Raw genomic sequence first — 72,089 nt, forward strand, 5'->3', positions numbered from 1 at the left:
CGACGAGGGATGTCCACTCCAGGGGTCAGAGTGTGGCGAGGGAGGATGCCTTTGGGCCAAATTAGAGAAGACTACTGGACTAAGAGGCCGACTGCTAGGTTGACTGGATAAGCCTTGACCAGGGTACAAAGGTGCGCCAGTACATCTATCCGAAGCCGATGAAGTAGCCAAGGTGTTGGAATACTGGTAGGAATGATATGGCGGCGAGGGGGGATGTCCACTCCAGGCGTAGAAAGGTGGCGAGGGCGGATGCCTCTGAAGCAAAAATATCTAATATTTTTCTGCCATCCAACTAATCGAAACTTATTTCATTGAAAAAGATTCCTATGCCATGCAGGCAAAAAACCCGCAAAACCGGAGCTAAATTAAAAACAATCTTATAAATTTTAAGCAATCAAACTAATTGAAACTTAGTTTATCAAAACTGATACCTATGCGATGCAGGCAACAAACCCGCAAAACCGAAGGGAAATTATCTAACACTCTTTCTACTATCAAAGTAATAGGATCTTAATTTAGTGAAAATGATTCCTATGCGATGCAGGCGAAAAACCCGCAAAAACTAAAACAAAATTGTATAATATTTCTTTCCTATCAAACTACTGGACGACGAGGGATGTCCACTCCAGGGGTCAGAGTGTGCCGAATAAGGATGCCTTTGGGCAAAATTAGAAAAGACTCCTGGACTAAGAGGCCGACTGCTACGTTGACTGGATGAGCCTTGACCAGGGTACAAAGGTGCGCCAGTACATCTATCCGAAGCCGATGAAGTAGCCAAGGTGTTGGAATACTGGTAGGAATGATATGGCGGCGAGGGGGGATGTCCACTCCAGGCGTAGAAAGGTGGCGAGGGCGGATGCCTCTGAAGCAAAAATATCTAATATTTTTCTGCCATCCAACTAATCGGAACTTATTTCATTGAAAAAGATTCCTATGCCATGCAGGCAAAAAACCCGCAAAACCGGAGCTAAATTAAAAACAATCTTTTAAATTTTAAGCAATCAAACTAATTGAAACTTAGTTTATCAAAACTGATACCTATGCGATGCAGGCAACAAACCCGCAAAACCGAAGGGAAATTATCTAACAATCTTTCTACTATCAAAGTAATAGGATCTTAATTTATTGAAAATGATTCCTATGCGATGCAGGCGAAAAACCCGCAAAAACTAAAACAAAATTGTATAATATTTCTTTACTATCAAACTACTGGACGACGAGGGATGTCCACTCCAGGGGTCAGAGTGTGCCGAATAAGTATGCCTTTGGGCAAAATTAGAAAAGACTCCTGGACTAAGAGGCCGACTGCTACGTTGACTGGATGAGCCTTGACCAGGGTACAAAGGTGCGCCAGTACATCTATCCGAAGCCGATGAAGTAGCCAAGGTGTTGGAATACTGGTAGGAATGATATGGCGGCGAGGGGGGATGTCCACTCCAGGCGTAGAAGTGTGGCGAGGGCGGATGCCTCTGAAGCAAAAATATCTAATATTTTTCTGCCATCCAACTAATCGAAACCTATTTCATTGAAAAAGATTCCTATGCGATGCAGGCAAAGAACCCGCAAAACCGGAGCTAAATTAAAAACAATCTTATTAATTTTAAGCAATCAAACTAATTAAAACTTAGTTTATCAAAACTGATACCTATGCGATGCAGGCAACAAACCCGCAAAACCGAAGGGAAATTATATAACAACCTTTCTACTATCAAAGTAATAGGATCTTAATTTATTGAAAATGATTCCTATGCGATGCAGGCGAAAAACCCGCAAAAACTAAAACAAAATTGTATAATATTTCTTTACTATCAAACTACTGGACGACGAGGGATGTCCACTCCGGGGGTCAGAGTGTGCCGAATAAGGATGCCTTTGGGCAAAATTAGAAAAGACTTCTGGACTAAGAGGCCGACTGCTACGTTGACTGGATGAGCCTTGACCAGGGTGCAAAGGTGCGCCAGTACATCTATAATTGTTTTCCATGGGTGATGTTTTGAGTTAGTTACAATAAATCACAGATCTGAAAATGAAATCATTAGGTTTGTCGTTATGTTTCTCTTAAATGTCCTGTCGGCAGCTGGCACAAATTGCAATGTTCAAGTGTGTGATTGGGGCATTTACATTTACAGCATTACTAATTGGGGATTCTAAAACACTAAGATTTGTAACATAGTTCAAAGCTTCAAGGTCAATGTCAATGGTGTCAGCGGATGGTGTCAACCACTTCTGGGGCTAAAATCGAGGGCAAGTTTACTGACTAATTTCTCTAAAACGACGGAACAAAACTAAATTCCCTTAATACAGTTTGTAGCACTGCTAGAGATACGTATCATATTAAAAAATGAGCACAATCGGTGCATTCTTCGAGGAGTTATAGCAAAAAAAGGTACCGTACCAACTGACCCCAGAAGAGGGATACTCCATATTCGGAGCTAAAATTTACCTTCTGAACTACATAAAACGGGGTGAAAAATATATATGGCAACAATCAGCATTATCAAACGAGTCTAACGAACTAACTATCGAGTCTAAATGAGCTAGTTTTAGTGGTCTAACATGCAGGTACAGCAAAAGTACCGGACACGAATAGGTGAAAATGGAGGTATGTGTCCTGGCCAATTTCTCGAAAACGGCTGATAGAAACAAAACGCTATTAACAGGGATTCAAGTACGGCTCAAGACGAGTTCAAATCAACAAACAGATCAAAAATCGGTTGACTCTACGAGGAGATATTCCAACATAAAGGTGCCGTACCAAATGAGCAAATAGGACAGGTACTGCCCATGTAACGCTAAAAATGACCATCTGGACTGCATAAAACTGCATACAAAATATATATGGGGAGACACCCCACTAACTGGGGATTCTAAAACACTTACACTTGTTGGGTAAATCAAGTGTTTTGTTGTACCGAAATTTGGGTCACCCAGAATAGCCCGAAAATTCGAACTATTTCAAATTTGAACATTAATAACTTTTTGATTAGGCCGATTTGGGAAACCAACCAAATACTGCAAGCAAGAGGGTCTCAGTGCTAACAAAATGCGACCACTCCTGTTTAATTTGGTCCAGTACTTTAGGAGATATTAACAATATACTGTTCTGTACCCCATTTTTTGGGCTAAAATCGAAGCCCAAGATCTCCGGAACCGACTTAGAACAACGTGAAACAGCGTTCCCGGCGTATTTCTGGGTGTAATTCAGGTCCACTTCCACGTTCTGGGTCACGGCAAACCTTCATGGTGAGGTGGGAAAAAATTTCCCGCCTCACCATGAAGGTGTGTTTTGCCATAAAACAACATCCACAGAAATTTGATGAAATCGTGAAAAAAGTAAATATGTTGAATTAAGCTCATCCATTAATACAAGTAGCTCCAAATACCTAAATGGTGCCTAGAAAACACAAATTGCACGCCGAAAAACCTGTTCTTTGCGCAAAACACCACTAATCGGTTAAAATTTGAGAATTGTTAATTTTTCCAGCGTTCACTGTTAAATAACCCTTTCACAAAAAACTTTTAGGAAGGCGACCAATAATTCCATCAAAGACGGGCTTAAAAGGAAGAGAATGCGCTCTAAATTACCCATTTTGATTCTTATTTGACAGAGAAACAAGTAAAAAGGTACAAAAACGGAGTGCCTTTTTTATGCGACGAAATAAACTTCGTTCCTCAGCATTTGCAGACCGTGCCAGAACATCCGCCGTAAGTATCTAAATTCACCCGGGCATTAATCTGTTCTTAGACCTGGAATGATCAAAACCAATTAAGAGAAACTTTTAACTGCGAAAAAGCTGCTTTAAATAGCGTGTCCTAATGTTTTCCACAAAAAAAAAATTTGATAAATTGCCATTTCAGGAAAAAACTGTTGTAGTTCTCCATTACCAATAGCTACTAGAAGTCTTTCAAGAAGCTAATGAAGGGAAATTGAAGAAACAAACAATAGCACACGAAAGAGGCGTCAGAAAAACTAAAAAGAATCAGTTAAAATTGAAAAACAAGTCGGAACTTTTTTAAAGACTTTACTTAATTTTTCTAGTTCTTAAAGTGCAGCATTGTTCGAGTGCTGCGTTCTTTCAACAATTGAAGTTCTGAAATTGTATGACGTTGATAGACATTATGAGCACTAGGGTGAAATGAAAATTTGATGTTTGAGTTCACTTGCAATCTAAAAGATTTCCTTCGGGTTATTAAGGATGAAAGAAGGTTACTTGAAATCTTATTAGTTTTAAAACTAAAAAAACGACAAAATGAGGTTACGATTGTTACGATATCTGAACTGTTGAATTTATTTCACTTGTATGCTTAATAAAGAGCGAAAGTCTATTGAAAAAGTATCAAAAACTATCCTTGATAAACTTTACCCTCACTTATTTACAACATTTAAAATTCAAAAAATTTTTAAACGTGTCATAAATTTTCCCCAATTTTTGAGCCGTAACTCCCATTTCGATATTGTTTTGGCTTCAAAAGAGGTCCCATTTGGCTACAGAATGAGTTTAAAAGGGATTAAAAGGTTTGAGACATATGCGCATTTAGCATTTTCGGCAGGTACCTATTTTATCAGCGATATACCATGTAATCGCAACACAAAACTCATGGTTGACTATTTTGCAGACACTACGTGTTTTATCACTCTCAACTGATTACTGACAATTGTTTCTTGTAGTACTTGCTACCTAATAAGGACTCAATATGATGAGACAATAGGAAAATATTTTGTACAGAACAAAAAGTCGAATAAAAAATTATATATCATAAGCTGGAACGCACTAGATGCTTTTGTTTGACCTTTTGATTGTTTACCACTTCACTCATCTTTGGCGAGAACAGATTGAACTATTTAAACGATCATTGAACTGTTTTCATGAAAACGAGTTTTTGAAACAGGTTATCGACGCTAAAATCTATATAAAAATAAAAATAATGTTTTTATTTCAAGTTTGGCTGTCAATAATTTTTTTTACCGGCATGAATGAAGAAAGCAGCGAGCAGGGCAAACATTAACTGTTTGGTGCCGTCAAAATGCGACTATGCCGAACAGATTTGGTACAGTACCTCAGGAGATTTTAACAACTCCCTAAGTTTACCCCATTTTTCCAGCTCTTCTTAGAGCCCAAAAATGCCGAAAAAATTCTTGACGTTGTTAAAAGGTAACTCTAGCGTGTTTCTGGGAGTAATTTCAGTCCATTCATCTTTGCGTTCCCAGTTGAGTCAAACATTCATGGTAAGATGGGAAAAAATTTCCCGCCTCGCCATGAGGGTTATGGTGTTTCATCAGTTTTGATACAAAACAACATACACCGAAATTTGACAAAATCATAAAAACAGAAATATTGTTGAAATACCAGCAATCATTGATATAGCCAAATTAAGAGACTTGAGTATTGTCTGGAAAACACAATTTGCACGCAAAAAACTTGTTCAATTACAAAAAGCACACCTCAGCCAATAGAATCTGAGATCTGACACAGTTTTCAGGAATGAATCTTGAATAACCGTTCAATAACAAATTTTCAAGACAAACAAATTAATTTGCATGCAGTAACAACTTAAGCGCAAACAATTGCGCTGCTGATTAGCCAGTTAGATGCCAAAACTATATAGAAGTTCAAAAAATATAAAACCTTGATTTACTTTTTTTAAAGCGATCAAATGCATTTATTGTTGCGCATTTGAAGATTCTTCTTAAATAATTCTTTTAAATTGTTTAAACTATCACATTGTAGAACTGAAAGACGGCTCTTGCTGTTGTGAATGGCCAAAAGTAACTGACTTTTCAAATGAGCCAAAACTTGAGTAAAAAATTTCCTTCTGAAACCAGAACAGATTTAATTGAACCGAACGCAAACCAAACACATTAATTTTTCTTTTCACTCCTATAAACTGTGGGCATGTTTTTAGGTATTTATTCACCTGCTACTGTGGATTTTTGGAACTGAATTTTTTTCTGTTTGATTAATGACATGAACTGGAGAAGATATCATTAGGCTTCCAAAGTTCTGCACGGCCTCACAAGTGGCGTAACAGGTTTTTGCTATTTCTAACTAATTCAAGGTAAAATTTGTGACCGTTAGGTGTACCTGCTGAGCAAATTAATGTCTGAAAAAATACTTTGGAAAAATTTCGAACCTTGGTACGGCCTTATACGGCGCCGTACTAAGTTTTTTAGTTTTTCATAGATGTGAAAAGTGCCAAAAATTATTTAAAAAATGACTTGTATGAGATAATCGTTGTTTTTAAAGCCAATTTTAAAAAGGTAGACTTTAGAAATTGGCAATTACATCAATTAGATACGGTGTCGTAGAAAACTTATTACGGCCTTATGCGGTGCCGTACAAAGTTTTGTAAGTTTTCTAAGGCAGCGTATAAGTCTTAGTAAGTTTCCAAAGTTTCCTCTAAGGTAGTCAACCTGAGAAATCTGACAACGTGTTAAGTACTTATATCTCAGACCACCTAGAACGATAATTCCTTCTGATTTAGAACCCAATTGGACTTTCCCACTTCAACTTAAGCCCTCAATTTATTTGAACAAGTCCTTCACTATACTGAAAAACACTTTTTGTTAAACTGTATAATGATGGTATTTTGAGTGCGAAATCTGACAACGTGTTAAATACTTCTATCTCAGACCAACTAGAACGATGATTCCTTCTCATTTGGAACCTATTTGGACTTTCCCACTCCTATTTAGGCCCTCAATTGATTTGAACAAGTCCTTCACTATATTGAAAAACACTTTTTGTTAAACTGTATAAAGATGGTATTTTGAGTGCAAAATCTGACAACGTGTTAAATTCTTCTATCTCAGACCAACTAGAACGATAATTCCTTCTCATTTAGGACTTCTGTTTGGACTTTCCCACTCCTGCTTAGGCCCTCAATTGATAAATAATGGAAGCTACATGAGGATCATATGTCAATACCGCTTCTATATTAATGTAACCCAGTTTTACAGAGATTTATTTTATGCAGGAATAATAGTTTTTGATTTAATTTATAAGGAAGAGTGATTGGATTCAAGTTGATACACTTTAAAACCACTTTTAAACTTTCTCTAAACCGTTTATCTGAAACTATTTTTTTCGGTGACACTCGGAATCGGTTTGAGAGCAGCCTATACATAAACAGAGACGCCTGAAAAATAAAAATACCAATTTTTGCAAAATTGTTGCGTAACTGCCTTTTTGAATTTTTTGAGCACTCACTGAAAGTATTTTTGGTTTTTGATGTAGTGTAGGCCGACAAATATTGGCTCAAATTGCTTCATATAAGTATCATTGTAAAGCTTTTGTAATAAACTTCAACATTTTGTTTGATATTTATGCTAAAATTAAACAATTATGTACTGCAGAAAGTTATTTAAAAAATTAAGCTAAGTTAAGGTAATTTTACCTTAACACAGTTCAGGTATTTTTTTACCTTAACTCAAGTTAAGGTAAAGTTAAGGTAATTTTTACCTTAATTTTACCTTAACAAAGGTTTACCTTAACTGCGTTAAGGTAAATGTACCTGAGTTTTTTTTAATGTGTAGTTATGGGGGCTAATTCCTGAAAAGTCCTCCCATTGAAGCCCATTGCAGCCCACTATTACATGGCAATTTCAGTCATGGGGGGTAATTCCTAAAAAGTCTTCCCATTGCAGCCCACTCTTACATGGCAATTTCAGTCATGGGGGTAAATCCTGAAAAGTCCTCCCATTGCAGCCCATTGCAGCCCACTCTTACATGGCAGTTTCAGTCATGGTGGTAACTCCTGAAAAGTCCTCCCATTGCAGCCCATTGCAGCCCACTCTTACATGGCAATTTAAGTCATGGGGCTAAATCCTGAAAAGTCCTCCCAATGACGCCCATTGCAGCCCACTCTTACATGGCAATGTTAGTCATGGGGGGTAATTCCCGAAAAGTCCTCCCATTGCAGCCCATTGCAGCCCACTATTACATGGCAATTTCAGTCATGGGGGGTAATTCCCGAAAAGTCCTCCCATTGCAGCCCATTGCAGCCCACTATTACATGGCAATTTCAGTCATGGGGGGGGGGGGGGTAATTCCTGAAAAGTCCTTCCATTGCAGCCCATTGCAGCCCACTCTTACATGGCAATTTCAGTCATGGGGGGTAAATCCTGAAAAATCCTCCCATTGCAGCCCATTGCAGCCCACTCTTACATGGCAATTTCAGTCATGGGGGGGGGGGGGGGTAATTCCTGAAAAGTCCTTCCATTGCAGCCCATTGCAGCCCACTCTTACATGGCAATTTCAGTCATGGGGGGTAAATCCTGAAAAATCCTCCCATTGCAGCCCATTGCAGCCCACTCTTACATGGCAATTTCAGTCATGGGGGGTAATTCCTGAAAAGTCCTCCCATTGCAGCCCATTGCAGCCCACTCTTACATGGCAATTTTAGTCATGGGGGGTAATTCCTCAAAAGTCCTCCCATTGCATCCCAACTCTTACATCATTTTACCCCCTCTGAACAAATTACCCCCACACTCTTACATCAATTTACCCCCCATAGACAAATTACCCCCCCCCCCCCACTCTTACATCAAAATGGGAGGATTTTAGGGAGGACATTCGACCCGGGTTCATGCAAACAACAAAAGTTTTTAAAGAGGATCCTGGAAAATACTGAAGTTTCTCATTTAAATCATGACAGAATTATCAAGCAGCTACTTAGCATAGGCACCAAAACTATAAATATTCATGGAATCAAGACGTCAGCCCCAAAATTGGAGGAAGCCTGGATGAAGCTACCATAATAAATCACGTGAGCAAACCAACGTATTATTTGAATTAGACGAAGCAACATTCTTTTTTCAGTCAACAAAACGCGGGCTGTAGTGAATAGAGCATTGTTGTTCTCAACAGAAAAAAGGATTCTAAGAAAATTGTTTCCAAGATATTGAAAAATGAAACGTTTGCTAAAGAGTTCAAATCGATCGCAGAATTATTTTTTTCTGAGCCAAGGAAAGTTTTGCGGCATTGGAAAATTTTGAAAACTTTGACCGCATTTAATCGTGCCAATGTCGAGTGAAGAGTCAAATGCAACGTGAAGTATTGTAACCGATGCAGTAGCATCGGATGTTTCACCTTGTCAAAAAAAATTTTGTAACTGAAGAATACCTATATTCGCTTGAAGGAATGGAACATGCCTGTGAAGGGACTTTGCAAACATTGGTATGGACATTTTTAGAACTTTTGCCTGAAAAATTGCGCGCAATATTCAAAACCATGGTACTATTTGGTCATATGTCCCCCAAAAGTCAGCAATTCATATCGAATTAGTTTTGAAATTAAGAACCTTGAGAGTTTTCTGGCTGGCAATCACGCGGTTTTAGGCTCGAGGATGCAAAATATATGTGAGTGATTCAGTCTGACCAGAAGTAGTTCAAGAGTTGGCAGTTTATACTGAAGCATGAAACAAACGACGCATTGAAGAACTTTGGTTGAACAACGGAGTAAATGGAACATCTGCCCAACCGAGGCACATCACTTTGGAGAAGCGTGCGAGCAATTGATTGGAAATTGCAGGAAAGCAGATTGTAGATTAATGCAGAACATATCTATAAGGCAAGATGCTCTTTCAATAACGGCAATTTCTTTTGAGGAGACCACGAATTCAAGATAATATAAAACATACAAATCTGACGTAAAACAATTGAATTCTTTCATTCCCAACAAATTTTGATATGGAATCAAGAGAGGCTGCCTTTGATACTTACCATGCAAAGAGGAGTGTTTTCATCGACGAAAGCTCTCTCAAAAACCATGAGCCTAATTCAGTCTCAAATGGTTTTTGATGTAAGAAACTTGATATTCCGATATGGTGCTCAGATTTGTAAGCAATTTGGCATTTAGATTTGAAGCAACTTGATGTTGATTTGAAACTGATTTGAATCAAAACTTGCATTAACTGAACAGAGATTTTTGATAATTATTTTTTTGTTATTATTTGCAAAAATGTTATCGGGAAAAGTTGATATAGACTGGCAAAGCCATGTCACTCTCGCTGAGGTGGGAACCCGGAGACCCCAAGTCACTAGAAACTTTATCTGTAAGCAAATGCGGTTGCAGAAGAGTGAGTCAGATTTTTGGTACCGAGCCTGTCACCTTGCAAATCTGTTCAATGATTATTTCAAATATGATATCCTCCTTGATCGAGAGCACAAGAGCAAACTCCTGGAACTCTACAATAGGTTCTTCATATCCCGCTACAACGAATCAGACCCTTGAACTTGGCGTCTTTTGTGTGACTGCAATAACTGTAGAGACTTGAAGAAACTCATCTTTACGTAAATAACAATAAATTTTGAACAACTCAATAACCGGGTTTTATGCTAACCCGTGGATTACTTTATCCTAAATCCCTTGTTGTTGTTACTATTATTATAACAATTTACGGCAAGATAGTCATTCAGATAAAAGAATCGGAATTGTTTTATCTGGTCAGAGAAGGAAAAGAAACAATGACTTCAAGGTAAGCTGTAAGAAAAATCTTTAGAGAATCAGGATTAAATGGATCCCGAAATTGATAGTAAACAAGCAGAGTAAAAACACAGCAAAAACTCTTTCCCTGTGACATATAGATGCCAAAACTATATAGAAGTTCAAAAAATATAAAACCTTGATTTACTTTTTTTAAAGCGATCAAATGCATTTATTGTTGCGCATTTGAAGATTCTTCTTAAATAATTCCTTTAAATTGTTTAAACTATCACATTGTAGAACTGAAAGACGGCTCTTGCTGTTGTGAATGGCCAAAAGTAACTGACTTTTCAAATGAGCCAAAACTTGAGTAAAAAATTTCCTTCTGAAACCAGAACAGATTTAATTGAACCGAACGCAAACCAAACACATTAATTTTTCTTTTCACTCCTATAAACTGTGGGCATGTTTTTAGGTATTTATTCACCTGCTACTGTGGATTTTTGGAACTGAATTTTTTTCTGTTTGATTAATGACATGAACTGGAGAAGATATCATTAGGCTTCCAAAGTTCTGCACGGCCTCACAAGTGGCGTAACAGGTTTTTGCTATTTCTAACTAATTCAAGGTAAAATTTGTGACCGTTAGGTGTACCTGCTGAGCAAATTAATGTCTGAAAAAATACTTTGGAAAAATTTCGAACCTTGGTACGGCCTTATACGGCGCCGTACTAAGTTTTTTAGTTTTTCATAGATGTGAAAAGTGCCAAAAATTATTTAAAAAATGACTTGTATGAGATAATCGTTGTTTTTAAAACCAATTTTAAAAAGGTAGACTTTAGAAATTGGCAATTACATCAATTAGATACGGTGTCGTAGAAAACTTATTACGGCCTTATGCGGTGCCGTACAAAGTTTTGTAAGTTTTCTAAGGCAGCGTATAAGTCTTAGTAAGTTTCCAAAGTTTCCTCTAAGGTAGTCAACCTGAGAAATCTGACAACGTGTTAAGTACTTATATCTCAGACCACCTAGAACGATAATTCCTTCTGATTTAGAACCCAATTGGACTTTCCCACTCCAACTTAGGCCCTCAATTTATTTGAACAAGTCCTTCACTATACTGAAAAACACTTTTTGTTAAACTGTATAATGATGGTATTTTGAGTGCGAAATCTGACAACGTGTTAAATACTTCTATCTCAGACCAACTAGAACGATGATTCCTTCTCATTTGGAACCTATTTGGACTTTCCCACTCCTTTTTAGGCCCTCAATTGATTTGAACAAGTCCTTCACTATATTGAAAAACACTTTTTGTTAAACTGTATAATGATGGTATTTTGAGTGCGAAATCTGACAACGTGTTAAATACTTCTATCTCAGACCAACTAGAACGATGATTCCTTCTCATTTGGAACCTATTTGGACTTTCCCACTCCAACTTAGGCCCTCAATTTATTTGAACAAGTCCTTCACTATACTGAAAAACACTTTTTGTTAAACTGTATAATGATGGTATTTTGAGTGCGAAATCTGACAACGTGTTAAATACTTCTATCTCAGACCAACTAGAACGATGATTCCTTCTCATTTGGAACCTATTTGGACTTTCCCACTCCTATTTAGGCCCTCAATTGATTTGAACAAGTCCTTCACTATATTGAAAAACACTTTTTGTTAAACTGTATAAAGATGGTATTTTGAGTGCAAAATCTGACAACGTGTTAAATTCTTCTATCTCAGACCAACTAGAACGATAATTCCTTCTCATTTAGGACTTCTGTTTGGACTTTCCCACTCCTGCTTAGGCCCTCAATTGATAAATAATGGAAGCTACATGAGGATCATATGTCAATACCGCTTCTATAATAATGTAACCCAGTTTTACAGAGATTTATTTTATGCAGGAATAATAGTTTTTGATTTAATTTATAAGGAAGAGTGATTGGATTCAAGTTGATACACTTTAAAACCACTTTTAAACTTTCTCTAAACCGTTTATCTGAAACTATTTTTTTCGGTGACACTCGGAATCGGTTTGAGAGCAGCCTATACATAAACAGAGACGCCTGAAAAATAAAAATACCAATTTTTGCAAAATTGTTGCGTAACTGCCTTTTTGCATTTTTTGAGCACTCACTGAAAGTATTTTTGGTTTTTGATGTAGTGTAGGCCGACAAATATTGGCTCAAATTGCTTCATATAAGTATCATTGTAAAGCTTTTGTAATAAACTTCAACATTTTGTTTGATATTTATACTAAAATTAAACAATTATGTACTGCAGAAAGTTATTTAAAAAATTAAGGTAAGTTAAGGTAATTTTACCTTAACACAGTTCAGGTATTTTTTTACCTTAACTCAAGTTAAGGTAAAGTTAAGGTAATTTTTACCTTAGTTTTACCTTAACAAAGGTTTACGTTAACTGCGTTAAGGTAAATGTACCTGAGTTTTTTTTAATGTGTAGTTATGGGGGGTAATTCCTGAAAAGTCCTCCCATTGCAGCCCATTGCAGCCCATTGCAGCCCACTATTACATGGCAATTTCAGTCACGGGGGGTAATTCCTAAAAAGTCTTCCCATTGCAGCCCACTCTTACATGGCAATTTCAGTCATGGGGGGTAAATCCTGAAAAGTCCTCCCATTGCAGCCCATTGCAGCCCACTCTTACATGGCAATTTCAGTCATGGGGGTAATTCCTGAAAAGTCCTCCCATTGCAACCCATTGCAGCCCACTCTTACATGGCAATTTAAGTCATGGGGCTAAATCCTGAAAAGTCCTCCCAATGAAGCCCATTGCAGCCCATTCTTACATGGCAATGTTAGTCATGGGGGGTAATTCCCGAAAAGTCTTCCCATTGCAGCCCATTGCAGCGCACTATTACATGGCAATTTCAGTCATGGGGGGTAATTCCCGAAAAGTCCTCCCATTGCAGCCCATTGCAGCCCACTATTACATGGCAATTTCAGTCATGGGGGGGTAATTCCTGAAAAGTCCTCCCATTGCAGCCCATTGCAGCCCACTCTTACATGGCAATTTCAGTCATGGGGGGTAAATCCTGAAAAGTCCTCCCATTGCAGCCCATTGCAGCCCACTCTTACATGGCAATTTTAGTCATGGGGGTAATTCCTCAAAAGTCCTCCCATTGCATCCCAATTCTTACATCATTTTACCCCCTCTGATCAAATTACCCCCTCACTCTTACACCATTTTACCCCCCTTGGCAGCCCAACTCTTACATCATTTTACCCCCTCTGAACAAATTACCCCCACACTCTTACATCAATTTACCCCCCATAGACAAATTACCCCCCCCCCCCCACTCTTACATCAAAATGGGAGGATTTTAGGGAGGACATTCGACCCGGGTTCATGCAAACAACAAAAGTTTTTAAAGAGGATCCTGGAAAATACTGAAGTTTCTCATTTAAATCATGACAGAATTATCAAGCAGCTACTTAGCATAGGCACCAAAACTATAAATATTCATGGAATCAAGACGTGAGCCCCAAAATTGGAGGAAGCCTGGATGAAGCTACCATAATAAATCACGTGAGCAAACCAACGTATTATTTGAATTAGACGAAGCAACAATCTTTTTTCAGTCAACAAAACGCGGGCTGTAGTGAATAGAGCATTGTTGTTCTCAACAGAAAAAAGGATTCTAAGAAAATTGTTTCCAAGATATTGAAAAATGAAACGTTTGCTAAAGAGTTCAAATCGATCGCAGAATTATTTTTTTCTGAGCCAAGGAAAGTTTTGCGGCATTGGAAAATTTTGAAAACTTTGACCGCATTTAATCGTGCCAATGTCGAGTGAAGAGTCAAATGCAACGTGAAGTATTGTAACCGATGCAGTAGCATCGGATGTTTCACCTTGTCAAAAAAAATTTTGTAACTGAAGAATACCTATATTCGCTCGAAGGAATGGAACATGCCTGTGAAGGGACTTTGCAAACATTGGTATGGACATTTTTAGAACTTTTGCCTGAAAAATTGCGCGCAATATTCAAAACCATGGTACTATTTGGTCATATGTCCCCCAAAAGTCAGCAATTCATATCGAATTAGTTTTGAAATTAAGAACCTTGAGAGTTTTCTGGCTGGCAATCACGCAGTTTTAGGCTCGAGGATGCAAAATATATGTGAGTGATTCAGTCTGACCAGAAGTAGTTCAAGAGTTGGCAGTTTATACTGAAGCATGAAACAAACGACGCATTGAAGAACTTTGGTTGAACAACGGAGTAAATGGAACATCTGCCCAACCGAGGCACATCACTTTGGAGAAGCGTGCGAGCAATTGATTGGAAATTGCAGGAAAGCAGATTGTAGATTAATGCAGAACATTTCTATAAGGCAAGATGCTCTTTCAATAACGGCAATTTCTTTTGAGGAGACCACGAATTCAAGATAATATAAAACATACAAATCTGACGTAAAACAATTGAATTCTTTCATTCCCAACAAATTTTGATATGGAATCAAGAGAGGCTGCCTTTGATACTTACCATGCAAAGAGGAGTGTTTTCATCGACGAAAGCTCTCTCAAAAACCATGAGCCTAATTCAGTCTCAAATGGTTTTTGATGTAAGAAACTTGATATTCCGATATGGTGCTCAGATTTGTAAGCAATTTGGCATTTAGATTTGAAGCAACTTGATGTTGATTTGAAACTGATTTGAATCAAAACTTGCATTAACTGAACAGAGATTTTTGATAATTATTTTTTTGTTATTATTTGCAAAAATGTTATCGGGAAAAGTTGATATAGACTGGCAAAGCCATGTCACTCTCGCTGAGGTGGGAACCCGGAGACCCCAAGTCACTAGAAACTTTATCTGTAAGCAAATGCGGTTGCAGAAGAGTGAGTCAGATTTTTGGTACCGAGCCTGTCACCTTGCAAATCTGTTCAATGATTATTTCAAATATGATATCCTCCTTGATCGAGAGCACAAGAGCAAACTCCTGGAACTCTACAATAGGTTCTTCATATCCCGCTACAACGAATCAGACCCTTGAACTTGGCGTCTTTTGTGTGACTGCAATAACTGTAGAGACTTGAAGAAACTCATCTTTACGTAAATAACAATAAATTTTGAACAACTCAATAACCGGGTTTTATGCTAACCCGTGGATTACTTTATCCTAAATCCCTTGTTGTTGTTACTATTATTATAACAATTTACGGCAAGATAGTCATTCAGATAAAAGAATCGGAATTGTTTTATCTGGTCAGAGAAGGAAAAGAAACAATGACTTCAAGGTAAGCTGTAAGAAAAATCTTTAGAGAATCAGGATTAAATGGATCCCGAAATTGATAGTAAACAAGCAGAGTAAAAACACAGCAAAAACTCTTTCCCTGTGACAAGCGAGTTGCTTGAAGAAAAAACATAAATACTACTTTGGAATGTTTATTGAAAAATTTGAGCCTGAAAGCCATGGCAGTGTTTGTTCATATGGTGTAATTTGCTACTAGTTCAAAAAAGTTTTTCCAAAATTATAAACACTGAAAGTTGCTTTCTGGGCAATCATGCGGTTCGCAGCTCGAAGGAGAAAAGGATTTGTGACAGCACGAGAGTCTTCAATGAAGTACACCAACAGTCCGGGTCAATTGGCTGGGCCTCTCCGCGGCGACCAAGGGAATCCACAAATGATACGAAACAGCCACGCAGTGGGACCGCCCGTCTCATCCTCAGTGAGGAACCAGTCGGGTTTTTGGAAGAGGGGAGTATAGATCCGGCATATGACTCCCTCTCAATCCTCTTACAAGCCGGAGACATCGAGACAAAACCTGGCCCTCAGTGCAGACCGTGCGGAAAAACGATCGGCAAAGACAAACCCGTTCTGCAGTGCGAGCTGTTCGAGAATGTTTTCAATAAACAGCAACGATGCAGCGGAAAATCAAGATACTGCCAAGACTCCGAGTGGACCTGCCCAGACCACAGTTCGGCAACCTGTGTCCCCGCTGCAACCGAAGACTTCAGGAGCCCCGCCGGGGCCAGTTGTTTCAGTTGCCGCATCTTATTCAGGATCGGCGCCCCCGCTCTTTGATGCAACTCACCTGGATGCGACAACCTGACCCACAAAGGTTAAAAATGCAGCCTTTTACCACGGAACACAAACTTCCCATGGACCTGTTCGGAGCACAACGGAAGCCAGACTCCAACCATAGCGGGACAGAAGTGGACCTCCTGAGGCAGCAAACCCTACCGAAAGGAACAAAGATAACCTGCAGCTCCTGTAAAAAGGAAAGAGGGCGCTTCAGGAACGAGGCCCATTTCATGCAGATCTTTCCCAGCAAAGACGCAAAAAAGCTGCCTCACGCGCCAAGGACACACCAGAGACGAAGTAGAAACCTTTGCCCAATCAGAAGGCTGGAAGAAGTGCGACACGCTCTCCCCACAAACTGCAGCACCCTCCCGTCCCCTCGCTGAACCTTCGCAAAGAATGGAAACCCTTCAGCGGAAGGAAATCCGTATCCTCCAGTGTAATGCCGACGGAATTCTCACTAAATGGGTGGAGCTGGGAGATTGACTAGCCAAGGACAAGGTTGACATCGCCCTTGTCCAAGAGACCAAGTTGAAGGCCAAAAACGGGACGCCCAAGATCACAGTTTACTCAAACATAAGGTTTGACCGCCCAGACCAGCCGGGAGGCGGACTCCTCTGTCTGATCAAGGAAGACATCCCGTTCACCACGCCGAAACACCACAATCAGCTTAGCGGAATTGTGGCTAGCACTACCTTCAACGTCCGCGTCTCGAAACAAAAGTGGCTAACCATCGGCAACGTCTGCATCCCCCCGAACAGATCTAGAGAAAAGGAAACCATTGTGACAGACCACATTCCAACAGGTGTGAATTGCTTCATAGCTGGTGACCTCAGTGGCCATTATAGCCTGAGGGACCCCGCCCAGCCAACGGATAGCCGGAGCACCAGAATAGAGGAGTGGATGAGCGACGCAAACTTTGCATAACCAGCGACAAGACATAACCGCTCAACTGGAAATCCCAGCAGCCCAGGCATATTTCTTGCCCCGACAACATGGACAAACCGACTACGGTGGCAAACAATAGAGGACATTGGCGGATTTGACCACATGCCGATTCTCATCCAAGCCTTCTGCCGCATTCAGAGGCGAGCCCCGCCAGCAAGAAGGCAAAGATGGAAGCCCAACCACGACCTGTCAGAGTTCGGAGCTACTCTTGAAGACAAGCTGGCAGACGCCAAACTGCCAGCCGACACAATTTAAAGAGCCAAACAGTTCACTGCCATTGTAATAGAAGCAGCCTCAGCGACAATGCCAAGAAACAAACCAGGAAAGAAGACGCGATGCTTCATCACACCAGAAATCAGGCAACTCATCAGTAACAGGAACCGCTTGCGACGCAACCTCCATCAGAACAAGAACGAGTGGCTTGAAACCTGCCGTGATGTCAGAAAAAGTCTCGGCTGCCCGCAAGAACCAGTGGGTCGAATTTATCGAGGAACATGAATACGGAACTGACCCTCGGAAACTGTGGAGTGTCCTCCACTCCCTTGGTTACACGACAATTCCAATCCAGCCGAACGAAGCACTAACGCTGGGAGATAAAACCATCAGTAGCTCCCTCAAGAAAGCGGACGCCTTCATGCAACACTACATCAAGGAGAGCCGGCTTCAGTTCTCGAAGAGAGAAAGAAACACCAACAGAACAACCTCCCGCCGCCTAAAGTCCACGATGTCTGCCGACGACGCAAGCTCTCAAGACTTCACCATGCTCGAAGTCGAGAAAGCGATTGCAAGCAAGCGAAGCCGAGGAGCTGCCGGACAGGATGAAATAACGCCAGCCTTTGTCAAAGCCTTCGGACATGACGCGAAGTGCGCACTGCTAGCACTTTACAATGACTCGTATAACCACGCAGCTGTCCTGCAGGGATGGAGAAATGCCACGATCATCCCCCTGCTCAAGGCCGGAAAGGACCCGGCGTCGATGGCCTCGTACAGGCCAATCAACCTGACTTCATGCCTTGCCAAAGTCCTGGAAAACATGATCGCCTCTAGGCTCGTGCACCTGATCGAAACTCGAGGACTCCTTAGCAACAACCAATGTGGAGGACGAAAGAAGAGATGTTGTGGAGACCTCATCTTCAGACTTACGCAAGCCATTGACGACGCCTTCCAATCCAGAAAAGCTGTCAGAGTGGTTATGGTGCTCTTCAATTACAGCAAGACATTCAAACTTTTTTAGAGACAAAAGCTAATTCTGACGCTCGTGGACAAAGCTATTCCTTCTAGGTACATCCACTGGATCGCAGCCTTTCTTAACAACCGGCAAGCAAGATGCCTCTACAGTGCAACGCTCAGCAGGACCAAGAAGCTTCAACAAGGCGTCCCGCAAGGATCCGTGCTGGCCCCGCTATTGTTCCTGCTCTTCATCGACCCAGTTACCAACGGACTTCAAGAGGATCATGCGGTCTTCATGGACGACCTCTCTGCGTGGTCGGCAAGCCAGGACAAAGGTATCGCAACCGAACGAATACAAAATGCAGTCAATCACGTTGTTGAAAAGAGCAAAGAAAACAAACTGACGCTGAACACCCAGAAGTGTGAAGCAGGATACTTCTCCGCTGGATCCACCGATGCGAATTGGAAACCACCGCTCCACATCGACAATGAAGCAATGCCCTTCAACTCAACGCCCAAGTTCCTAGGATTTCGAATGGACAAAAGCCTGTCCTTTAGTGCCCAAGTCGACGACGTGACGCAGAAAGTTAAAAAGAGAACATCACTCCTCCGCGCCGCAGCCTCTAGGGACTGGGGGTGGCACAAGAACACCCAACGCCGTGTTCCAGTCAACCTAGCGCAGCGTGATGGACTACGCGGCGCCCGGATGGCAATCGTTCTTGAGCTCAACCAACATGGACAAGCTCGAGAAAGCTCAGAATCAAGCATTCAGAGCTATTACAGGCCAGTATTCGTCAACACCGCTCGAAGCGCTCCGCATCAAATCAGGGTTCCAGAGCTATGCAACCCACAGCAAGCGGCTGACGGCCGCCTCTCAGCAGAAGGCCTTCAGACTTTCAACCGAGCACCCACGAGCTGTAGCGCTTAGTTCTACCGTCCCTCGAAGATTGAAACGCTCAAGTTGGAAATCGACGGCTCAGGAACTACTCTCAGCTATACCCGTGGAACTGGAGAAACGAAACTACCAACAACCAGACCAGGAAAAACCACCATGGGAAGGATACAACACCTCAAACTGGACTGTCGCGGACACCCTAGCTGGTGCCAGAACCAAATGTCCGAAAGAAACGACGCTAGATGTCCTTAGGAACCTTAAGGGAGACATCTACTTATACACGGATGGTTCCGCATCACACGGCAACGAAAATGGAGGGTACGCAGTTGTTGCAGGCATAGGCGACCAGGCCAGCACCGATGTCATCGCCAAACTACGAAAGAGAGGCCGAGCCATCGCGTCATCATTTGACGAAGTGAAGGCGGCAGTGCTGACAGTCTCTTGGCTAATGTGCAACCAACAGCGCGGAACAACAGCTGTCATCTGTACCGACAGTCAATCTTTCTGCACTGCTCTCTGGAAAAGAAACAGTAGCACAACTGTCATCCGTTCCTTCATGGACAGCCACCACTCCAAAGTCGTTATCCAATGGATACCAGGGCATTCAGATCTCGCCTGGAATGAGCTAGCAGACTCAGAGTCCAGAAAGACAGCTGTCACGACTACTTCAGAAGCCGAACCGACGTCCCTTCGAGCCGCACTGAGCTTCATCAAAAGAACTTTCAAGGACCCCGAGCCCTGCCATCATTGTGCCAAATTCACCTACAAAGACTACAACTACAAGGCAGAAGCCAAAAAGACCACGAGCAAAAAGGACGCTGTCCTACTAGCACAGCTCCGCAGCGGACATTGCAAGCTACTGAAGGCATATGTCAATCTGCTGGACCCCACGGTCAACCCAACATGTCCCTTGTGCACATTAGAGCCGCAGACCCTCGAACACTGGCTGAATTGCCCAGCCACGGCCAAATATCGACTTGAAAATTTTGGCACATGCCAAACCAGACTGAAATTGCTGACTGAGGCACCCAACGGGCGGTGGCGCTCGCCAGACGAACTCTGGGCGCCTATACCACTCACACACACACCAACAGTTTGCAAATTAAAAGTAAGAAACAAAACTAGCATTGAGGAATAATTGTTTGAACAAGGGATAAATCGAATTTCAATCCCCCTGCAGCAGATTATTTTTGAGAGGTGGGAGATTGATTAGTTGGAAGCTGCCGGGAAACAGATTATCGATTATTGGGCAATCAGTTGTTTACGAAGTAAGTTTTTCCTTCCAACAAGGACGTTTCTTGCTGAGGAGACCATGACTTCAAGTGGTAAAATTAATCTAAAAAGTTACGGCAGAGGGAAAAAGGAATTAAATTCGAACAATTGAAACAAGTTTGACAAATGAATAAACTGCTACTAACTGAAGATAACTTTTTGATAAAAATTCACGACGAGATAACAATTCAAGTCAATTTGGACAATTCAGCTCAGAGAGTGAGGAGGAACTAGAGCTAGAAGGCAAGCTTCAACGAACAAATTTGAAGAATTTCGATTAACGTTCTCGAACAAAAAATTCCATAATCAGTCACATGTCAAGTGTTCCCCCAAAAACAACGTCGGATTGTGCCAATATCTTTAAAGTTACACAAAATCAACTGCAAATTTGGGGTCTATTCTGTCCCCCCCCAGTGTTATTTATAACCCCCAGTTACCAATTATATGTTGTTATATAGCACGCTTCTATGTAAGAAAATAGCACGTGCGCCTGGGGGTCATAAAAGATTTATGCTCACTAAGATGGGGGGACAGAATAGATCCCAAATTTGATTCGAAGTCAACTTTGAACGGAGCAAATTTGTTTTATTGTTCATTGTACAAAAAACTAGAGGTTATTTAAAAAATTGTACCAAAAATAAGATTGTACCAAAAAAACTAGAGATTTGAAAATCCCAGTTCGTTCCCCGGTGCTTGTATGCAATTTAAATTGAACAACCGCGCAACATTAGTTTAAAAAGATGACGTTGAGGAATATTGAAGGAAATCTGCTACATAGGCGTGATGAGAAGTTGAAGGAGTGAAAATACAAAAAAAACAACCGCAATGAGATAAATGTCCTCTATGAAATGCAAAGACATGCAAACAAAATTAAGCGTGAACGAAACAAAACAAACGCATTGTTTTTTGCCCTCTAGCTGACGGCAGTCAAGAAAATTAGCAAAGTCACTTTATGTTAGTGATGTCTTAAAAACAACATGCAAAAAAATAGACAGTCGAATCTTGCAGTACCAGTTGATGTTCCAAAAAGCACAATATATTGTTTTCCTTGTATCAACAAGTGCACGAGGTTAATCACTCTTTCAAGGTAATTACGGGGACATTAAACCAGAGTAACAGGGTTAAAATATTTCCTTAGGCGGTTCTTCTTTGAAATCAGAGAGCTGCACAAACCAGCTCAAATTAAATTAATCGATCCAAAAGCTAATTTCTTCACAAAAGCTTTAATAAGTTGTAACTTCAGAGTGCCAATGCTTCTTGTAACATAGCTGCCATACACGCGAGGAGAAAACCAACAATAAAAGGGGTTCCTCTTGAATAGATGGTGCTACATTCAAAGATGCTCTCGCTTCAAGCATTTGTTCGGCCTTCAATTCCATCTGAAGACACGTATTATGGAAAAAACTGAAACATTGTTTTAAATACTTGTGCCCATCTAATAATAATATACTTAAGCTTAGTAAGTTTTGGCTGTTTTCGGCTTAAAAAACCTATTTATTGGTTTTTTACACTAATTAGGACTTAGTAAGTGAAAAACCAAGGCAGAACAAACAAAAATTAGTTTTACTTAGGTTACAGGGAAATGACAGAAAACATTCAAACGTGTTAGGTCATTGATATCTGTGCCTCAAAATTAAAAGTTTTAAACTAATTCAAATAGAATATCCGGAGAAGGTGCTTGATAGTACTGTCGTACTTTATAAAATTACCGTCGGCATCGCCAAGTGAAGGCACACTTTAAATTTTTAGTTGAGATTCGCTAAGGTGAATGCCTACTGAATTCTGCGCTAATTTTTTCGGAGCGGAATCAAAGCGATTGGGTTAACTGATATTGAATTGAGAAATAGTAGAATAAAAATGAAGTTGTTATCAACAAATGAAATCAGGTGGACAGAGATGTCTGATCGCGAGGTGGGAAATAGCAATCAGCTGAACAAAGGCAACTTAATATGGGCACTGTGAAATTCTGACTGGAGGTGAAATAAGGACAAAGAGTAAAATGAAATCCGAACTAAATTATAACATCGTATCAATTTTTACTGCACTAAAAATGCAAAATTAACATTTAATGCACAGGCAACTCATACCTCTTTGAGTGATCAAAAAAATAGTACAGTTAGGACAATCTTCTCATAATAGTATCAATATATACAAATGTTAATACCTGATTGCCGGTTGAGTTTGTATCGACCATTTTTTGCTGGTTATCGCAGCTTGTAGTCTGTACTATACCATAATGCGAGTTTCAATGATTTCGGATTTAATCAGAATTTACTTTTTGCCAGCCTCGAAACCTGTCATTTAGATGACGTCTTTTTTTAGGGTCAGGCTCCGGTAGTCTGCCGCGCGCTCGCTGGTCAGGGGTCGAAACTGTTCCGATGAGCAGAGAGATGCTTTGTTCCTCCAGAATTCAATCAGTCGTTCACTGGACTGTTTCCATCAGCCCACTGTATCCATTATCCACCTCCCCTACTCTACGTGGTCCCTTTGGTGGTGTAAAAATTGCCAAGAAGGTTGAGGAATCCTTAAAACCAGAGTATGACGGGCTTTGACGGATTTGACCAGATGAGCATTTGTCTTTAGTAGACTGAGAAGTGGGTTGAAGAACTTGTTGCAGCCCTGAAATCGGGGCATTGGGCGGGAGGTTGATGAGTTCTCCTGGTGTAGAGGAATAGTTTTTTCTCTTTAAATTCGGAGCGCCAAAAAGTTTGCGAGTTTGCGGCTGGGAACCGCCAGCGCACGTGCAATATCTGATCTCGAGGAAGATACGCTGCTGCCTGAGTCCAGTCAGCTATGCTTCATTTTCTTATCCCCTTCCCATTTTCGCGTATATTCCTTAATGTGACTTTGAATTCGTTCTCCTACTAGTTTTTCACTAGTTCGCGGTCCACGATGGTCGGCATATGCTTCTAGGGGTATCTGACGTTCTTTTTGAGTCCCGAATTTCGCAATTACACTATTGCGGACAGCGATGATCGCCTTCGCCAGTTCTTTATTTGTTGAAGTTATTGGGCTGAACTTGAAGATATTGGAGCCAGGTGCGAGCACTTCGTATAAAACCTCAAGGTTTTTTCGGAACTGCGCATCCACGATCGATTTTGAATTGCACCCAGCGTTTCAATAAAAGTATGGGCTTGAAAAAGGAAGTGCAAAGAAATTGAGTATCTCCGTGCTATTGCCCTCCCGATCATTTGCGTCCTTGATTGCTCGTGTCATGCACTTTTTGACGTCCATATCGTTTTCGTAGCCATTTTCTCCTTTAACATCAAGAAGGATGGCTTCAGGGATAACTGTATCTTCATATAATTAGCAGTTTAAATTGTTCTTGTAATGCGATTTAGGTGTAGTACACAATATGCTCAGCGGGGTATTAGGTTTTCTAGCAAATTGTGCTTGGAAGGGCAAGACCTTTGTTGTTTTCAGCTCACATATTTGCATATGGTGAATAATAATCTTAAGTGCATGCTTTATGTAGACCGAATTAGAAGCTGATTTCTTTTCTTCAATACATGCAAGTCTAATTTTAATTGTCTGTATTAATCTTTTCAACCAGTCCGTTAAATCGGTGGTCGTTGACAGGAGCTTCGATGATTTCAATACTCTTCTTATTACAGAAAATCTTCATTGATATCCCATACAACACTTTGCTTGATCCAAACGGATGAAATGAGGTATTCCATGATTTCAATATACATTTCCAAAATTTTTAATACATTGGGGCCATTTAAATTATCAAATGTACATGCAGTAGGACTTTTTCACATCTGCGGGGAGAAAGTATATTTGATGCCCTTTTTCGTCGTAACCTGCTCGATTAAAATCAATCTATATTTCATAGTTGGCTTCAGCACACGGTATATGAGAGTAAAATTGCATAGCAGGAATTACTGATTTAAGATTTCTATCAATTGCTGTGCACGGTTTACGTTCCGCTGATCTGACAATCGATTCCCTGTTCGTGTGTAGCCATCAGCAGTGTGTAGCCATACAAATCATGCCCCAGGTAACTAGGTGGCTTGCGTGTATATCATCGATGAGCGCTGCCCGCAAATCATTGGGAACTGATATCTTTTCGTCTATAAAGACGCAACCGTAACGCACATGAGTGTCCTGCCAATAAGCGTGGATATATTGTTATAGATCTTTCAATCTGTTTTCATTGTTAGTACAGATGCAGTCACGCACCTCTTTAATAACTGCATCTTCGCTCATAAGTGACGCTATCAAAGACTGGCTATATACTTGCACTTTTATGTTGTCAAAGTTTGATATTTATAGACTAGGCGTAAGTGGCGTGCTGCGGTTTGAGAATGCCGCTGTAGATGTTAGTGGGAGAGGAGTAGAGGATGGACCCGTTATACGAGAGGAGTCACCAAGTAGGACTCTAGTCATTTGCTACTTGGGAGGCATAGTGATTTTGTTCATTGATTCCCATATTACATTGATTGGTGTTCTGATAAGAGGTGATATTTGAATTGGAGACTAATTTAGCCGACTGATTGGGAAAGGGAGATTTCGCAAAATGCACTGATTTTATTCTTGGTGATTGACTTTTGCCATTATGATTGGATCACTTTTAATTAGCGGGATAATAGGTTTATAAAATAGCGTTTCTTGCCCCGCGGAACACTTAACGTTCTGAACTGGCAAAACTGCTCGAAATGAGGTGAAATTTGCTTAGCGAATGTGGTTTTAATTGATATTTGAGACGCGGTTTATACATATTTAGGGTTGTTTGCATTGTAGTTGGTATTTCCTAATGGATTTCGTTTTCCGGGTGGTGAATGAAATGTATCAGCGTGTAAAAGGGTGTCAAGTGTGCTAATTGTACTCAATGATTTCATGCTAAATTCACGATTAGTAGTGATTAGTGGTGCGTGTTTTAAGCAAAATGTATAAACGCGCAGCAGGTTGATTAGATGTTAGCTTCATTGAGATTGCGGACGCGGAAACTAATTCAAGTTTTGCAACAAAAAATTCCTCATCATAGGCGGACACTTTTTTAGTTTTCTGATTAGGGTGTCAGGACTTGTGGTCGATCAGGACCAGTGTAGCACCAGGCATACGTTCAATTTCAAATTGATAAGATAGAAATCTATCTACGCAAAAAGTGAAGCGGCCCTTGAATGATTTATTTGACCAAATTTTTTTGAGTTTTGAAAGAAGTGCTCAGTGATCTGTGGTAACTCCAAGATTTTTACGCTACAAATAGTACTTAAAGTTTTCAATAGACCAAACTACGCCTAGGAGTTCTAATTCATTGAAATTTTATCTCTCTTCACAGGAGATTTGGAATCTAGATTTAAAATGATGGGTTTACTACTAGACTCCTGAACTCACTAATTTGTTAGAATCAATTTTTGGTCCCTTGATAGAATCAATTTTTATCACTCGTTAGAATCGGGATCACTAACTTACTGAGAAATAGTTTCGATAAGCGTATCAATATTTGGCATTTGGTCTTTGAATTTGTAGATCGCTTATGGAAAACTTTTCAATCATTAGCCAGCTTTATAGACTGGTCTTTTTTAAACGTTACCTTAATTGCTGAAATAAAATAATTTTCAGGGCAAATTTTAAGTTTTGCTTTTTATCAAGTAATTTTTTTTGTTCAAAGTTTACACTAGCTTGCAAATTAATAGTTATGCGTCTCCCTTTTTGATGTCGGGTTTGAGAATTTTTGTGAATTTTTGATTTTGCTACATGATTATTAACTGTCCAACCCGAGTTTTTAAATGTGGGAAATGTAAAGTTTAAATGAGCAGTTTGGCGAACTTTTGTTTTCTTGATTACCTTATTGTCAAGAAGAAGGTGTGATGGCAAGTTCTAGCTAACTGAAGAGGTCACGATCGATGAGTGGTTTGAGCCCATCTGCAACAACTGTGGAAGTGGCGGCTGATGTATGTCAGCGGTTGCTAAATACAGGTATCTGGATCTTAACCTCAATTTGTATCGGTTAGGTTGAGAATGTCCGTAATTGTGGTTTAGTGATTTCGCGTACCCAGATTGCATATGGATTACCATTGACCACCCGCGAGTGACTTATTCAAAATGCTAGAAGCTGTTCCGGAGTCGAAGATTAATGATGCGGAAAAATTTCCGATTTTGATAGGCGTTTTAAGTGGTTCAATTTTTTGAGATTATTGTGAATTGTAGCTACCATTTTCTGTTGCCGCTACTGTAATTGGATTCGTAAAGTTTCGATGATGATTGTAAGAATTTTTCGGAATTCTCGAGATGAGATTCTCCATCTAGTGTTTTGACCGACCTCTTTTTTGGGTTCTGAGGTTTCTGAATTTTTTGTTTGCGACATACTTTTGCGAAATGATTGAACAATCCATAATTATTGCAATTTTTTACTTTTGCGATGCATTTGTCCCGGTGATTGGGGAAAAAGTCTCCCAAAAATTTGAACAATATAGAAATGTGGACGGTTGCCATGCTTTTGGAAACTTCTCGAAAGAAACCAATTCAAAAAGCGTGTGCTAGAAGGATACTGAAGGGCATTTACGCTGGCCGGAATGAGAGTCTTGTTGCTTTCTTGAATATAATGCTGATTTCGCATTCCGAGTTCCATTTTATTTTTAGTTCTAGTGCTTCCCTGAGCATTACTGTCTGTTTTCAATGTTCCTTTTATATTTCAAGGTTGGTTAAATTAGTGAGTAAGTCATCTCGGATCAAAGTTTACTTCCTTGTTCTCAAAATTGCAATTTTCAGCCAATTTCTTGAGTTTTATATAGAAGTTTTCTACAGATTCTTTTCGTAGTTGTCTTGTGATGAGGAAAATGTGTAGGTCAAATATTATGTTTTTAGGCCTGATGAATGCATCTTCGACAATTTTCCTAACGTTGGCAGCTGTGGGAGTATCGATTATTTTGTCACGGTTCTTGCTACTGGTTTTATGTGTCCTCTATCTTAATATTGAGATAGAGGAGAGAAACTGTATTTCGGTTCGCGAGTAAACATGGTTTTTGTGCGCACAATATTTCGATTTCGATGAGTATATGGCATTTGTTTTGCCAAGAAATTTTTCACTCGTTATTTTGCGCATTCCGTTCCCGTTCTGATTGTGCTGAGGATCCAGGGATTGTTTCCTCGTACTCCAGAGGAGGTTCTTCCAATTCAGGTTTTGTCCCAATAATATTTCCAGAATAATGTTTTTCTTGGCAATTAAAGATAGTTTGTACTTAACCCTTCACTTTATCCAACGGAGAGGTGGACCAGCTCCGGTGTAGGCTTGTCCCAAATGGCGTCGATTCTTAGTGAGTTTCATTTGTTTGCTCACTGCGCCATGTCTTACTTTATTAAATTAACGTCGGCTTCGCCACGCGAAGACACACTCATTTGTAATTGAATTTGGCTAGGCGCAATGCTTATTGAGTTCTACATTTGATCTCGAGGAGCGGAATCAAAGATTTTGGAGCAACTGATAATGAATTGTGGAAAAAGTTAAAAAAAAAAAAGAATTTCTTACAAAAAATGAAATCAAGTAAACTGACAAGCCTTCTCATGAGGCGCGAAATGACAATCAACTCTACAAAAACAATTTAAAGCGGGAAACCTGAAATACTGACTGGAGACAAAATAAAGATGAAGAGTAAAATGAAAAAAAAACAAACAACGAAAGCACAGGTACCACAAGTACCCTAAACTTTTCACGCTAGCGGTATGAAACTAACTTTTTCGGGAGCGCAGAATAAATCAAAAGCACAAAAATTTAACAGATTGCATCAAAATCAATTACGAGAGGAGTTGATAACAGATATATTAAGAAACCAAAGGAACAGCAAGTAAGACGCAGGCTCGGAGGTGTTCAAGACTTACAAGAACAAGCCGTGATGAATACCAGAGTTATTAACCGAAAAAGATTCGGGACAAAATTGACCTTACAAATACAAAACATGTGAAATCAAGTGCCCCTTGACACCTAAGCATTGTAAGCCCACATTAAAGCCACCAAAAATTGTTTGAGCAAGCCAGCGTAACATTTGATTCAGAAGAAATCAGTCATCATAACGCATCTTCGTCAGTCATCATAACGCTGGCTAAAGAAGTGGAAACTCAAGTTCATTGGGAACGCTTTAGCATCCTCAAATGATTATGTAAAACACTGATAGAGATGCATCGAACTTTGTTGTCCTCTAAAGAAAAAATTTTTTTAAAGAAAAGCGTTTCCAAGGTATTGCAAAATTAACAGTTTGCTAAAGAGTTTATATCAATGGAAGATTAAAAAGGTTTTGATGCAAGATCAGCAAGACTTTGCAGTTTTGATAGTTTTATATGAAACAACTTATTTGTACCTGTTTCAAACAAAGAATCAAAAAAAATTGAAGAAATTTATTCAATAATGTGACAATTGAAAACCTTGTGAAAGCAGCTTTGCGTATCGGGAAAACGATCCATTTCCGTCAAGGGAATAAAAATTGTTGGAAAATTGTTCTGCTGCTAATTAATATTGAAGATACAAGTTATATCTCTTTTTCGACAAGTAACAGTTCTTGAACTTGCGGGGGAGCGTTGCAAATACAATGGAGCTTGTGTTGGACCAGTTGCTTAAAGAGGAACTTCTTGCTTCAAAAGTTACAAAAATTGGAAATATTTTTTGGGCTAAGAACTTAAAAGCTGTGGGCAGTTCTACACTTCATCCTGCGGAGCGGAATCAAAGAAATTGGTGCAACTGATATTGAATTGAGAAAAACGTAGAAGAATAAAAATGAAGTGGTTATCAACAATTGAAATCAGGTGAACGCACATGTCTGAACACAATTTGTGAAATAACAATGAACTGGATAAAACAATCTTTCAGCGGGAAACGTGAAATACCGACTGGAGGTGAAAAAGAAATGAAGGGCAAGATTAAATAAGAACTGAACTGTAACATCCTATCCAATTTTACTACAATAATTAAAAAGGACAAATAAAAATCAGAGCACAGGTATCACAAGTACTTTAAACTTTTTGTGTTAGCGGTATAGTATTAAATTCCTCGGGAACGCAAAAGAAAACAAAAGCAGAAGTTTTCAAAAGGTTGCATCAAAATCAAACAAGAAAACTTAATAAGAGATATAAGAAGATTCCAAAAGATTACGAAGTGAGATGCAGGCTCGGAAGTAGTCGGGATTTACCAAACCAAACAAAAATGAAAACCAGACAAAAAATGGAGTATTTGCCACGTTTGCTTTGCCGACTCAAAATATAATGTGTTTTAAGCATCAGGGGGGTTGTTGGATAGGCGGTAATTTTCAAGCTTCTAAGAACAGCCCTGAGCCTTGACAGGTGCTTTTCAACCGATTTCTCTTCAAATGATGATTCTTGAAGAGGGACAAAGCTGATTGCTATTTTTTGAACAGCAAAATCGATAAACATTTTTCCAGACACGAGATGCAGAATTTCGTTTCCGAAGCATAAAATCCAACAACTCGCGTGGTTTTTTCTTTGAAAATAAGGGCATTGAAAAAAGGATATATTTTTCATTGCAGCGAAAATAGTTCACAAAAATTTTTGCATAAACAAACAAGGAGCTGTGAACGGAGCAATTAAAAAATTTTAAATCAGCCAGCAACTACCAAAAGTTGCTTTTAAAAGTATAAACTATATATCACTTTCGACAAGTAACAGTTCTCTAACTTGCGGTGGAGCGTTGCAAAAACAATGGCGCTTGTGGTAGACCAGTTGCCTAAAGAAGGACTTCTTGCCTCAAATTTACAAATATTGGAAAAGATTTAGTTGCATTGTCTGCTGTAAACTCGAAGGCCATGAGCCATTCTACATTTGATCTTGCGGAGCGGAATCAAAGAGATTGGTTTAACTGATATTGAATTGAGAAAAAAAATTAAAATGAAGTGGTAATAAACAAATGAAATCAGATGACCAGATATGTCTGATCACGATGTGAGAATCAGCAGTCAACTGAATAAAATCAACTTAAAGCGGGAAACGTGAAATACTGACTGGAGGTCAAAATGGGATAAAGGGCAGGATGAAATAAGAACTGAATTGTAAAATTGTATCAAACTTTAAGGCACTAAATAAAACGGACAATTAACAACCAATGCACAGGTATCACAAGTACCTTAAACTTTTCACGCTAGCGGTATAGAATGAAAATCCTCGGGAGCGCAGAATAAATCAAAAGAACAAATTTTGAACAGGTGGCATCCAAACCAATAACTAGAGGAATTGATAAGAGATCTATGAAGATTCCAAAAGAATGTCAGTTGCAGGCTTGGAGGTGTTCAGGATTTACAAAAACAAAGAGTAATGAAAACCAGTTAAAAAATGTTGTATTTGAAGCGTTTGCCTGGCAGCCTCAAAATATAAAGAGTTTCGAGTATCCGAAAAGCTTTTGGACGGGTGCGCTTTTTTTCAGCTTCTATGAAAAGCTTTGAGTCATGACTGGTTTTTTTTCAACAAGTTGTTTTTTGCTGTTTTTTGAACAGCAACATCCAATAAAGTTTTTCTCTGATAAGAGCTGCAGAATCTCATTTCTGAAGCATTAATTCCAACAACTTGCTTGCTTTTTGCTTTGAAACTAGGGGACGTTGAAAAGAGGACATATTTTCATTGTGTTGGCGCCACTTCAAATCTGCTACAAAAGCCATCAGACAGCAGGAAATAACTTTTGAAACTAAAAAAACTTAGAGTTTGTCAAAACTCAAAAATGGTCAAAACTGAAAATTTTTACAAGTTGGGACCGAAAATCTGTACACCCCCCGATTTTGGGAAGGCAAAACCCGAGCAACCCGAGGTTATGGCAGACGGTTAGAGTTACCTCTAAAATATCCATGGACCCAACGAACGTTATTGCATCAGACACACAAGTGTGTCTATTAGCACTTATATGGTGCAAAATTGGGGTTTTTCGAAATTTTGTTATTTATTGTTAAATTTCTTAAGTTGTTTCTTTTATGATATTTAAGATGATCATTAAAGGTGAAATACCGTACATTTGAGGCATTTAGAGCCACTTAATAACCATCCGTGCTTATGTCAACAAAAGTAAATATTGCAGTAATTTGACATTTACTAGGTAAACAATGACCTAAATCTTTTTCTTGATTAACCAATCAGAGACAAGTAGCAAGGATGTTATAATTGATAAATATTTGATTATTTATTTTAACCCAATAGTTTGATTAGTAAAATCTTATTGTATTTAGAACCATTAGAAACTGTTACCAAGAGCAGTTGGCTCTCAGATAGACTAAAATTTGATTCTTTATCAACTTTAGTCTTTTTGTTAAGTTTTTCTAGATCTTAAGATCTTGCGAGTTCTAAGTTAGTTGAGCTTACTTGACGACAAGTTTGCAGCAATACTAGCTACTGGCTGAAGCCTTTCAAACTTCAGCACGAGATTGAACATAGATTATCACTAAGGATTTTCTTAACTTCAATCAACAAAATTAAAGTTACAGTCCTTTAAATACGTCCGAGCGACTAATTATTTCTGCCAGATTGTTAGTCAATCGAACCCAGTGAAGAACCAGGCCGGCGTAAAACTCGAGAACCAGGCTGTGATATATCGTTTCCGCTGAGATTCTTGAGCAGCCGCAACATTTGGTCCGCCGACTCAGACACAGACAACAACAACAGCAGTGTCACGAATAGCAACAAATCTTCAATTCAAACTGGTGGACCAAAACACAACAAGCAACGGTGGCCAGCAAAAGTCCCAACAGACACTGGAAGACAACTGATTGGAAGGCGAGTGGTCAACTCAAGACGTTAGAGAAAGAGCAAGCTGACCTACTCAAGTCCTTCTCCAGACACCTCAACGAGCTAAAAGACTACCTGACACAAAACAAAACAATGACGGCCGAAGGTGCTTATCGATGTTTCTTCGAGACATACAAAAACTTGGAAGACAACCGACAACAGCAGAGGTCACTATTAAAACCAAAGTATTTTGGAAGCTTTGACAATGACACCAAGCGTATGTTAGAAGAAAAGAGCAAAGTTTTGCGATGGGTAGTTGAAAAAATACCAGATCTCCAAGATATTGAAGATTGTCGACTGCGAGAGCGCCAGTTGGAGTTAGAGCAGGAGCGTGAAGAAATAGAACTTCGTCGCCAGCAAGAAGAGTTACGTATATAACAGCAACAACAACAACAGCGGCGAGAACAAGAGTTACAACAACAACAACGAGAACAAGAGTTACAACAACAACAACAAGAACAAGAGTTACGTCTAAAAATACAACAACAAGAAGATGAACTGCTTCTTCGACAGCATGAGTGAGCACTTGAAAACGAAAGAAAGAAAGCAGAGGAAGAAGAAGAAGAAACTTGAGCTGACCAAAGGAATCTCAAGAGCATCTGGATCAGTGGCAGATGAGATAGAAAGTGTTGGATTAAAACGTAATCACAAAAGAACAACCGGGTGGGTAAAATCAGTGGCTCAACAGTCTCTCCCGCAACGGACACTCTCTCTAAATGTTGTTATCGACCCTCCAACGAATGTCACCAAGGACAGAGCTGACAAACGTTTCAGCACTTACCCGAAAACTACCCCGCTGTTCCAACCAGGAGAAAGACCTTTCTCAACGCAACTGGCTGAAACCAGCATTCTCAAGAAACCAGAAATTCGTAAACCAATTAGAGTAACGGACCCACCAGCACCGCCGTTGACAAGGACGACGTTTCAGCAGCAGGGAACGTCAGCAGTTCAAGACACAAACAGGAGCCCCAAGTCATCTACCAACCAGTACCAAGCAGTGGTGCCAGTGGCTTGCCAAAACTAAAACTGACTGAGTTTTCAGGAGACCCACTGGAGTGGCCAGAGTGGTCAGGTCTTTTTGATGTTGTTGTTCAACAAAAGCCGATCAGCGATACAGAAAAGATGCAATACCTCAAGACTAGTCTCACGGGTTAAGCAAAAGCAGCAATATCGGGAATGGGATTCAGCTCGCAATCATTCTATCATGCTTGGGATATACTCTGTGAGAAGTATGGCAGATCAGATGTCATAGTCAATGCTCAATTCAAGAAAATACATACTCATCCACCAATTCGGCACGACGATTCCTTGAGCATCGTCAAGTTTGCAAATGTGGTTACAAATGTGGTGAACACCTTGACTCAACTGGGATACACATCAGACCTGGAAGCAGAATTAGGGCTAAGTTCAACAACGAGAAAACTTTCTCCGCATTTGAGAGAACAGTGGTTGCAGTATATGCAAGATCGTCGACGACTGAGAGGCAACCTGATTGTTTTCAAAGAGTGGCTTGCCTCCAAAGCTGTAATTCATGAGAACTTGTTAGCACAGAACTCGTCGTTTGACAGAAACAAATTTCAAAGCCGTGATAAACCGAAGGCGAGTACCTTTGCTTCAAAGGCTGAAGAGCCAAGTAAACCCAAGAATTTTGAATGTCCCTTCAAAGACGGACAACACCCCATTTGGACATGTGAAAAATTCAAATCAATGAAAGTAAATGAACGACGAGAGCATGTCCAGAAGCTCCGACTGTGTTTCAATTGTTTGAAACCAGGTCACATGTCGAAGGACTTCAGAAGCAGGACCTGCAGTGTACCCAGCTGAGGAAGGCGGCACAATAGGCTTTTGCACAGCGAACTACCGAAGAAGGAAAGTACAAAGAATGTCTCAGATGCTACAACAGCAGTAGTATCTAACATCACCCAAGGAGAACTCCCAGTGGTACGAATCAAGCTGACAAACAGAGACTTAAGCCTAAATGTATTAGCAATGTGTGATTCGGGATCCTCAATCTCATTTTTGCACAAATCAGTGGTGTCAAAACTCCAACTCCAAGGCCGAAACGCATCTCTATCAGTAGCAGTGATCCATGGCTCACAAGATGTCAAGACGGAAATAGTGCCGATAGCTGTTTCAGCGCATGAGAAGTCTCGATCATTGACAACAGTGCAATTCTATGTGCACGAGAAACTGAAGTTGGGTGACCAGATTGTGGAGCTGCAAGAGTTGAAAGACCGCTACCCACATTTGAGGAACTTGCCAAGTCAGAGCTACAATCTAAACGATGTTCAAGTGATTCTTGGACAAGATTGTTACGATATTCATCACCCTTTTGAATTCAAGAAGTAAGAAGACAATGCTGCACCATGGGCAGTGAAATCAAAAACTGGCTGGGCCTTGAGTGGTCCGCTACCAGCGAAGCAGGCAGCAACTCTTGCCACAACAGCAACATCAATTGCAGATGATAAACTAGCAAACTAGTTGAGTAAGTGGTGGGATATCGAGTCCTACGCTTCAAACTGCGATGTCACCGGACATTCAAAGGAAGAGGAACGAGCAATCAAGACGTTGGAGCAAACAACGCGATTCAACGGTGAAAGATATGAAGTAGGACTTCTGTGGAGAGAGGACGAAGTGAAGTTACCGAACAACTTCTACTCTGCAATAGGGCAACTCAAGTCCCTAGGGCAATGCCTACAGAAAGACGAGACAGTACGAAAGCGGTACCAAGAAACCATTGACACAGATGTCAACGCTGGATACGTTCGGAAAGTAGATCAAGCTGAACTGAATGAAACCAAAGACAAACTGCAATGGTATTTACCACATCATCCTGTCATAAACCCGCATAAACCCGATAAAGTCAGAAGAGTATGCAACGCAGCAGCAAATTATCAAGGTGTAGCCCTGAACGACAAACTAATATCTGAACCAAACCTGCTGCAGATTTTGATCGGAATCATATTTTGCTTCCGAGAACTCCAAATAGCTTTATCAGCCGACATAGAAGCAATGTTTCTTCAAGAAGCTGTCCCAAACGATGACAGCCAATGTTTACAATTCTTATGGAGAGAAGATCCAGAGCAAACTCTCAACGCAAGACCCCTGACAGCAGTAAGCGACGACCCTGAAGATTTGACAGCACTCACACCTAATCATTTCTCGCTAGGACGAGAGAACGCGAGTGCACCATTCATGCCATTCAGTGAACGCTACCACGACCTGGGAAAATCATTCAAAACGGCTCAAGCATATGCCGACATGATCTGGAAAAGGTGGACTCGCGAATATCTTCCACAATGGAACCAGAGATCGAAGTGGTCAAAAGAACATGTGCGAAACCTTAAAGAAGGCGAGTTAGTTTGGCTAGTAGATGACGCTGTGAAACCCTGTGAATACAAATTGGGACAAATCATTGAGATCTTCACTGGCAACGACGGAGTTGTAAGATCAGCGAGACTCAAAATGGCACATGGAGTGCTAAACCGGCCAGTCGTGAAGTTAGCACCAGTATTCTACGATGGTTTTTCCGAGATCGAAAACAGGGCCGGCGATGTTGGCGCCACTTCAAATCAGCTACAAAAGCCATCAGACAGCAAGAAATAATTTTTGAGACTGAAAAAACTGGGAATTTGTCAAAACTCAAAAATGGTCAAAACTGAAAATTTTTACAATTTGCGACCGAAAATCTGTACAGCCCCCCCCCCCCCGATTTTGAGAAGGCAAAACCCGAGCAACCCCAGGTTATGGCAGACGGTTAGGGTTACCTCTAAGCCATCCATGGACCCAACGAACGTTATTGCATCAGACCCACAAGTGTGTCTATTAGCACTTATATGGTGCAAAATTGGCATTTTTCGAAATTTTGTTATTTATTGTTAGATTTCTTAAGTTGTTTCTTTTATGATATTTTAGATGATCATTAAAGGTGAAATACCGTACATTTGAGGCATTTAGAGCCACTTAATAACCATCCGTGCTTATGTCAACAAAAGTAAATATTGCAGTAATTTGACATTTACTATGTAAACAATGACCTAAATCATTTTCTTGATTAACCAATCAGAGACAAGTAGCAATGATGTTATAATTGATAAATATTTGATTATTTACTTTAACCCAATAGTTTGATTAGTAAAATCTTTTTGTATTTAGAACCATTAGAAACTGTTACCAAGAGCAGTTGGCTCTCAGATAGACTAAAATTTGATTCTTTAACAACTTTAGTGTTTTTGTTAAGTTTTGCTAGATCTTAAGATCTTGCGAGTTCTAAGTTAGTTGAGCTTACTTGACGAGGAGTTTGCAGCAATACTAGCTACTGGCTGAAGCCTTACAAACTTCAGCACGAGATTGAACATAGATTATCACGAAGGATTTTCTTAACTTCAATCAACAAAATTAAAGTTACAGTCCTTTAAATACGTCCGAGCGACTAATTATTTCTGCGAGATTGTTAGTCAATCGAACCAAGTGAAGAACCAGGCCGGCGTAAAACTCGAGAACCAGGCTGTGATATATCCGTTCCGCTGAGATTCTTGAGCAGCCGCAACACATTGCATCAAAAGTAGTCCACAAAAACTTTTGCATAAGCAAAACGGAGCCGTCAACGGAGCAATAAAGAAAACTTTTAAATCAGTAAGCAGTTACAAAAGGTTGCTTTTAAAGCCAATGTCGAGAAACATTTAGCTCTGGGACTCGAATTTGGTATTAGGAACAGTTGTCAGGTCTGTGCGGATATAAATAGAAGTCAACGCACTCATAGTCCAAATTGATCTTATTGATATCTTGATATCTTGATATTGGAACAAAGATGGTCAACTGTGAAACAATGAAACGGAGTCACCATGAACAAAAATTTTAAAAAGGAAGAACCATTTCACAGTGAAAAAAAAGCATTGATAGAAGATTATTTTGCACAAAAAAGTGCAAATTGGGCTTCGTAAAATAGCTAGGCATTGCCTCTGAAAACATATTGTAGGGGCTGCTTGTTTATATTCACGGCTAAATGGGCATTCAGTGGAGCTAAATTTGTTTTTGTGAACAGAGAGTGGCACCGAGGCGACAGTTCTCTTCAACTCCCCGAATAGTTGGCAATGACGGACAGTAATAAAATAAAAATTGAATAGATGGCACTCACCGTAAACAACAAGTGTTGTCAAGCAAAGAAGATTCTGGACTAAACAGACCTTACACATATAAAACATGTGAGTGGAATCAAGGATCCAGTGCCTCATGACATCTAAGCAATTAAAACAGATGGAATGAAAAGAAGTGTGAACCAGACTTGTTAGGCCTGATTGAAGCCACCAAAAAAATTTCTGAGCCAGCGTAATAATTGATTCAGATGAAATGAAGATGACGTTGTCAGTCATCATGACGCTGGCTGAAGGAGGGGAATTCAAGTTCATTGGGAACGCTTCAGCATCCTCAAATTATTATGTGAAACAATGATTTAGATGAATCGACCTTTGTTGTCATCCAAAGAAAAAGCTTGCGAAGAAAAGCGTTTACAAGGTATTGCAAAATTAACAGTTTGCTAAAGAGTTCATATCAATGGAAGATTACAAAAGTTTTCCCAACATCAGCAAAATTTTGCAGTTTTGGTAGTTTTGTATGAAACAACTGATTTGTACCTGTTTCAAATAAAGAGAGTCAGAAGAAACTTGAAGTAATTTATTCAATATTGTGACAATTGAAAACCTTGTGAACGCAACTTTGCTTATCGGGAAAACGATCCATTACCGTCAACGGAATGGATGTTGTTGGAAAATTGTTTTGCAGCTAATTAAGATTCCAGGTAAAACTTATGTATTACTTTCGACAAGTAACAGTTCTATTACTTGCAAGAGGAGCGTTGCAAAAACAAAGGCACTTGTGGTGGACCAGTTTCCTAAAGAGGGACTTCTTGCTTCAAAAGTTGCAAATATTGAAACAGATTACGTTGCAGTGTCTGCTGCAATATTTTGGACTCAAAACTCAAAAGCCATGGGACTACTTTATCATTTGTCTAACAGGACCAGTACGGCATATCGAATAAGTTCCAAAATTAAAAACATTGAGAGTTTTCTTGAAGGAAATCATGTGGTTCATAGCTCGAGGAAGCCAATTGTATGTGACAGCGGGACAGTCTTTCTTGGCGTAGACCAACAGTTGGCAAACTATGCTGAAGCTTGGAAAAATGGTATCATTGAAGAGCGTTTGGGCAAGGAATTAAATCGAAGATCAGCCCACCTGCGGCACTTCATTTTGGAGAAACGCGGGAAAGATTGGTTAGATATTACAAGAAAGCTTATGACAGATTATGCAGTCTATTACGGAATATGCTCTTTCAATAAAGGCATTTCCTGTTGGGAGATAATACGATTCAAGATAATAGACGAGTTTTAAATCTTATATAAAGTAGATGAATGTTTTGATTCCAAAAAAATTCTCAAATGAATTTAAAGAGGCTGTTTTTCATATTTAACATTATTTAACACTTACCATTGCTCTTTCGATAGCCAGGAGCCTAATTCAATCTCAAACAGATTATGAAGGAAGCAATTTGATCTTCAAAATAGAAACAAAATTGAAAAATGAACGATCTCTTATTAACTAAACAGATATTTTTGATAGCAATTCACGGTAAGATAGCTCTTCAGATGAAAGAATCGGAACTTCCAAATCCGCTCAGAGAAGGAAGAGGAACTATAAGTTGAAAGCAAACTGCAAGGAATATCATTGGCAAATGGCTATTGGAAACTTTTTCCCAGAAAACTTTTCTTGACAAATCACACAACAAATGAAACCCAAAAATGACAAAAAATACATTAGAAGCATAGCAAAAACCGTCAGCCTTGTAATGGGCTTGTTGAAAAAATTGTTTCTCCAAAAGTCTTTACAAATATTGTAAATAGACTACTTTGGATTGTTTTATGTAAATTTTGGGCCCAAAAGCCACGGTACTGCTTGTGCATATGTAATACAATGCCAGTAGTGCATATCAATTTAGTTCCAAAACTCGCAAGAATGAGAGTTTTCTTCTAGGTAATCATTCGGTTCATACCTCGCAGGAGCAAATGTTATGTGTCGGCGCGACAGTCTTGCAAGCGAAGTTTACAAGCAGTTCGCAAACTATACTGCAGTATGGAACAAAGTTTGGATTGAGGAACAATTGTTTGAACAAGGAATCAAATGGAATATCAACTCATTCGAGCAATTCGATCTGAAAAGTTTTTAAACAAAGATGAAGTGAACTTGAGGCCCATCTTGATGACTGTTCAAGTGCCTGCAGAAGTTGACGACGATGTTTTGCAAAGGAAAACAGGACGGGCAATTTTGGTAGGAGCGAAAGCTTTGTAGGAGGGGAAAAGAACGAGGGAGAAGAACTTTGGTTTCCAGTTTTGTATCCGCTTTTTGTTGCCATGTACAGTAATCATCTTGCAAAGTGATTAAAAGAGGGGGAAAAGGACACCAGCAACAGTACCCAGCAAAAACAGCCATAGACAACCTCTTCCATTCTATAGACCTAAAAAATTTGGCTAACATGAGTGCATCTTGAGCATTAAATATTGTGTTATTGAGTCTTGTGTTCTGAATATTAATGAGCAAAACGTTGTTACTGGTTTTTCTATTAAAATTCGTTGGTCGGTGGCCATTTACTGGATATTTTGTCTTGTTTCAAATACTTGAACAGTAAACTATTGGATACTGTGTCTTCTATCTGCAAATGACGTGAGTGGTAATAAAGCAGTTATTGTTTCTTGCTTTTGGTATTCTGACTCGTGATTGTATAAAGTATAACCGCACCTACTTTTTAAACTATTTTTTATCATTGGCAAGGTTTGTCATGGGCATACCTTTTTGCCTCCGATTTGCTTCCTTATCAAAGCTGACTGGCTGGTATAGATGAAGAGATAAATATATTTTGCAATATATAACAAAATCCAGTGGAATTTGATTCAGAAAAAAGTTCAGCTTAACCAATAATTATTGATTTTCCAACGCACCCGCAAAAATATAGCTGATGTACATGTACAAAAACGAATTTCAAAAACTTATTATTCGTACATATTATGATTCGCTAAATCAACTGGGCGGGGCTGTGTAAAGTCTTCCTGATCACCCTTCAAAGTAAATCATCAAATGATTTCTGTTTCGGCCAAACAGCTCTGTCGGTATTTCATTTTGAGCAATAAAATCTGTGCTGTATAACATGCTAAATTACAACTTTTGAGGTGGGTCAAAATATTTTAGCGGTGGTGAAACAAAACTTATACCTCAGATATAAGTTAAAGATGGTCCTTTTTGGCGGCATGGGGGAAGTATTTCCCTTGTTTTTTTTGCTTAAATTGGTATCCTGAAAAAGTTTGGAAAAAATATATTGAAAATTTTAGTTTTTTCATTTAAAACGGAAAGAACATTTAGATATTTCCCAAAAACATGTTTTTGATTTCACGAACATTACTTAAAAGTTAGATAATAATTGTTGAAATCTTTGACAGATGTTCCCAAGATTTTGTTTGCCGTGTTTTGCTTTCTAATAGGCGCTATATTATTTATTGCTTTTAAATTTCACAAAATTTTTCACAAAGATCTTTCAAGAACATTCCAATCACATTCCTGCTTCATGCGATAAACTAGTTTTGTTCCACTAGATTGTTTAATCTTTCCATGAAATGAAAGGTCTGAGTACTATTCTACTTGGATAATTCATTACACTTATTGAGTATTTTTCAGATATCATTTGACAATAGCTGATTTTTTCGATAGTTTATCGGTGCATAATCAGCTTCTAACAAATGGAAGTTTGTGTTTTATTGATTTTATCAAGGGCCGCCTGTTTTTCTGCTTCATTGAAGACAGAGAAATTAATGCCAGATTTAGGATTTATTTAGTCACTGTTGCAACCTACATAAGAATAGCGGTTTTCGAATGAAGTATATTTGATTATTCTCAGTTTTATTAACTGCACTGATTTGAAAAATTAATAAGATTCAACGTATCACTTGAAAATTGAAATAAAAGCAACTATTTTATCAACTTTACACATAGAACAACAGATATATCTCAGGAATTACAAGACAAACATCAGTTGATATTTGAAAAAACGCCTTTAGTGAAAACTGAAAGGGAAACATTTTGTTTGTAAATTCATATTCAACCCCTTTTTAACAAATAAGAAGATAGATTAAACGTTTTTTGAGAACCGTTATCCTCGTTTGAAATCTATGAGTAAAAACGGATAGAAACTAAAATGACGTATAAAACGGAAAGAACATCAGTTTGTTTCCAATATTCTTATCTGTTAGCTGTCGTTTTCTACATCAAAGTCGTTCATTGCAGCTTCTTTGAGAATATTGTTGCATACGCTGACAGGTACGTTGACGACTTGGGCTAACCGATATCATCAGCTTTTTCTTTAAAAACTTTTCTTAAATTTGCATAATTTTTTTATTTTCAACAAAATTTCGAGCATTTGTTAAGAAAAATTACGCGTACACTGTTATTGCGTTTTTTAAAGAAAATTCAAACGTAATCAGTCAAATTATGAGATTTTAAGTAATTTTAAGTAATTTTATAAGTAAATTAATAGGAATTATTTCATATTGAAAAAAAGCATGAGTGTAAAAACTGTAAAACTTTGGGAGTTGATAATCCGTAAACAAATTATTTACCGTTAAAATTAGTATTTTGTTTGAAAAGACAATATGTTGGGTCAACGCAAATTAATCCGACATAAAAAAAGCCAAGACTTATGTAATAGTTATGTAATTTTCCAGAAACAATACATTGTTAACCGTTACAATCAAAAGAGAGCGTAGCGTTTTAAAATTATAATGTATTGCAATGCACCAAAAAAGGAATATTTCATTTTTTAACGTATCGAATGGTTGCGAGTGGCAGCGAACCGCTGTCCATGGCCATGACTCTCATCAACAGTGGGATGTAAATCGGAAACAGCGGACTGGTTATTGAGGAAACACCCTCACCAGCCCCTCAGGGACAATCTATAATAGCCCTATCAAATTATACATGGCGTGATTGATATCATTTTCAGAATTGTGCTGACTTGCCCATTGGCTGGTGTGCCCCCCGCCACCAATATATTTTATTAGGCTGACCCGTTTCAGATAACGGCGCAGAAGACATAAATTGAGTACATAGTATCTTAAGTATGTGACGTGTAAGAGAGGCGATTGCAAAATATCCTTGAGCGATAATAAAAGTACGTGTCACAGTCAACTAAAACAGCTTATGAACTAATATCGAAAATGGCTATTACTGAGTTTCGGCTCTGTAGTTGCGCCCGGAGCGCAACTAGCCTTCAAAATATCTTCTGAGCTTGAATTAGTTTACTCAAATAAATTCATTTTGAAAAGCAGTGTTTGATTGCTTGCTTGTGTCAGTTCTAAAACAGGTTGATTTTCAGCTTTCGAAGATATCTAGAAATATTTAATCAAGCAAAAGTTGTTCAATTCATGCACCACGAAACAAAAGAAATGTCGGCAACTGAGTTGATAAATTTTAAACAAAACCTGATCGCGGTCAAACGATGTAAGAACACCGTTTTTCAAATGCCAAATCTGTCATTAGAGAAAATTTTTCTTCTAAGGTTTATGAATTTTGTGGAACTTAATTAAAGTTTTATTGATCAACATTGACAGATAAGCATCTAAAGTTTTGCTGCATTGTTGAAAAAAAAAATAGTTTGATCATAATTCTGTGGAAAATTTATCCTATTTTTAATGTGAGAACAACTGATTTTTTAAAGTTTTTTTTATTATAACTATATTTGCAGTATGCTTACCAATGATATCATGTATGCTGAGGTATACCCAAATCCTCACAAGCAAATCTGCCCGATCTATGTACCTCTTGTTTGCCTATGTTAATACATTGAAAATGTAACAAAAATGCGAAAAGTAGATACGTCAAAAAAATTGACCGAAATGGAAGGGAAATGCTCAACTCGTGTTCGCAAAAGAGTCCAAATTTTAACTGCTGAATTTTTCCAGCTACAAAATCGCAGTAGTGACAACTGATAAGCTCACTTCTATGTGGCTTGTTATTATGCTTTAAAATAGTTTTATATGCTCAATTAATGAACATGTAAAACACTTTTACATCCTCAAAAGTGCGCAAAAATTTAGGCACAATTGTGGATTATAGATAAATTCAGTGCAAAAAGGATATCTAAATTGCCCGTACCTAGGTCGCAGTGAGTTTCAGCGCTGTACCATTGACTTTCAATTGTAACCAGTACTGTACCAGACAAATAGCAGTGTAAATAAATTTGCCAGTCTGCCCAGAGTCGATTAAGAAAAATCCCAGTCTGTTTTTTTTCTTCGCAGCATCATTTACATTATTGGTTAACACTGCACAGAATGTCTCAGTTCAGACTGTACAGACGAAGAACTAACAGACTGTACATAGCAAATTTTGAAAATTTCGAATGACTGATATCATGCATGAAATTTTCAACGTGGCGATACCCGGAGCTGCATTCTAGCCTAACTTGTACATACTACACCACAATTAACTGACACATCGACTTCCACCGACTTCCGCCGACCTCCGCCGACTTCCGACATCCGCCGACTTCCACCGACCTCCGCCGACTTCCACCGACTTCCGACCTCCGCCGACTTCCACCGACCTCCGCCGACTTCCACCGACTTCCGACCTCCGCCGACTTCCACCGACCTCCGCCGACTTCCGCCGACTTCCGACCTCCGCCGACTTCCACCGACTTCCGACCTCCGCCGACTTCCACCGACCTCCGCCGACTTCCACCGACTTCCGACCTCCGCCGACTTCCACCGACCTCCGCCGACTTCCGCCGACTTCCGACCTCCGCCGACTTCCACCGACCTCCGCCGACTTCCGACCTCCGCCGACTTGATAAGGCAATAAAGGACTTGTCACTGAATTTCCAAGTTGAAAATACCCCGGATTGTTTTGATGGTAAAGAGTCCAGTCGTTTGGGAAATAATTGTAATCTAGAGTTCAAAATTGGCAATCTTTGGGTTACGAAATGCCTAAACGTAACAACCCCGATTACGAACATATCCGAATTTGAAGTCCAGCTGGTACATGTCTGCAATGAAATTTATTGCTACAGAAGTCAGCGGAAGGTCAATCAATCTCTCTGCAAAATCCGAATAGGAGTACCATTTTTGACCAGGATTGCTAACTACGCTGGAAATATGACTTGGCAACAAGGTTTTGACTATTGCTTGGGAATGGGTCTGCCGTTTAGAGAAATTTATAGCTCTTATTTGGATGATTTTGGTCAACCACTCAACGGTCTTCGACGTCTTGACCACCCGGCCTACATTCACCTGTTGGACGCTGAAAGTGAAGGAACGTGGTTAGACCACGTAGATCAGAACGTAACTGAAAAGTTGTTTTGGGATCCAAATCCCGCTTATCACAACAGCGAAGATCGTGATTATGGTGCTGTGAATGGATCATTTTTCCAAGCGTATGGAGCTATCGATACGGGACCTGACGTTTTGTGCAGCAAATCAAACGATTCATGGATTGAGTTTGTTTCTGTTTGAAACAATTAATCCATAAACATATTAGTGATCATATAACGTTTCTCGTAGTTTTAATTCTGCTTATCTTTAGGTTTTTTTTTATTTCTTAGCCATAGATATTGTTATAAGCCTATTCATATCTAAGCCTATATTGAAGGAAAAGCTTGAAATATTTGGTTTTTAATTTTCATATGAAATTTTTACTGCATACAGTTTTGAGAAATGACACTAGCGAAGTTGATCTTGAAACCTTAAAAATTTAATCAGGAATTTTTAAAACCTTTTGTTGAATACTTCATGGAATACTTCATTCGTTCTTCAGACAAATTCTGTCTCTAGTAAAGTAAAAAAACTTCTTGAGTTGATTGACTTCATTGTGTGATAAAATAAAGTAAAATAAAGAACGAAATTTCAAGATTTTAGTGTAACTTTTAAAGATTGTTATTAAGAACAAGTTTAAACTGCGCTTGACGAAAACAAGCAACGTGCAATTTTCAGCTTCACGGGAAAGTTGAAAATGAACATGACGGTGCTCCGCCTCAGTAATAATTTTCGAGATAACAAATCAATAATAATAAATCAATTTTTATATGCAATGTTAGCAGAATCGGAATATTGTAAACGTAAACAAAGTAGAGGCATTGGCGCCCATGTTGAGGTCCCAGACGAAATCAAGTATGTCCAGACCGACAACGAACGCTGGAGAGGGGTGTCATACCTTCAAAATTACATAATCTTCAAAAATAGGACAACGCACGATGGTCTGAGCAAAAAGGCACTCAATTTTTCAAGTTAGGTTTATAAAACTAATACCTATGAGATTACTAATAGCACTCTTACTCCATGGCACGCACTCAAGTGGTATCCTTCAGGTCAGAAAGCCGAAAATTATACTTCTTGAGTTAAAAATAAGTAATAAATTGTCTAATCCAAAAAGAACTGCACTCAGGCGTTGCATTTAAAACTTTTACTTCGAGAGATAAAGAAATTATAGTTGAAATAGTATAGCTGAAAATTTGAAAAAAAAATAAATCCAAGCCTTACCGCTCAGAGTACATCATATTTAGCTAAAAAGTAAGTTGTAATGCTTTTTGAGATTGTAAAAATTTTGTGTTGTTGTACAATTTGTCTGACTTTGAACACGTGAAAGTCTGGACAATAACGCGCAAAAGTGTGAGCATGATAGCACAAAATCTGTTCTACCTACTTATAATTATCTGGTGAGCTCGCAAAAATCGGACGAACACCCGAAAGTCTAGACATAGTGGCGAAAAAGTCTGAACAAGATCGTATAAAATCTGGCGAAAACAAGCAAATCTGTTGAACGCACGACTGCCTGAACATAAACGCAAAAAGTCTGGTGAATGCACAAATGTTTGGACATAAGATCTTTCCGTCTCAGACGGTTTTGACATTGACACTTTCCATCTGAGACGTTCTAGACATACCAGAAGCCGTCTGGCACCTCAACCTGGGCAGATTGAAGCGTTGAAAGTGTGAGCAGGTTACTCAAATCTTTACCAGCTATTAAATTTACTGAAATATTAAATGCCTATTTTTGAACGCTATTTGCTGTCATTTATGAAATGTTTCATTTTATCTAATCATTTACTCTAGAAAATATTTGTGCATAGCAACACAATTGTTCTTGTTAGGAAAACACAAAATACAAAGTATTCAATTTTCTGCGAAATCAACAATAGCAAATCGGGTCTTTACCGTTCTATCCCCCCTCCGGCTCATTGACCTTATAACGTATAGTCAACTCCCCCAACCAAGGTAAACGTACCGTATTGAGTGGACTATATTTTCGTGAGGGGGGGGATGTGGTGTAATGGTAAAGACCCTAAAAATCAACTACCAGGCAGTTTCTCGTGTGATGTTGTTCCTTGTTCCATGTTTCAACAATTTTTTGTGTGTCAACTGTGATGCGAGTTATTTTTATAGTATTTCGTTGCTCTTGCAGTTTTGCTGGTCATAAATTAGAATGCTGACCTACGCTTTGCAATTAATTTAAATCATTTAGTTATCAATTGTTTTAATTTCATCCTCCATTAACAAAAATTTTGCGTTCTAACTCTAGATGACGTTGATCCTGTATGATGCAAAATAAGAGGTCTTATCGCACCAAAATGTAAAAAGATGTTGCAAAACGGCGAGTAATCTTGCGAGAGTCTAACAAGATGGCCGTACGTGTTCAAACAGGACCACTGAACATTTATGGGTCGTCTTCTAAAAATGAAACAAAAGTTTGTAAAAGATATACAGAATAACATGGCCATGGCATCCCGGAGATTGTTTTTTCTTCAACTCCGCAATATTTATCAACGTTTTCTACTATCACTACAAGTACGATAACCATTAAGAATAAAGAAATCAATTACAATTCAAAATGTTGTGCAAAACCTCGTCTCAAGATATCGCTTTTGTTGAAGTATACCAAACAAAAAGTCTCATAAAGATCAAGGGATCAAAATACACCTCAATAATATCTTGTGTTTACGTTTGAGCGCATTATGCAACTTCTGAAAACTGATGGTTGAAAAAAATCAAAGTTCGAAGTTTTGTAAAATTGTCTTCTTTATGTAATTATTATAGTTATTATCGCAGACATAACTTTGTATGTTTAAAATAGTGGATGAGACAGCAGTTTGTACTGAATGAAAAAAATTTAAAAGTTTAGTGCTCTTTTGTATCTAACTATTATTACTGTTTCCTGCTTTTTTAGAGTATTTGTGCTTAAAACGGAACTTCAATTAAAACAATTTAGTTTAAAAAAATTAAAAATTGAATTGTGTGTTTTTTTAACTCTACAGTAGCAACTGTGAATGCAAAATGTTATATGAAATGAATTATGGGTTGAATTTTGATTACGCAAATTTATTTAAGTCAAAAATTAAATGAGGATTTCAGAATGTTTTAATTCATTATATATAATTTTCTTTTTTTTTCTGCTAGTTCCTCTTCCTTACTTACAGTTTGTCATCAGGAAGCAAAAATTAAAGTTCCATCGCAGTTTCCTGGCACATATATGTATTGACGCTCCATTATTTAAAGACAATTGTTGTTCTTTACAATAAAATTTTTGAGTCCAGTTCAGAAGTGATCATCTGAATCTGCGTGACTCACAGCGTAAAATCAGAATCCGGCTCTAATGCATTTAGTGTCCCAATTTTGTAGTTGATTCTGTCATCTTTTTTCCTACAATCTCTCTTAGTTCTTGGTGAAACATTTGGGACGAGAGCAGTGAAATCATTGATTGTTTATATTTGTATGGTAACGACTCTTATGAAAAATGTGCAAAAGCGCCTTTAAATTTTGAGCTGCTTGTAAAGATGCTACAAGATGATAATTTCAGTTTCAACTTGTTATTTTACAAAAAAAATTTTTGTTTGAAGATATCGTTAACTTCACTATGGTTAAATAAAATCACAGAAGAACAGCTCATGTACTGATTTTTTCTAAAAATATAGTGTTTGCCCTATTAGTCTTATGGAACTTCTTATATAATAGTTATTATGTGTTATCTGGACTAAATATACAGGCATTTGCTTCCTTGCTTCCTGCACGAGATCGAAATTTTATTTTCCCTCAAAGAGCTGTACCACAAAAAACTTAAAATTACAATAGCCAAAGTTATTTGAGAGAACATTTGGCCAAAAATACAGCTATTAAAAATTTAGAAAAAATCTTTTCTTGCAGAAGTTTTGTGTCTTCATAAATTCTTGCAAAAGTTTTTTGTTCTCTGTACGTTTTCAATTGACCTCAATTAGATTGTGATTTTTTTACATTCTATAAGAGATTCCAAAAAATCTTTTGAGATCTCACTATATTGCAAGCTCTCTATCAACGTATTGGTGATAAAAAGTTTGACCCAATTGAGTCTCGAGTTGTTTAGAAATCTCATTCATTAAAACTTTTCGATTTGCTCTCAAATGACCAACGGGGGATCAATTCTGCCCCGCTATAGCGAGACCGGGATATAATCTCACTGACGGGCTAAAATTATTGTTATTTTACAGCTTTTCTAGACCACTAGTTACTGGTGCAGGTTAGATTTCATTTTTAGTAGGAAACTGCCGCGTGCTATTTTCGCAACTTGGCTTCAGAATAAGAGCAAAAATGATCACGCAGAAAACATGAAATTATACATTATGAAGGTCACAGAAAGCCAAAGCGTCAGACAAATTTTTGATCAACCCGGAGTGAAGTGGTGGAAATATGAATCGAAAATTAGCGTCTGGGGGGGTTACCCTCCCAGACACTAATTCCATGGTCTGGATCGTGCTTTTTGTCGCACAAATTCAAATAATATTCACGCTATTTCGAATCTTAAGCTGACATTTTCGAACAGTATCGCTGTAATTTGATTCATAGAACGCGCAGTTTCGAAAAAAAGGAACGCTATTTCGAATCATAAGACCTTATATTTCGATTCATAAAAGTAGAAATTTCTAGTCATATTCTAATTTGATTCTGATCATAGTCGAATTAATTCGAAAATTAAGCAATAAACCGCATAAAACGACAACAGGACTAATATAATTGCTACAAATTTCATTTGAGAGCATAACTAAACCACTGCTAAATACATTTTTTCTGTTTACATATAACATAACAAAAGTACGAGATTTTTGGCCGAGGAGAATGGAAAATTGGTAAAAGGCTCGCAATAGTTTTCGCTTTTCAGAATCCCAGTGTTTGAGTTGAAATGAAGACTTCACAAACTAAAGAATGCATTTCATGACAATCGTAGGAATAGTGTTTTTTCTCATCTACACCCACGCAGAAGTGTTTCCCTTCGTTATTGTTAGGCTCTCCTTCATTGAATATTTCAAGATTCATCACGTTTGTTTCTTCATTGATCGCCTGCCATTCATCTTCCAAAGCAAAGGGATTTTTTATATATCCCAATACAAATCTGAACAACACAAATATCAGGCGCAAATTGAACATATCAAAATAATACATGAGTTTTCGCTTCAAAATTGAGATAATGCTCCCGGGCTGAGGTATTAGTGTTAAAAAAACAAAATTAAGGTCAACGTCGAATGTGTTGAAAACAAAACGTAGCCGTGTTCTAGAGTTGATCATTTTTGAAACAAGTAATTTTAGTATATAACCTAAAAGTTTAAACATACTTGTAACAAATAAAACCAATAACTAATTTCTCCTCTCTTAATTTATATGCCTCTGTTCAATTCAATTCTGTGATTCAATTTGGAATCATACTTTTTAAAACATCAATCTCAATATATTCTTCCTGAAAATGAAAATAACTCATAAAAGCACAATCTTACTGCTTAAAGGATATTTTTACGCAGCAGAATCAAAAAACTTTAGTTTCTTTTTAAAAAAGATTGACGGTTTCCTGCTAACCGAATATCTAGTGGCAAATTGTTCCATTTTTCATACACTGACCACTAAATTAAATCATACCACTTTTTTTTTTACTATTCTATCTAATTTTAAACTCTAGTTCGAGAGTTATGCTGAACGCTTAAACGCCGAGAAGTTTCTTCTAGCTGTCTTGTTGAAATATACAACGACACAAATTTTATTGAGGAACTTTTTGTTACAGAAAGCTCTGCTGGAATTAGCTTTGTCTCTATGAAAAGATCTTTTGTCTGATTGTAATTTTGTCTCAGAAAACATACCTTTATTTTCCAATTAATTTGCTGGTTTAAACATGGCATTTTCCTCATTTATTTGAAAAACATCCATTTAGCACACATTTATTTTTTGGCAGAGAATAGGCTCGTTTTGGGGATGAACTCCCGAGATTGATCAGTCCATACAGTTTTTTATTACCTTGATTGGAGTCAACTATCTTGTGTTCTTACCTCTTCATATAATTTAAGGATAAAAAACTTTGGTCAAGTTAAACAGACGAAAATGTGGGTATTAGCCAGACCGAACAGAACGAAAAATTGGTAATAACCAGACGTATTAAACCAAAAGTTGGGTGTCGGCCAGACTGGCTAGACGGAAATTTGGCATGTTTTTAGAGGACTTAGGATTCTGTTTTATGTTGCTTGAATTGTCCAACAAAAAGTTTTCGGAATCTCGGAATCCATTAGCTGACATTTTTTAAAATCATGATACTAAATTTGACAGTATAGAAAACCTAAAATCACCGCTGTTGACCTCTGGCTGATTATAATAGCAAAATATTGAATATAACTAAGGCTAACCTTTGATCATAAGGTTGAAGTTTGCCTTTAACAGTCTCAAACATCTTCTCAGCATCTTCGTATGTTAGTGGAAGCGGTGGAAAAGATTTCGGATGTTTCTTTAAACACTCTTTTGCAGCCTGTTGGCCCGACCTGACCATAATTGTGGACCCCAGAATACATCTTACGTTTTCTGAGTCTGGGCTGCCCTCGAGACCATCGTCGAGTTCTTGGAACCCTTTGGGGCACTGGTTCAAGTTAGATTTTGAGAAATTTTTATGCTATGTAGTATGATCAAAGATATTTTTTAAGAAATGGTCACAATAAGGAAATAAGAGTCTTTGTTCAAGTTAATTTCGGAGTTGAAAATGCCAAATCTAGAAATATATGCAAAACTTTAATCCCCACATGACGTGCGTCAAATTTATTTACAAAATCAGCTACTAGAAATGGAATCATTTAGCAATTATTAATATTATTGCAAGAAATTAAATAATCGAGACAAAAATGATTATTATTGAAACCAAATTGGAAGCTGGCATTTAGAGAACATTTATTTTTTGAGTTTATTCGAGCATAAAAAATTTTATCTGTTTATTCCAGCGTAATTTTTTATTTTATTCAATATAAATTTTAATTTTCGTACTTTGATTTGAACGTTTGCATTGTTCACAGTTGGCGGTTTTCGTAAAATATCTAGGTTGAACAGCTCATTTTTGAAAATAACTAGGTTGAAATAGTTAGGTCGAACAGCTCATTTTTGATCAGTAAAACTATCCAAATTTTGCTTTCACCACAAAAACTGAGTACTGATTAGAATAAAATAAAAATAAGGAGGAGTGGATAATCTTATAATATTTAATTGGCGTATTTTATAATCTTATAATATACTTAAAATAAATTGGTGTAGTTGTGGGAAAACTGCAATTGATTTTCAAGCACAGTGAAATCATCAACATTATAACAAAACTTTATAACGGTTCAAATAATTCTTTACCATAATTTTTGGTGTGACCCAAACAAACATCTTGGATCGAGCTAACATACCTCAAGTAAAACTCATGCCATACACTTAAAATTTATTACATCAAACTTTTTGAATTCAAGTTTCATTGCAGCTCAATTTATCATGTTTTACGGATCTTGCCTGGCACAATTGGATTGGAATGAGTTTATTACTTGCTGATGCAATGCAAATTTTTTTTTTAAAATTTTCATCAGGATGATATTCAATGGTTTGCTCATTTCGTGTCACTGTTTTCACTATAGTGTGAAGAAAAACATTGAAAGTTCCAAAATTTTGAATGTGAGCGAGCTGTATTTTGATAAACAAAATGTAGTTCTTATAGTCTGGAAAACAGCTAATCCCTTGTCCAATTATATATGACTTGAAATCAGCAGTAAAAATCGGTCGCTCGCTTAAGCATTCTTTCTTTACCGCTCGTTATAAATCTTGAGCTAAATATTTTTAGATCAAAAAGCTTCTTGAAGAATACTTAATTCTGTTTTTGTTATTGAATAACCTTGTCAATTACTTATAAGACAAAGCATTCCCTAGTTCAATGGATTGCAATGTTAACTTGGAAGTGGACAAATAGCTGCAGAGCTACATAGATGCGGTAATTTTTAAAGAAATGTCAATAGAAGATGATGTCAGGTATGCAGACTTGCAGAATTTAATTGCAGAAATAAATGAGAGGGTACGAGAGCAAAAATACAGCTCCAAAAATTGACTGATCATCAAGATTCCCATCTTTGATGCCAGAAAAATCGGAACTGAAGAATTTTTGAAAATGACAAAATTTTTGCAAAAACTTTTTAAATAATGACATTGTTGAAATTAATCTGAAAGCGTATCACCTGTTACCAACCAAACGTTTACTGCCTGGTAACCTTATGCCTCCAGTTATATTAAAATTCGTGCAGCTCCATGTGAAGGACAAACTTTACAATCTTAGAAGATTACTCAAAGCAAATTCCACAAATAACCGCTACACAGCTAATTCCGTGAAAGGTAAAATGATGTATATTAATGAGCGCTTGCCTCATACTGAATCATTGATCAAAATTGCAGCTGATCGTTAGAATTATGTAACCTCTACTTATAAATGTGCAGTGTATCTCCTCTGTTCTGATCCCAGTGACCCGAACGGCATCAATAAACAGCTTGTGCCTGTAAATATTATCGAGGATCTGAATCAAATCCAATACCCAGTTGTAACGAGAAACAGAGCTCATAACTACTTTGGCAACAATGGAACTAATACCCCTAATCCTTTCAAGAGGAAATCAATTGCAATAAACGATTGAAGTTTTGATAAAGCCAAAGATATTAAAGCACCCTCAGAAAAGAAAGTATGTGTAGTTGCTGTGTCAGATGATGGTGTTAAACGTGTTAGTTAGGTATACCAGTGTTGTGTTTTGAAATTCTAGTTCTCCTGTTATGATGTGTTGAATAAGCTAAAATTTCTGTTCTTTTAACTCAAATTGCAAAAAATGATGGAAATTTTGATAAAGCCAAAGAATAACCCTCAGACAAGAAACTATGAGCAGGTGCTGTGTCAGATGATAGTTTTAAACGTGTTAATTAAGATTACATGTGTTGTGTTTTAAGAATCTAATTCTCAATTGCTATGATGTGTTGAATAAGCTAAAATTTGTGTTGTTTTAACTCCAGCAAAGCCTGATATCTGATTATTGAAGTGATATAAATGAATTGCAGTCGCTTGTATTGTTAATGATTAACTAACAGCCTAGAAATTTTTCAAAAAGAGGCGCAATAAAAATACGAACTAAAATCGTTAAAATTTCCCCTTTTTTCCTGAATTAATTTCCTACTCTTTTCTCTTTTATCTTTTCACACACTCCTTTTTTTTCGAAACGCTCTTCCTTCTTATAATTTTTCTGCGCCTTATAAGAAAAAAGTAGATATTGATAAGGCGTTAATTACTCAAAACCAACAGTCAGAACCTCATATGCAGCAATTTTGTTACACTAAGCAAAAGTGAAAGACACCACAAACATTCTTTGATCGTTACAATGAAAAAAGTCTGCTCGATGCGTTTGTCCGCAGTCAGTAAATTATAAAATGAAAGAAAAACGATACATTTCTTATAAAACTGAAATTTGTTCCCAGGCGTGGAGTTTGCAACATGCGATTGTTCGCCTGAAACAATCTGCACACCTGATTTTATTTACTTATTACTTTTTTTTTTAAAAAAAAGCGAAATTGGAATGGAACAGGGGAGGAGGGAGAAGAGAGAAGGGGACAGGGGAGGAGGGGATATGCGGGAGTGGATAAAGGCGGGGGAATGGCCAGGAGGGGGAAGTAAGGGAGAGGGAAGAAGGGGGAAGAGTTTTTCCATTTTTGGAATGCTTTTAAATGCTGATTTAAAGAGTTTACCTGATGCGATTGTCCACATTTAGCGAAAAACTCTGAGAAGTTTGTAAAACTAGGTTTTCTTTATCTCTGATTAGACTTATAACGACCATTTTGCGACAAAGGATTATTTGCACTTAGCCATTTGGACACTTTACAATTATTTAACAGAATTGAATGACATAAGTAGTTTACTGGAAGCGATTGTCGCAGATAGTAAATTTCATTTCAGAGTCATTAGTGTTTAACATTGTTGTTTGCACGTTTTTAGTGGGCTCTGACCAGAAATTTTGTAACAAAGAGTTGAAATTAAAGTTAAGATAACACAAGAAGCCATAAGACATTGTAAAAAGTTACAGCAAGCGGTAGGGAAACTTCTCATATAAAATTAAAGAATTTTTAATGCTTTAAAATGTTCGTTCGTTATGCACTAATTACGATGAACTTATGATAAAAGTCAGAAACATCTTCAATCATGTTTCATTCATTGCTCTGATTGAATCGTGGCTGAAACCAATATTCAATCTATCTTTATTTTGTAAAGATACCTTCAAAAATATTTTAACATGTAGCCGACAGAGGCAAAGGTGGAGTTGTTGCACTTCTGTGTCAAAAGAATATTGAAATGCAAACTTTCAAAAACACCAATCTATCTGATTTACAAATTCTAACTGTAAAAACTTACTTCTCCGTTCAAACCATGTTCATACTAGTCTAATATAAAGCATCTAAATTGAGAGATGTAATGTTTCAAGATGAATTGATGACTCACTTAATAGAAACTGGACAACATAGTAATGCAAAACATGTAGTATCTGGGGATTTCAATCAAGATTTCAATAAAGAAAGTCTACAATAACAAAAGAGCTTATCGAAACATTCTCGAACCTGGGCTTCAATTGAGTCTGAACACCATGTGAAACAACGAGAAATACAACATTATTGCAATCTACTATTGATGTAGTGTCCGCAGATTTTAAGTGCGAAACAAATGTAAATAAAACTCCCATAACAGATCATTGTAGTATCATAGTTTGCACAAAAATAAACCTCAAAAATGATACAAACTCGAAAAAAGGAAATTATTTGGGAAGTGGTCAAAGCTAAAAAAAAACATAAAAAAGCAAGCACTTTTGAAGTGTAATCTGCCATCTAAACTATGAGAGGAAAACCATTCGTTGAAAAAATCCTCATCACAAGAAGCCTTCAGTAAAAATGAAGAATTACTGTCCTTTGTAATACAGTATTTCGAAGTAAATAATCCTCAAAAAAATCAATGCAGAGATGCTGGATAACCAACGGGGTTACAAACTCTTGTGTGAAAATATAGACATGTTTTCTGGCGTATCTCAAATCGAGCACAATTAAAGACAGCATTATTTATATAAAGCAAAGAAACATTACAAAGGCTCTAGTCCACAAAACTACGAACTTTTTTAACTTTTCAGCAAAGATAACGATTCCAAGAAAAGACTCTTTTATAAATTTGTAATCAAAATTAAATTGGAACCAAAAACAGCAACCGCTGATCAATCCAATCTACCAACTGCCGCTCAGATAAAACATATGAGAGAAATAGGCAACAGGATATATCTGAAACCAATTACACGCATAGAAAATCACAACGAAATCCAAAATCTTTAATATAATCTCAGCCTTGATCACATGGGTTTTTCAAAACAGCTTATTAAAATTGTTGCACCAACTATTTTGTCAAATCTTTGCGCTCAATTGAATAAAATAAAATATAATGGAGTCTATCCAGATTGCCTAAAGATTTATGAAGTTTTTCCTATACACATAGAAAGTCCTCCATCTGACTCTAGTAGTTACCGGCCAATATCATTCATAAGAAAAATTGGAAAATTTTTCGAAAAGCTCCTGCATTCAAGAGTGATGTCCTTCCGAATTAAAAACCAGGTATTGTCAAACAACCAACTCGGCTTCATAGGCAAACGATCAACAACAGATGCTTTAGCTGAAGTAGTTGAACGCATTTATTACCTGAGACCTAAAAAAAACAAGTTGCTCGCTGATCATTACTGGATCTATCAAAAGCATGTGATACTTTAAATCATAAACTGTTAATCCGCAAGTGTGGGTTTTATGGACTACGAGGTATAGCATCGAACATCCCATCATCGTATTTGAGTAACCGTAAACAATTAGTAGACTTTAATTGCGAAACATCAAGAACTATAGGGGTTACCGTTACCTGTGGAGTACTACAAGCTTCTGTTTTGAGACCGCTTCTATTTCTTCTATAAATCAAACACTTGGCAAATCAACAGAATCATGGTTACCTTGTACTTTATGCTTATGACGCTAAAATTGTTGGCAAACTAAAATCAAATTGTATACCTGATAATCTGAGAGCTGTGCAATTATGGATGTCTCAATACAAGCTTACAATTAATGAGATAAAAACTAAAGTGATCACTTTTGGTTTGAAAACGCCTTCTGAATTGAAACGGAATGAGGTCAAAATAGAGCAACCTGGATATGGAAAATTACTCGGCGTTTGGTAAGACAACGGTCTTGATTATTTAGAATATTTACGAGTCATAAAAAACAAATGCAATAAGTTCATCTCTCTCTTCTATCAGACAAAAAAATTATCAACAAGCTTGATAATGAACATCTTGGAAATGTATGGTCAACCCTTCTTTCCATATAGATGTCTTCTTTATGGCACAGCCTCAAAAAGTTACCTAAGCGCTCTTCAGAGACAGCAAAACTAACTTTTTCAACTAATTTTTGGGCTGAAACGAACCGATGATGTGATAACCTATCGATAAAAGTATTCCATTCTCTCTATATTTAAGTTTCATGTATACGATTTGTTTAAACTACTTTGCAAAATTGTTCGCAGAGACCATCACAGTTTATTGGTCAATAATTTTGTATCTATTTCTGAAATTAAAAGATGCCCTTATGATCAAACACCCAAATCACTAACTACTAAATATAAAATGACAATGGCTAAAAAAAGGACCAAACAGGGAAACGTCTATTGTTCAACTCAATCTTTAATTTGGACCGACAGATTTTGAGAGATATTATGAGTGTTGAGAACAGCAAATTGAACAATTTTTTCCTCAAATTCAGAGATCTGTATATAGTAGACTCACAGTATTTCACAAATTTGTTTTGGTAAGCGCTTCTCTTCAAACTGATATTCATCTTTTTTCTCTCGGGGTTTTTTCTTTTTTTAAAAATAAAAAGAAAATAAGGAAGGGAAAGAGAATCTCGTAATTAAGCGACGCTTTTTGAAAATCTTGTACGGCGTCTGAAAACAGACTTCTAGCCTAATTGACTTACGTGATGTATGGAATGTAACATACTCAAACCAATTTATTATTTTTTATTATCTTTTTCCTAATAAAATGTGGCATAAATACTTTCCTCTACTGGTTTTGGGGGAAAAATGTTTTTGAGGCTGTTGAAAAAATTTTTCATGAAAACTTTTATTGGCCGTACTAGTTATTCAACATAAATTAAATGTTGAATTTTAAATCAAAGTGAATAAACGTGTATGGGTTTAATTAACAACTTATGATATACATGAGAAGCAGCGTAAAATTTTGCTCTAAAACTTCACTCAGTACTTAATTTTAGCATAATTAGTAAAAAAAAAACAGCTTCTTCAGCATTACGTGAAGTTGTGCTTTGAAGTTTTTAATTTCTTTCATTTTTTGAAACTCTTTATCATGTGAAGGTCTTCTAAAAATGAAGTAACTGCTAGGAGCTGCTAGAATTCATCTCTATTACTTGCATGCCAAATCAGCTATTCAATACAATTCTCGATTTTTGTTTCTGTTATAACTTGTACTCTCCACCTTATTTATTCCTCATGGTCTTAGTTTTTCTAGCTCACATAATTTTGAACAACCAAACTGACGTCTATTTTGTCTTATAAGCAATTCACGTCGGCTTGTCTTAAAACTTTTAACAGAAAGATAGCACAAAATCTTCACGCTCCTGAGACATGTAGCCTTTTGTAATGAACTTGAAAATAATAGGATAAAAGATAACCAGAATTGCTATTGACGTAATCAACAACAGTCCACCAACTGATATACTGAAGAACTTGCACAACTAATAAATAATAAGTCCAAATTCACCGGCTACAATTGTTCTAAGTAAAACTAAATCTCATACTGAAGTTGACATTAAAAAATTTGTTGCCCGAGTCCTCGGTGCCATCGCCGCATCAATTTTGCAAAAATTGCAATGATTGCGTTGATCGGTAATTTGCTGATTGATAGGTAATTTGCAATGATTGCGTTGATAGGTGTTGCAGGAAATTTGCTGATTGCACTGTCAATGTATAAATTCAGCGCATTTTCACACATTTCTTAAACAAATTTTAGCACTTCATCAGCGCATTTTTTACATAAGTGCAACCATTTTGAGCATATTCTTTAGATGAATTTTAAGATTTATGATAAAGTTTAAGATTTATGGTGGTTCACCTTCTTTTGAAAATATTACCTTTTTCCAGCGCATTTCTCGGCCCATTTTCAATCACCCATTGCAACGCTTTACCCTATTTTGCAAGGAGTAATGAAGCCGATGTCTGCGTGAACTAAAAATTCAATTAAAAGAACTTGCACTATGTATATGAATTCTCCTTCAAAGTTTGCAGAAACATTTACTTTAAGTGATCTAAATTTGACCGATTTAGTTAGTTCCGAGGGATTGTTTATTGAAAACTTTTTCCTTTTTTTAAGATTCTTGAGAGTATTCTGACTGAAATCGCTTCTTTCAATGGCTATACTAATTTTTAATAGCAGTTTTTGAATCAAAACTTGTGAAGCAATATCATCTGCTGTTTCAACACTTTTCGTTATCAAATTTGATTTCCTCATGTTGTTTTTACTGATAATATTTTAAAAACTATAGTAAAATCATGTAAGAGATCCAATTTGTTTGGGGTCTAGTTGACTGGCACCTGCGTGAAAATATTCTTCCAATCTGTTCCGTATTCGCGTGGCAATCTATTGCTAAATGTGTGTAAAAAGCTTCTTATCATTATGTTGTGCAAAAGTTAAGATAGGTTTTTTTAATCAAACATCATTCTGATAAACATCGAGAGAAGTAGTAACAGAAAAACGCGTTCCTCTTAAATTTTTTTTTCACTTTTCCCACGCTTTCTAGATAAAAAGATAACAAAATTTTATCAGCATTTTACAAAATATTTTAAACTTTGTCTAATAACAAAAGTATTAAAGTTTTGAATGTTTAGGAGTATCTGCATTACATAAAAGAATATCTATCTCAAATCAGTTCCAATATTTTCCGTTTATCCTCTTTAAAGACCTCTTAAAACTCTTTATTGATACTTGGAGTCAAATTGTAGTAGTATTTTGGCTAACGGAGCAAAAAAAAAAAGTTTTTTAGATGCTTATAGTCTTTTCACTTTTTTTAGAAGCAGAGTGACAAAAAAAATATTTGAACAAAAATTCGGTTACTCAATTGTGGATTTTAGCAGTGTCTGCAATATTTTCTGTCCTTTAATGGGTTTGGGAACTTATGCGATTGACGTTAGTTGTTTTGGCAGTTTGCCTTGATGATAAATTTGATAATTTAGTGCTTTTAAGTCGTTCTGTAATATAATGATCTAATGTGTTAGTGAAATCAAAATTATTGCCAACTGGTATCTGTTTTCTAAGCTTTTTTTGCCTATTTTTTGCTTTGTAATTGCGTAGTCACAGGATATTAATAAAACAAAATTTTTGTTTTCTTACAGTTTTTTTATTCTTTGCGGCGCTTAAATGTTGTCCAATATGTCTCTTCCTTTTACCTGTCAGGTGTCTGAATTAAGAGACGAAGAGATGAAGCAATAATTTTTTTTTATAGAATAATGATTGGTTGTATCCCTTGAGCGTCTTCGCGAAACTTTTTTTATTGAAAATTTTTTTCTTTATTTTTCTTGGTTTTTGTGTGCCCGTTTTTTTGTCAATTGGATTTGTTTATTGAATTAAAAACAACTGTGTTTTAAAGTCTTTCTCCAATGGTTGTTTTTGTTTTGCTGTTGCAGCTTATAAAACTTTTTTTTCGAACATTTTATCCGTTTTTGGCGTCAAATAACTTTAGCTCAATCTGCTCAACAAAAAGGATAAGTGAACAACATAGAGAATGTTTTTCACATCAATCTGAAATAGAGGAGAAAAGTAGTGTAGAAAAAATCAAATTCTCGATCCAAGTGCTAATGTTTTCGTTCGAAGAATGTTTCACATTTTTAGTTAATAGTTAAGGCACGCCTAGGCAACTTTCAAATCATCTGAAGCAAACAATAGATATTTAACTATTAGTTTGAGCTGTTTTTGCCTTGTTAGACGTCTTTATTAAGCAATTTTGATACTTTTTACTTGTATAGTACTCGGGGAAATTTTTTGTTGAACTTGATTGTTATGATTGTTTTAGTGGTCTTTCGAATTAGTTTATATTGAAAATCAGTTATGTTTGTCAATAAAATAAAATTGGCGTAATTTAAAATAAAATGTGAATACTAAACAAATTTTTTAGTACGTCTACTACTTTTTTATTTAAATTTTAACTTAGAACTATTCTATTCGTATTGCTAGCAAGAGTCACTTCAATGTTATAAAGGGCAGTTTCACTGAAGTAAAAGGCACAAGTTTACTTCTTAAGGATTTTGTCTTGTTTGGCGTTTTGTCGATTGTTTACTGTGGCTCTGACAGGCATTGGCATAAAAAAGAATAATCAGAAAAAATTTCATTCGAATTATTTTTTTGGAAATAGCGTTATAGATTTTATTTCGGTTTTAAAAAAATATTTGGGTTTTTGTCTTTTTCCCAATTTTCTGTTTTTACCATTTCTGTTTTATTCCCAACATTTGGGGGTTGTTTATTCGACGAGTGACTGTTCTAAAGGTAGTTTCAGAATCACAAACTCTGAAGAAATATCATGGGAGGCGTTATCACTTTTCATTATCAAATTTGTTGTTCTCGGGTGATTTTTAATGTTAATACTAAAACTGTAGCATAATTAAGTTAAAGGTCTAATGTTTCAGTGTCTAATCGACTGGTACTTAAAAAGAATAGTTGTTCCAATTTTCCCCTAATCTTGTTGCTATGTATTTTTAGTCGGTTTAGTGTCACCAAAACAAGGGGCAGAACTCAATGTCACACGTGGAAAGAAACTTTAGGCAAATGTAGGTAATTGTGTTGCGCAAATATTCAGAGAAAAAAAGAAACAGAACTGTTTTTGTTCATAAATCATTCTGAGCAACAGCAAAAAAATGTGCTGGCGAATTATTGCATCTAGAGTCCAATGGAGCGGTTTTCAGGTCAAAATTTTAATAACAATTTAATCACAGTTTTTCCAAGTTTATTAAATATTTTCTTTTCTCTCAAATAATATTGCCTCTAAATGATAAATATAATAGAGTAGACGGCTCAATTTTTAACCAGTTTTTGGCTGTGTTGCAAAGGAATATCTATTTCAAGTTAGTTCCATTGTCTCCGGCTATGTTTATTGAAGACCTCTTTAAACATTTTAATTATATTTGGAGTCAAATATCAGACGTGTTTTAGGTTAGGGCGAAACCGTTTGGAACAAAAGGTGAAATTTTTGATTAAAAATTTTTCAATCCAATTTTAAAGTAAAATGAGAAAACAGCTTCTGAATATCAAATCACTTTTCGATTGTTGTTTTTTTCTTACGCGCGGCAAATTTTTTGCTATAGTTTTGACTCCCACTTATCATTATTTTAAACATTGATGACAAGTCAATTTAGTAGCGAATGTGTCTTGGCCAAACTGATTTAGACAGTTGCGCCGCGTTTGCCTATTTGCTCTTTATTATTTGAATCCTAAGTTGCTGATTTAGTTTTCGGGTGGCGAATGGCTCAGCTTAAGTTGAGCGAGCTAATTTGAAGAGCGATTGATTAACTTCAAATTACAACTGTATTGCATCAGTGTAAATGGGAGGAATGAAACAAGAGTGAGAGAATTTACGACATATCCATCCCGTACATTTCCCCTGTTAGAGAAAATAAAAAATTTATTAAAAAAATAAGAAAGTTAGTATTTATTCACCGGTTATATAAATAGAAAAGTATTTAGATAATAGCATAAAATATAGAGTTTAAAGATTTTTTGAAGTCTGTTCTGAGTCGGAACGTTCCTCTGCCTCTAACACTGTCATCTAGCGAGGCAAATTGGGGCTTGGGTCGACAGATCATCTTTCATTCGGGTTTCTTGGGGACGCTACACAGATGAAAGTAATAACTGAAATCGGGAGCTCAGTGGAATATCCCTCTGTGTTTTGGATATTTTCGACTACTGATTGTGACTTTAATGTTTTCTTCTGCTTTTTGTGGTGACGTTTGCTCCTTCTAATCGAATATGTATCGGAATCCGAAGTATTGCTGAATGCAATCGTACGTTTTTCTTTACGTAAGATAGGTGTCATTTATCTAGCCGATGGAGTTGATTGCAGCGCGGATGGTCTAGTTGTATCAGGTTGGGTAGGTGGTGCTGCAATTGGTACTAGCAGGCTAAAATGTAGTATTTGCGTCAAGTCTGGCCTGTTTATGAATGCGTCGTCATGCAGGGGGTTGCGCTTTGGAATTTGCATCTTTAATGCACGAGCAACATTGCTGGAGTTGGAGATACAGGAACGTCCGGAAGAAATAACGCTAACATTATCCGTTTGCTTTCGATTGCGCTTTACCTTTTTGCTGCCCGAGTCTTTCCTGATTGAATCTTTTTTGTGATTTACTATCTTTTGCTCTAGAGTTTTCTCCTGTACCTTTTCGGGCTGCCTTTCAATGTATTGCCCAAGTTCAGTGTCTATTTCATTTCGGGTTCCGAATTTGGCAATGTTCGACTTCCGGACGCAAAACTCTGGCCTGTTTGGTACCTTCATCACATCTGTTGTGGGGCTTTTTTTCACGACGGTGCTCCTTGGGGCAAGGACTTCGTAAAGCCTATCTAAATTCTTTTTTGCTCTTCACTCCGTGTATTTTGAGTGATATTTTCACCTGCACGTTTCTTTCCCTCCTTGGTATCGGTCTGCATTGCCTTCTGACTACAAGAGACGTCATTCGCCGTCTTTCATTTTGTCGTGTTCCTCATGGGTCGGGGTGTTTGCAGCGCAGATGACCTTTTCGATTTCAACGTCAGAGCACATGCCCGTATCTGCCCACTGTGCGTCCGTGAGGTATGACCTGCCCCGGAACAGTATCTTTGTCTAAATAATGTTTATTTATTTTATTATAATTTAATTTTTCATTATTTGACTTTGTGGTGATATTTGAAATTGGTGTATCACAATTTTTACCAATATGTGCTTCAAATATGCTCATAAAATATGCCCGTATATGCTCACTGTGCACCCCAGAGGTATGACCTGCCCCGCAATAGTATCGTCGTCAAAATATTGTTTACTTATTTTATTATAATATAAATTTTTATTATTTGATTTTGTGGTGACATTTGAAATTGTTGTATCACAATTTTTACCAAAATTTGCTTCAAACCTGCTCATAAAAAGATCAGTCTGAAATGTGGGGAATAATAACAAAAAGGGCAGCTGAAAACAGGCTACTGTAGGCCTAATGCTGTTCCGCTGCGATTAAGCAGAAACCGCAATTATTATTATTAAATGGTGTAAATTTAGTTGTTTTTTGTTCAGATATTTCTAATTGTTTTATAATTGTATGTATTGAGTGTTCGAGATTAAATTTTTTATTTAAGTTTGCTTTCATGCATGATGATTGGCGTTTAATAGTTTGAATAAGACGTTCGAGTAATCCAATTGCTCTGTGATCATTTGAGGTGCGTATATTGGTTCAATTTTATTTTCAGTACAAATTGTTGCAAATTTTTGCCTGTCAAACATCTAGCTTGATCTAATCTAGTTGTTCTGGGTATTTCATGGTTATATATATATATATATATATATATATATATATATGTGTGTGTGTGTGTATATATCTCTATATATATATATATATATATATATATATATATATATATATATATATATATATATGTAAAAAAAAATTAATAACATTTGAGCTAGAGCCGTTATTTACCATTTCTAGTGCAGGGTATTTTTAGTATCGGTCTATGTTGTAATGAAGTATTGTTTTATGCCTTTTTCATTAATAATAGTTCCACCAACATCTATTTGGATTCAGTCGTTCCGTTCAATACGCTTTGGTAAAGTCGACTATTTGCTATGCGGAATCACTGGTTATAAATTCTTAACATTTTCCGTGCAAGCTTTGCAGTTGCTTGCTTTGGCCAATATATCTCGTTGGATATATGGCCACCAATTGTTTTGTGCTAGGGACAACATTGCAAAACTTCCAGGATGCTTGGAATGGATGCCCTCTAGCACAGCGCCTTTTATTGCTTTAGGAATTGCAATCTTTTCATCTTTGCATAAGCAGCCATGCTTCACACTCATATCCCGCCAAAATGAGTAGATATAGGGGCTAATTTCTTTTAGTCTGTATTCGTCATTGTTCGTCATTGTGGATTACACAATATTGCACCTGTTTTTATATGGCGTCCTTTCCAGTTAGAATCGCCAGCAATTTTTTGCTGAAGACTCGATTGATGGTATCTGTGATACCCCACTCAGATACTCCACGCCTCAGATACTCGACGTTGTTCATGCCACTAGTAGAGGGCGTCGTCTCCGTATTTGATGAAGTATTTGTTGCGGGTGTCGTATTAGAAGGAGAATTATTAGAGAAGTTGACTCGGGCCTTTGTTGGTGTGGATTTTGTTGCTCTAGTTCCTGGCATTTTGGAGATTGCGTTAATCGAGTGATTATTTGACGGATGAATTCTGAGTTTGTTTTCGACAAAAAGCGAGGTACTTTTTAGTTGGTTGTATTTTTACTTGGAGTTTTGTACTTTCGCGCTTAACTTGAGGAATCTGTGGTGATTACATGAGTTGTTGTCAAATATGGGCCTTATCGGGTCTAATTAATCACATTGTTCACAGTCTTTATTGTCTGTCTTTTGCAGCGCATTTGGAGCAACTTTGTTAATGGAATGGGATTCATGCAATGGTAGATTATTTATTGCAAATTGCGGTTTTAAGTTTTGAAGAGGTATTTGCGATGCGATTGACATATTTAAGTGGGGATCAAGAATTTTATTTTGAGGTGCCAATCTTGATGCAATTGCTAACTATGTATTATGATGCGGTGGTTGTAAAGCAACTGGTTTAATCTGAAAATGTGAAATATTGTACACTAAAGTAGGTATTTGCGGCCCGATTGGCCGATTTGATGAATATGTGGGTGAATGTAACTTTTAAATGTCATTTAATTTCGGCATAGTGTGCGTTTTTTCTGATTAAATGTTTAAAAGAATCCCGACTTTTGGATATTGTCGCTACTACGAAATGTTTATCATATGATGAAAATCTTAGCTTTGGCAAACGGATTTCTTGATACATAATCTACAAGGCCCTTTTTGCTCCCGGCATGTGTTCAATTGTGAAATAATACGGAATTAGACGGTCAATCCATCTAGAAAGGCGGCTATTATAAACAACTCTTAATAGCTCTAATTCGTTCACCTTATATCGTTCTTCTGTGGGATTTAGAAATCGCGATGCGAATGCTCTAGGTTTCCATCTGTCGGAAGTATTCTGATCGAGTGCAGCTTCCAATCTAGAAAGAGAAGCGTCACATTTCACACGGACATCTTGTTTTGGGTTATAATGGCTATTTTCCGTAATTGCGGCAATTTTGTCCTTTATAGCGTTAAAGTGTTTGTTATGTTTCTCAGTCCAGAGGAATTTAACAGAAATGTTGAGAAGTGGTCTAATGGGGTGACAAAGTTGTGCTAAAATTAGTATGGAATTATTTTTGTAGTTTACTGAACCAAAGAAAGATCTTAAGCGTTTTAATGTCGATGGTGGTGGTAATGCTAATATAGCTGCTGTTTTATTTTGAAGTGGTGAAATACCACTTTGAGTGAATTTGTACCCAAGCCATTCAATTTCTGTTTTTGCGAAGTGACATTTTTGAAGAATAATTCTTAAATTATCTTCGTCTAATTTTTTGAGACATTTGGTGACGTAACTAAGATGGTCAGGTTTGGACCCCTTGCTAACAGTGATAATATCATCAAGGAAACAATAAGTGTTCTGGAGACTTACAAGTGTGTAATCCATAGCTTTTGGAATTCAGCTGGCATGACAGTGAGGCCGTAGAATCTAGTTTTATATCTATAAACATCAGTGGATTCTCCACAAATGATGACGAAATTATAGTGGTTGCAGTATCTTTGTGCAATTGTAGTTAACTAAAAGCATATTTCAGATCTCTTGCTGAAAATTATGCGTATTGGCCGTTTTGAGTATTTTTCATGTGTTGTGAAATTGAATCAATTAGCATTTCGATGTCGGGCATTTGATATTTATTTTTGTGGATTGATTTAATAAAAATTTTAGAATCTAGTGCTAAATTTGAATTTTGATCTTTCTTTACTGTCATTACTATCGGGGATATGAAATATTCGTCAGAGCAACTAGATAACTTTTCAATGTGTCCTTCTTTCTGTAATCAATCTAACTCGACCGTAACTCTATGTTGTACATTAATCGGAACGCGTCGACCTTTTTGATGCTTTGCTTGAAACTTTTGATGAAACTTTGATTTCGCTCCATTTTGCAGATGGTGTAGTTCTGAGGATTATTTTTGCCAGAGTCTTTGTGATGAGACTGACTACACTGCCTGAATCAATTATTACGTTTGCCTGGACGCTTTCAAATTTGAATTTCGCATTGAGGGGTTCGAGTTGTTTGGCAGAGTCACAAGAGATGGGTGCTATATAGTTGTCCGAATCGCTATCGTAGTTAGAGTCATAGACCAAATCGTAGAGTTGTTGGTAGCTCTTTGTATAGTTAATAAACTCTTCATCATCGCTTTTTGGGCATTTGTATTGATCTGATTAACATTCGTTTGTGAAGGTTTTGATGTTTGAGCGTGCGACTTTTTCGGCTTTCTACACTTCCCTGCAAAATGCCCTGTAATGACGGTGATTATGACTCCATCGTTGACCACCAGTATTTCAAAAGCTAATATACTGGTAATTCTGGGGAACAGCTGGATAACGAATAATATCCTTGCGAGATTGTTGGTAGTTCGCGTTGCGATTGCGGCCTTGAATTTTTTTGACAGCATTAACCGATTGAGCACTAGTATTCAATTTTTCATTTATTATTTGTCAGTTTACATTTCCATGTGTATTGCCACCTCGAGAACTTTCGTTGTGGAGACGTTTTCTTCCAACAGTTCTCTTTGAGTGTCATGATCCTGCATTATGAGTAAGAATGTATCTCTAATTAGGATAGTTTCCTCGTCTCCCACACTACATTTTTCTGTTTGTTCGATTAAGTGCCCGTAATAATTTTCTACTGATACAATGATACACCTTTGGTTGTTTTGAGGACAAGAAAACAAAACGATTGTATGTGATATTCCAAATTTTAGTGAATGAGTCGTCCATCGCTTGCCAAAGTTCCGTGAATGGCTCCTTCTCGGTTTGGAATAGAAAAAGTGTCTGCTCTTAAAAATGCGACGGCTTTCTGTTCCGATGCACAGGAAGAGTAGCGATGCAGCTTTTTATTCGCAATGTTCTCAAGGTTTATCCCCGCACAAAATAACAATTTTTTCTATCGTTTTGCATCGGTTTTGCCAATTTACCTTTAATTGCTGGTTGCGGACTTTTCGGTCCCTCTCGGTTGCTTGTGTATGATTCTCAAGGTTCTTCATATGTTAGTTCAGGTGGCTACGTTACTGCTGGAGGTGGTCAGTTTATCAAGGTTTTTAGTTGAATCTTTTTTGTCACCAACAATGCCAATTTCCAATGTTGCTTCCACTTGTCCCACGAAAGTGGTGGTGTGATGGTTGGTTTCTCACAGAAGTTGTCAATGTGGAAAGGAGTCTTGCGAGAGTGGATTGCTGACTGCGCCATGTTGTACTCAATTACTTTATGACAAGTCAATTGAGTAGCGAATGTGTTTTGGCCAAACTGATTTAGGCCTAGTTCGCCGAGTTTGCCTGTTTGCTACTGATTATTTGAATTCTAATTTGATAATTTAGTATTCGCGGTGCGAATGACTCAGCGTAAATTGCATGAGCTAATTTGAAGAGCGACTGACTAACTTTAAATTACAACTGTATTGCATCAATGCAAATGGGAGGAATGAAACAAGATTTAGACAAATTAAGATTTAAAAGGAAGTTACATTAGATCATAAGTTCATCACGCACAAGAAAGGAAGTTAAAGTTGTTTATATACTTGAGCAGACAGTTTCCTGTCTGGAATCCGAACAATCATCAAATTGAACTAAAAAAGTAGGAAAAACTAAATGAAACCATCTGCCCTTGAAATGGATGGATAAATAAATGAAATTGAACTAGAATACGGTAATGGATAATCTGATGATAATATCCATCCCGTATAAAAAACATGAAATAGTTTGTTAAGAGGCGCTTTGATGTGAAGTAATTAGTACACTTTTTGGAATCAGCTTTAAGCTATTATTATCTGTCCGCAATGTCGCAGGTTTTTGAAACAGTTTTTACAAATTTTTTCAGGGTTTACTGCAATTGGGGATTTATTAGGTTGAAATTAGTTGTCTTAGCAATTTAAAGTTGTCGTTAATTTTGACGATATTTTAAATTTAAGTCTTTCTTTGTCTGTTTTTAAGTACATTGCCTAGTTTTTGAGTTGCTACTGTGAGTTGACACTTGACGGCTGGACCGGTTAATTTTCAAGGAAATTTATTATACAAATCTCTTGAATGGTCTGTTTTTTTCCTTCGCAGCGTTTTCTTGTCGTTCAATCTGTCTCTGCCTTTTACAGGTGTCTGAATGATGGGAATAAACAACAAAAGTTTTTCAGATATAATTTTAACAATTTTATGGAATTCTTCTAAGGATAACTTTTTAAATTCCCGTACCTTTGCTCGGTTTTATCTGTGTGAATGTTTTAGTTGGTTTCTCTCTCAATTGGAGTTTTTTAATGAAAAAAAATGTATTTCAAAGTTTGTTGCCTATAGTTCTTTTGGAGTCGCAAATTTTAAGGGAATTTTTGTCGGATGCTATGAGTTGTCAAATACTTTTCACGTATTAATTTTCTTTTTGTTCTTTTTTTTATAATTAGGTAGGGCTAAATTTTTGTGAGCCGTTTTCTAATTCAATTTGTTTCGTGAAAACGTCCTGCAATGTTTCGAGCTTCTTTCTCGTTTTTTTTTCAATTGGTTTTCAATTCAATTCGTAGTCATCTCTAGGTCTAAACTTTTTAGTCACTGAAAAGTTTTTTTGAATTGTATTTAAGGACTTGTCCGACCGTTTTTCTAAAAAAACTTATACTGTTAACCAATTAAATGGCATAATAATTGTTCAGCCGGTGAATCTGATTAAAAGTGAAAACAAACCATGTTTCCAAAACCGAAACAAGTAGATACGAAGTACCTGAACTGGTAAAATAATCAGTGACAAATAAAGAATAGGTTTGTAGCAATAGGCTACATTAATTAGTTTGTAGCAATTAAGCTTTAACAATTAGTTAAACGTATCCGCAATAAAACTGGTTATGAACTTCGAGAAAATCATCAAAAAGTAAACTGGCGGCCAGCCGGCGGTAAGTTTAAGAATAATGAAACTAATAAACTCAACATGCTTGAATTGAAATACGAAATGATTGTGTCTCATATCTAACACTGATTATAACTCAGAAATCTCCCTCAGATTAAAATGACAGCAAATGACCATTAACTTTGAAGTCTTCTTTGCAAACTTGAACTTCGATTCTTACCCCAAGAGTTCTGAATTAACTGGTGTCCTAAACTGGAACCCCAAAGTTGCGTTGCAAAGAATTCTTGAAGTTGTGCAATTCCCATATCTGATGTATTGTTAACAAAACGCTTTTCGAGCCAATTGTTCTTTTCTTAATATTAATGTTTTAATTTGTCCTCCTGAAGCGCTTGTAGCACTTTTTAAAAGTAATTGTGCTAGTTTTTGCTACAGTTGGCTGCCAAATGTTTTTCAAAAATCCCGGCAAAAATCTTGCCAGTTTTTTTTTAATTGTAGGTGAGAGCACCAATGTATAGCTGGGCCAATTAGCGCTAATTGGAGCAATGCGATTCGCTTTATGGTCAAAGCTCTGTGAAATGAGGAATTAGTTTGTTGTGGGACCGCCGTCATAAATATTTTTGTTGTGACAGCATTTAAGAAGTCTTCTGAGGTATGTGTTATCTGTACAAACAAAAAGGCTTTAATTTTTGTAGAATTGGAACGCGTACCTCCTAAATATGAGTGATTCGAATGATTGTTTCCAATTACTATCGGTGAAGGTGTTTGATTTATTTGGAATTGTTGATAGAATGGTGTTGGAGCAATTGTGGTAGTCTGATTGTTTTGTTGGGTTATTTGTCTATCTAGAGTTTAAAACTGCTGTGGCGTCAATTGTACAAGTTTTTGTTTTTTTGTGATTTTTGGGGTTGTTGCGATGTATTTAGAATGATTGGTTGAATGTAGCGTCTTAGTTTTGGTTTGTACTTGGGAGAAATTTTTTTGAATTAGTTTGTTTTAAGTGATTTTCATAGTTATTTGTTGTTTCGCCAAGAGATATGGTGTTTGTTTTATGCGATAAAAGCATTTTTCCATCGTTTGAAATTGTAGAGTTCATTTTGGCAGTTTCCGAGTCATGTCGGTTTTTATCTGTTGTTGGTGTTTGTACTATTGTGTCTGGGTCTTGTTGTTCTTGTAAAGAAATTTGCAAAGTTTCGTTTTTTGTTGCTGGATTGATTTGCTTTACTCTGCTTTTTAAATGCTTTTTTGTCTCTAATAATATGGAGTCTCTGTATTTGTCCTGACGTAATTTTTGCAATACATAAAAGATTTTCCTGATACCAAAATTGTCAAAGTTTTTGTCGTAAATATTCTGGAAGTTATAGTAACTTTTGAGGAAATTTTTGTGCAATTTGTATTGTTGCTTTTAAGTATAGCTTAGAGGTTACGCCAGAAGCAATGTATAATCCAGTAAATATGAGCTAATATTTTTAACTTTATCTGGTGCAGATAAGTCGGTGTCTCTGACCGTAGTCGTGAAAATTGTTCTTACTTGGTTGAAACCTTTAACTTCGTGTCATTTCGTTTTTTGTACTTTTTGGCTCGTTAATTAATTGTGTCGGCGTTGAGTCATGATGCTAAGCGTTTCAAAACTTAAATGACGACTGATTGAAGTTGTTGATTTGGTTCAGCTGTGTCATTTTCCTTCGAATTCCTTGTAGGAATTCAAATAACTAATGAGAGAGGGAGGGCAAAACGATGTAACAAATGTTAGGGAAGTGTGGAGGATAATTATAGGTGGGAGTATAGATAGTATTAATTCTATTGTCAAAGTAAACGCAAAGTTTCCATCAGGTAAGTTTATATATTGTTGTAGCAACTTTTGGATTTTGCATATCGATTGAGGAAAGGGGCTTTTATTTTTGGTTAAGATAGTGTGATATTAATTGTAAAGCTGTACTC

General features: G+C 37.3%; 2 protein-coding genes across 2 annotated transcripts; one reads left to right on the forward strand and one right to left on the reverse strand.

The window, feature by feature from the left end:
* The first annotated feature begins 17,518 nt into the window (after window positions 1–17,518).
* Window positions 17,519–45,013, forward strand: LOC142354165 (uncharacterized). Its single transcript, XM_075406428.1, has 5 exons — window positions 17,519–17,638; window positions 17,703–18,605; window positions 18,651–19,172; window positions 19,264–20,519; window positions 44,572–45,013. The coding sequence occupies exons 1-5, from the start codon at window positions 17,519–17,521 to the stop codon at window positions 45,011–45,013; spliced, it is 3,243 nt and encodes a 1,080-aa protein (XP_075262543.1).
* A 4,574-nt stretch (window positions 45,014–49,587) lies between these two features.
* Window positions 49,588–51,408, reverse strand: LOC142354458 (uncharacterized). The gene is made up of 2 exons (XM_075406761.1): window positions 51,187–51,408; window positions 49,588–49,913 (listed from the first exon to the last, which is right to left on the reverse strand). The coding sequence occupies exons 1-2, from the start codon at window positions 51,324–51,326 to the stop codon at window positions 49,679–49,681; spliced, it is 375 nt and encodes a 124-aa protein (XP_075262876.1). The 5' UTR covers window positions 51,327–51,408; the 3' UTR covers window positions 49,588–49,678.
* Window positions 51,409–72,089: the final 20,681 nt, after the last annotated feature.

The sequence above is a fragment of the Convolutriloba macropyga genome, chromosome 15, assembly GCF_964194025.1.
Source record: "Convolutriloba macropyga chromosome 15, txConMacr16.3, whole genome shotgun sequence".
Taxonomy (NCBI): domain Eukaryota; kingdom Metazoa; phylum Xenacoelomorpha; order Acoela; family Convolutidae; genus Convolutriloba; species Convolutriloba macropyga.

What these genes read in the sequence shown, in the direction of transcription:
- LOC142354165 (XM_075406428.1), top strand. Translation starts at nt 17,519, where the DNA reads ATGCCGATTCTCATCCAAGCCTTCTGCCGCATTCAGAGGCGAGCCCCG. An exon ending in CCAGAAAAGCTGTCAGAGTG is followed by an intron (nt 18,606 to 18,650) that starts GTTATGGTGCTC and finishes AAACTTTTTTAG; the next exon opens with AGACAAAAGCTAATTCTGAC. An exon ending in TCGACGACGTGACGCAGAAA is followed by an intron (nt 19,173 to 19,263) that starts GTTAAAAAGAGA and finishes CAGTCAACCTAG; the next exon opens with CGCAGCGTGATGGACTACGC.
- LOC142354458 (XM_075406761.1), bottom strand. Translation starts at nt 51,326, where the DNA reads ATGGTCAGGTCGGGCCAACAGGCTGCAAAAGAGTGTTTAAAGAAACAT. An exon ending in CTTCAACCTTATGATCAAAG is followed by an intron (nt 49,914 to 51,186) that starts GTTAGCCTTAGT and finishes TGTGTTGTTCAG; the next exon opens with ATTTGTATTGGGATATATAA.